At 48.1% G+C, this 67588-nt stretch overlaps 5 protein-coding genes across 15 annotated transcripts in view; 3 read left to right on the top strand and 2 right to left on the bottom strand.

Annotated features, from left to right (window-relative positions):
* Window positions 1-1611: 1611 nt before the first annotated feature.
* Window positions 1612-3027, top strand: LOC120675034 (tropomyosin isoforms c/e-like). Its single transcript, XM_039956123.1, has 3 exons — window positions 1612-1671; window positions 2005-2487; window positions 2935-3027. Exons 1-3 carry the CDS (start codon window positions 1612-1614, stop codon window positions 3025-3027), a joined length of 636 nt encoding a protein of 211 aa, XP_039812057.1.
* A 17862-nt stretch (window positions 3028-20889) lies between these two features.
* LOC120672471 (glutamate receptor 2.8-like) lies at window positions 20890-49293 on the top strand. Of its 11 annotated transcripts, none has more exons than XM_039952876.1 (7): window positions 30217-42453; window positions 42528-42864; window positions 42954-42987; window positions 43091-43966; window positions 46187-47499; window positions 47593-47905; window positions 47996-49293. In XM_039952876.1, exons 4-7 carry the CDS (start codon window positions 43669-43671, stop codon window positions 49039-49041), a joined length of 2970 nt encoding a protein of 989 aa, XP_039808810.1. In that variant the 5' UTR covers window positions 30217-42453; window positions 42528-42864; window positions 42954-42987; window positions 43091-43668; the 3' UTR covers window positions 49042-49293. The 11 variants fall into 11 exon arrangements, with proteins under 11 accessions (XP_039808819.1, XP_039808812.1, XP_039808814.1 ...); XM_039952875.1 differs by having other exon boundaries at window positions 42528-42869; XM_039952885.1 differs by lacking the exons at window positions 42528-42864; window positions 42954-42987; window positions 43091-43966 and adding exons at window positions 20890-21498; window positions 22647-22730 and having other exon boundaries at window positions 30980-31040.
* On the bottom strand, window positions 23438-30129 carry LOC120672474. The gene is made up of 3 exons (XM_039952888.1): window positions 29980-30129; window positions 27197-28045; window positions 23438-27083 (listed from the first exon to the last, which is right to left on the bottom strand). Exons 1-3 carry the CDS (start codon window positions 30002-30004, stop codon window positions 27028-27030), a joined length of 930 nt encoding a protein of 309 aa, XP_039808822.1. The 5' UTR covers window positions 30005-30129; the 3' UTR covers window positions 23438-27027.
* A 1307-nt stretch (window positions 49294-50600) lies between the features above and the next one.
* LOC120672473 (diacylglycerol kinase 7-like) lies at window positions 50601-57352 on the bottom strand. The gene is made up of 13 exons (XM_039952887.1): window positions 56823-57352; window positions 55572-55694; window positions 55055-55192; window positions 54887-54972; window positions 54348-54444; window positions 53949-54018; window positions 53568-53650; window positions 53007-53077; window positions 52508-52585; window positions 51751-51838; window positions 51511-51627; window positions 51023-51205; window positions 50601-50908 (listed from the first exon to the last, which is right to left on the bottom strand). The coding sequence occupies exons 1-12, from the start codon at window positions 57204-57206 to the stop codon at window positions 51044-51046; spliced, it is 1497 nt and encodes a 498-aa protein (XP_039808821.1). The 5' UTR covers window positions 57207-57352; the 3' UTR covers window positions 50601-50908; window positions 51023-51043.
* An 8264-nt stretch (window positions 57353-65616) lies between these two features.
* Window positions 65617-67588, top strand: part of LOC120676115 (eukaryotic translation initiation factor 3 subunit G-like) — a 2196-nt gene continuing 224 nt past the window's right edge. The window contains exons 1-2 of the mRNA XM_039957336.1: window positions 65617-66028; window positions 67082-67588. The exon at window positions 67082-67588 is cut by the window's right edge and continues 224 nt beyond it. Of these exons, the coding sequence (XP_039813270.1) occupies window positions 65692-66028; window positions 67082-67588 (844 nt within the window). The 5' untranslated portion in view covers window positions 65617-65691. The remainder of the gene's footprint in view (window positions 66029-67081) is intronic.

Below are 67588 nucleotides of genomic sequence, written 5' to 3'. Positions count from 1 at the left end.
TTATGCGAGATGTTCGTGGGAGTGTGGCCCTGCGCCATCCTCTTCCGTCACTTCTTCATACTGGTGAAGTCCGGGAGGGCAAAGGATGAGGTGGGGGCATATTATTTCCAGACAAGGAGCGACCTGCCGACATCTTACATTCCCGGCCTTACTGGCGGGAGGTGGGAGGAGTGGCGCAAGGATTGGGTGATCGCCACCGCCGAAGCCAACGAGCGCCTTGCCTTGCCGACCGAGGGACCCGCCACCGACCGAGCATCCTAGAGGGCCAAGCCGTCCCTGCAGCCAGAGTTCGACTCCGTGCTGGGCAAGATCAGGTCGCTGGCGGAGAGCGGCCTCACCTCGCTGCACGTGCTCGGAGATTTCCTGAAGTGCCGGATCGCCCCCCTGAAGCAGCGGCCGCACCCTGCTTGGAGCTTCACCGGCCTCAACGACTGCTGCAGGACCCACCGCAGAGAGGGGAGTGACCTGACCCAGGAAGCCTTGGAGGTCCTAGTGCGGACGGTGACGGGGGATGCCTTCATCCCAGAGCACCTGATCCTTCTCCAGGGTGTTGTCCCCCTCTGCGAGGACTCACGCCTGAGGACCGCGGTGCTGGCCACCCTGCCAAGTCTCGACGACCGGAGGCGACCCGAACCGTGGGATCCGGATCCCTGGTGCATCCGGGGATCAAGCCGTGTCGAGTATCGCGGGGTCCGGCCCCACTGCGAAGGGCAAGCAGGCCGTGGCTGGTAGCGCCGCCACGAGCGGTCCCAGCCAGGCCCAGAGCAGCTCCGATGCGTCGTCGGGAGATGCGGGCTGGCGCAGATTGCAGCGGGGCGACGGGACCCTAGTTGGGGAGCCCGCCGCGAAGCGCCAGAGGTCCGCCGAGGACGCGGGCCAGGGCAGCTCCCGGGCCCCCGGCCATCGCGGGACCTCCGGGGTGGACGCGCCGCCACCATCACCGCCGAGAGACACCTCCCCCCGGCAGCAACACCAGCAGCGGCAGCTACAGGAGCAACAGCAGCAGCAGCAGGAGCAGCCACAGGAGCAGCGCTAGCAGCAGAAGCAGTCGTCGGGCCTCCGCGGACGCTGGAGACCCATCGCCTCAGGGTTAGTGTTATTCTGGCCACACCCCTTATTCTCGGTGCTCCGCTTTGTGCTGAAGGCTCCTTCTCTTTGTTGTCAGGGCTCCTCGCCCAAGCAGTTCTTCCGCCGCCACTGGTTCGCCAGCGGGGGTCCAAGCGTCAGTGGCCTCGGCGACGATGGTGGGTGCGATGATGGGTACGGAGAGCGCAGGTGCGGTGGCTTCCGCAAGCCCAGTGGCGCCCGACTCGACGGCGGCTGGTGCGCCCGACGCGGCGGCGGCTAAGGCGCCGGTGTCGGGCCGCACCTGAGGTGGCAGCGGCGGAGGCGCCGGTGTCAGGCGCAGCCGCACCCAATGTGGCAGCGGCGGAGGCGCCGGTGTCGGGCGCAGCTGCACCTGATGTGGCGGCGACGGGTGCACCAGTGCCGGATGCGGCCGCGTCTGACGCGGCGGCGGTGGGTGCGTCAGCACCCGACACGGTGGCCCTCGAGACCCCAGCTACGGCGACAAGTGCTGCGGCGGCGAGCACAATGGCAACCGAGGTCCCGATGCCTGCGCCAGAAGTCCCTACCTCCAGCTCCGATCCTGTAGCAGAGGAGGAGCTGGAGGTAGTCTTTGGTAGGCAGCTCCTCCAGCTCCAACCCCCGGAGGAGGAAGCGACTCCCCTCCCCCAGGTGCTGGTCCAGGTCCGGCGGTCGATAGTGGAGGCAACCTCCTCCGCCGAGGCGGCCTTCCGGCGGGAGTGGGCTATCCTGGAGAGCGAACGCCAATGCCTCTCCGACTGGCACACCCGCCTGGAAGCGCACACGAAGGCTGAAGCCTCCCATGCTGCGGAAGCTCGGTCCAAACTCAAGGCTGACCAAGAGGCCTACCGAACCAACCTTCGGAAGGTGTTCGACCGAGAGTTTGCAGTATCGAGCCGGGAGAAAGCCCTGGCGTAGCGGGAGGAGACTTTTGCCCTGGAGGTGGTCAGCTTTGCGGCCCAGCGGTCCGATCTTGAGACTCGGCTCGCTGCCCAGCGGTCCGAGCTTGAGACCCGCAGCCAGGGTCTCGAGATCCGCAAGCAGGAGCTGGATGAGCTTTCTGGGACCCTGGCTGGATGGCGGAAGCAGCTGGAGGAGAGGGCCAGCAAGCTGGCTATTGCCGAGTCGGAGCTGGAGGACGATAGGAAGTCCCTTGACAGACGGGAATCCCTCACCGCCAGCATGGAGAAGCAGCTCGAGCGCCAGCACGACTCCCTCAAGAAGCGGAAGGAGTCGGCGGAGAAGAGGAAGGCAGAGCTCGAGGAGAGGCTCCGCGAGGTGGAAACAGCCAAGGCAGCTCTGGACAGCCGGGTCCAGGAGGCGGTCCGGAAGCTGCAGGAGGAGCAGCGCGCGGGGGCCCGGCGGATCGTCGACTGGGCGGGCGAAGCGAGCTTAGCGCTGGTGCCATTTGGAATGAGCCCAATCCAAGTGGCAGAGGCGCCAGCTTCGATTGCTGACGCCCTTCCAGTGCTGAGCTCCGCTTCGGATAGGCTCCGGCGTCTGGAGCTGGTCCTTGCTGGCCAGCTTGAGGTCGAGGGCCGCGAGCTGATCAGGATGGTGGCGGAGCACATTCTGACATGCCTCCGGAGCCACGACCCGACCATCTCGCTATCCCCCGTGCTCGATGGTCCTGTGGCGGAGACGGAGGTCGCCGCTCGGGACAGCGTGCAGGAGGTCGTCGACTTCGTCGCCGCCTACTTCAAGCGGGAACCTGCAGACTCCTAAGTTGCACATTGTACCTCTCTCTTTTTTTTGGTGTTGTGTAACAAACATTGTACTAGTTGGAATTTTAAATAGAAGAAAATTTCAACTTAGCTGTTTGTCGATTGCTCTAGTTGCGGTTTGCAGTACCCCGGCGCCCTGGCCCCCTGGCAGATAGGTTCAGTTGTAAGGACATATCTTCCATCGGAGCCGCAGAAGACACTCCGGACTCCCGTGTGAGGTTGGGCAAGCGTTCTTAGGCGTGTAGGTGTAGCATAGTTCGCAAGCCGAGCGAGCGTCTTGTTTCCTGTGTAGTCGAAAGAACTACAGAGAGGAGAATCAAACTCGCTTGTATGGTAGTAATGATACTGCAACTTAGCTGTTTGACGCATGCAGATTCGATCCATGATGTCTGGATCAAAGCGAATGCTCCGGGCCCCATGGGAGATAGACTCAGTTGTTTTGAGTCTGTCTACCACCGAGACTGGACCTCGATCTGCATGAAACCTTTAAAGCGGATGCCGGGACCCCCTGGTGGGTAGGCTCAATGGTTTGAGGCTGGCTACCCCCAGTCAGGGCTTAACCTGTGTACCACTTCAAAGTTACAGCTGAGTAGCAGGCCCGCGGGACCTATTCTGGACCGGCCCCTAGGCTAGTACGCGGTCCAGAGCTCAAGATGCACAGGTCCAGGCAGTTCAGTGTTTGTTACAGAGCGGTGGAGTGTGTAGGCTTAGGGTGCGGAACCAGGCTAAGGCGCTACACAGGGCTCCGGACCACTCCAGGAAACAACACGACTTTTCCAGACCAGGCTCTAACGCTCCAGACCCTTCCTAGCAGTGGGTGAGGTCACTCTGTCGCACCCGATCCTTTGAGATATGGGGCCAGACCTGCCATGTAGGACTTAGGAAGCCAACTCTTGAGCTAGAACGTGGTCCGAGCCCCTAATTACCCGGCTCTAGGTATTAGAGCACTTGTTACAGGGCGGTGATGTGTGTAGGCTTTGGGTACGGAACCGGCTAAGCGGCTACACAGGACTCCGGACCACACCAGGAAACAAGCACCCCCTCTCCAGAGCAGGTCCCTAGGGGCCTGGACCCCTCTCCAGCAGCAAGAGGGTCTGGATCTGTACGGCAGTCCGGTAACTCAATACAGATCTGAGTTGTAGGGACAGAGTGGAAGTCTGTGCGGGGGTTAGAAAAGTAAAATCTCGAGAATCAGAATGCGAAATTAAATTTTGACACAAAGACAGAACTGGGAGAAAATCTTTCCTTTGCAACTTGATGTACATGGCTTGCGCGATGGATGCCAGAGGCCGGGTTTACGAGGGCGGACCTCTACCGCTCTGGGCCGCGCATTAATGCTAGCCGTCGGTGCGATGGATGCCAGAGGTCGGGCTTACGGGGGCGGACCCCAACCGCTCTGGGCCGCACGCTGATTCTATCTTATTACAAAGGAAAAATTCATTTCTCTGCTCTGCCTAAGTGTAAAACTTACACAGATACTCTATGTTCCATGGGTTGGGCAGCGGCACTCCATCTTCTGTAGCAAGGCGGACGCATCCGGGCCAGCATACCTCTGTGACCTTGAAGGGCCCCTCCCAGCTGGGGGAGAGTTTGTGGAGCCCTGCTCGGTTCAGGATCTGTCTGAGGACGAGGTCGCCAGCCCGGAGCTCTCTACTGTGCACGAACCGTTGATGATAGCGTCGGAGCGCCTGGTTGTAGCGTGCATTTCGGATTGCTGCTCGCCACCTTCGTTCGTCAACGAAGTCCACGTCGTCACGCCGCAGCTGCTCCTGCATGGATTCGTCAAAAGCCTGGACCCGTGGTGAGCCCATGTGAATTTCTGGGGGAAGGCATGCTTCAGCCCCATAGACCAGGAAGAATGGAGTCTCCCCGGTGGATCGGCTGGGTGTGGTCCGGTTGCCCCACAGTACGCACGAAAGTTCATCAACCCATTTGGCACCATGCTTCTTCAAGCAGTTGTAGGTGCGGGTCTTGAGTCCCCTGAGGATCTCTGCATTTGTTCTCTCAATCTGTCCATTGCTGCGGGGATGTGCCACGGACGCAAAGCATAGCTGGATGCCGATGTCCTCGCAGTACTCTTGGAAGAGTCTGCTTTTGAATTGGGTCCCGTTGTCCGCGATGATGCGGTTTGGGACACCAAATCTGCACACAATGGACTTGAGGAATGCGACTGCTGACTTCTTAGTGATGTTCACCACAGGGGTAACCTCCGGCCACTTTGTAAACTTGTCGATGGCGACGTAGAGGAACCGGTACCCGCCGACGGCCCGGGGGAACGGCCCAGGATATCCACGCCCCACACAGCAAATGGCCATGAGGGCGGAATCATTTGCAGAGCTTGAGCCGGTGTGTGTATTTTCTTTGCATGGAACTGGCATGCTTTGCAGGACTTTACCAGCTCAGTCGCATCCTGGAGTGCTGTCGGCCAGTAGAAGCCAAGCCGAAAGGCCTTGCCAACAAGCGTGCGAGACGAGGAATGACTTCCACACTCGCCTCCATGGATCTCTGCGAGCAACTCGCGGCCCTCTCTCTGGGAAATGCACCGCATGAGGACACCAATGGCACCACGGTGGTAGAGATCCCCTTCTACCACCGCGTAGCGTTTAGCCAATCGGACTATGCGCTCAGCGGACACATCGTCATCAGGGAGGATGTTGTCTTTTAGGTAGCCCCGGATCTCGGGGATCCATGCATCGGGGCTTCCCTGAGCAGATGGGAGTGACTCCACGAGGTCTCCAGGATCCTCGACAGAGCTCACAACCCAGAGCGGGCACCACAGGTGGTATGCCGCCGGGACCGCTAGCTTCGAGGTGCTAGCTTGATCCCCTTCACCCAGTTCGGCAGGCTGGGCGGTAGGTCTCAGCAACCGTCTTTCGAAGACGCCCTCGGGCACGGATGCCCAGGTAGATGCTCTCACGGAGATATCATCTGCTGCTGAGTTGAGTTCGCGGGGAACATGTTGCAGTTCCAAGGCATCGAAGTCCTTCTCGAGCTTCCTCACGTGGATGAGGTATGCCGCGAGCTGGGGATTGTTGCGGCTACAATCCCCTCGGACCTGCTTGATGATTAGCTGAGTGTCCCCCTTCACCAAAAGCTACCGGACCCCGAGAGACAGGGCTTGCGTCAGGCCAAAGATCAGGGCTTCGTACTCCGCCATGTTGTTGGTGGCCTTGAACTCAAGGTGCACCATGTACTTTAGCTGATCTCTGTTTAGGTCGATGAGGACCACACCATCTCCGGCCCGCTTCTCGCGGGTGGACCCGTCGAAGAAGAGTGTCCAGTGGGGCTTGGTGAAGACTGGTGTCCTTACTTCCGGCTCCGGGGGTCCGGCGTTGAAGTCCAGACCCCCAGAATTGCTTGGGGAAGGAGTCCATTCCGCTATGAAATCAGCCAGGATCTGGCTTTTGACCGCATGGCGGGGCTGGAAGTCCAGTTGGAACTCAGCCAACTCTGCTGCCCACTTGGCAATGTTGCTCGTGGCGTTGGAGTTGTGTAGGATCGCTCTTAGCGGGTAAGAGGTTACTACGACAACTCGGTATGCCTGGAAGTAGTGGCGCAGTTTCCTGGACGCAATTAGTATTGCATATATCAGCTTATGCGTCTCAAGATACCTGGCCTTCGCCTCGTGGAGGACTTCGCTGACGTAGTAAACTGGCTTTTAAATAGTCCAGATCCTGGTGACCGGATCCAGCTTGCCCTTGTCCGCTACGTCAGGTCCTTGGGCCCCCAGCGGTTCTGGGCTCCCACTGGGACGAGGCTCCTCCGGGCCCCCTTGTCCGGGTTTCGGAGCTTTTGGCAGAGGTGAGGCTGACGGGCCCTGTGTCCGGGGTCCGGCTCACCATCCTTGGCCGGGGAGACCCTGGTGTCCCCCTAGCGAGCTTGCTCCGTCCTTTCGGCGACCAACACCATGCTGACCGCCTCCGCAGACGCAGCAAGGTACAGAAACAACGGCTCACCTGGCTCTGGGGCCACCAACACTGGCAGTGAGGTGAGATGCTGCTTCAGTTTCTGGAAGGCTTGTTCAGCCTCTTCGGTCCAAGAAAATGGACCGGACCTCCTCAATAGCTTGAAGAAGGGGAGGGCCCTCTCAGCCAGCCTCGATATGAAGCGGCTAAGAGCGGCGAGAGATCCAGTAAGCTTCTGGACGTCCTTGATGCGACCAGGAGGCCTCATCACTTCGATCGCCTTGATCTTGGCTGGGTTTGCCTCAATGCCTCGATGCGAGACCAGGAAACCCAGCAGCTTCCCTGCCGAGACGCTGAAGATGTACTTCTCGGGATTCAGCTTCGTGCGCGTGGCGCGCAGCCGGTCGAAGACGAGGGACAGGTCCTCAACTAGTGTTGAGCCTACCTTAGTCTTGACCACAATGTCATCAACATACACCTCAACAATATCTCTAATTAGATTACAGAAGGTTTTGTTCATAGCTCGTACAAACGTAGGTAAGGCATTCCTTAGACCATATGGCATGACAATATAACAATAAAGTCCATCTACTGTTACAAAAGCAGTATGCTTCCTATCCTCTCTAGACATCTGAATCTGGTGGAATCCAGAGTATGCATCTAGAAAAGACAAAAGGTCGCACCCGGAGGTGGAATCCACGATCTGATCGATACGTGGAAGAGGATAGGGGTCTCTAGGACATGCCTTGTTGAGGCTGGTGTAGTCGATGCACATCCGAAACTTCCCGTTGGCCTTTGGGACGACGACCGGGTTGGCCAACCACTCGGGGTGGTGGTCCTCCTCAATGAAGCCAGCGTGTAGGAGCTTGCGGACTTCTTCACGGATGAAGTTCTGCCGCTCCACGGACTGCTTCCGAGGCTTCTGGCGCACCGGCGTGGCGTCGGGGTAGATCCTCAGATTGTGCTCGATCACTTCCCTGGGAATCCCGGGCATCTGTGACGGTTCCCAGGCGAACACGTCCACATTTGCCCGGAGGAAAGCGATGAGCGCGTCTTCCTATTTCTCCTCTAGGTTCCCCGCGATGCGGGTGGTCCTGGTGGAGTCAGCTCCGATCTGCACCGTCTTCATGGGAACATCGTCCGGATTAGATGGCTGAACCCTGGGTGCCTTTGCAAGTGCCCTGGGTTGCGAGATGGAGGGGTCCTCCTCGGTACGTGTAGCCTCTGCCGCCAGAGCATGCAGTCTCTCAACTGCAGCGACGGCAGCGGTGCGGTCGCCCTGCACGGTGAGGACACCGGCAGGGGAAGGCATCTTCAAGACCAAATACCCGTAGTGGGCAATGGCCATGAAGCGATAGAGTGCCGGCCGGCCAATGATGGCGTTGAACGGGAGGTTCACCTCCGCAACATCGAACTGAACGCTCTCTGTGCGGGAGTTCTCCTCGGTCCCGAACGTGACCGGCAGTGTGATGCTCCCCAAAGGGAACACCGGATGTGGGCCCACTCCAGAGAATGGGCGAGAGGGAGTCAGCTTGGACTACGGGATCTGCAGCTGCTTGAACGCTGCATAGCTGATGACGTTGAGGCCAGCCCCACCGTCTATCAGCACGTGATAGAGCCTGATGTTGGATATGGCAGGGGCGGTGACTAGAGGTAGCACACCGGACCCAGCCATATTCTCCGGGCAGTCGGATGGCCTGAAAGAGATGGTGGTGTTAATCCACCTCTGGTGCGGCACCGCCTTTGGGACCCCCGGCTTCGCCGAAAGGACCTCTCGGCGAAGGGTCTTCACGTCCCGCCGGGAGACAAGGTCCCAGCTTCCGCCGTACAATACGTACAGCTTTTTACGGCGGTCGTCGTTGTCGGAGTCGGAGTTGTCGTCGTGGTACACGCCCTTCAGCTTTTTGCAAACCACAGCCGGGTGGCGGAATGCACCCGCCTAAGCCCAGAGGGTGAGTACTCGGGGGTTAGCTAGGATTAGCTCGATCTCGCTCAAGAACACGAAGAACACGATGAGCTCAGCAGGTTTAGAGTGGTTCGGGCCGCCGGAGCGTAATACCCTACGTCCACTGTGTGTTGTATTGCTTGAGTCTGGATGAGCTTGGAGCTGAGTCCAGCGTGTGTCTGTGTGTGCTCTGGATGGCTTGTTGTGTACAGCGAGCGCCTCCCTTTTATATCTCAAGGGAGGCGCGTACATGGCTGCTGGGTCCCCGACAGGTGGGCCCAATGACGTAGTATAAAATAACGTACTGTTCATACATTATGGCGATGCAGGCGAAGGGAATCTCACTCCTGGATTTCCTTGCCTGCTCCTTGAATCCCCCGTTCAGCATAACCTGGCGTTGTCTTGTCGAAACAGCGCCAGGCGTAGCTAGCAGCGTTACCTGCCACGTAGCTGAACGGTCCGTGTAGCTTGCGGCGTAGGCGGCATGATGGAAAAGTGCTGTGCCGTCGTATCCAAGTAATGCACCAGACGGGCTCTGCACGGGTGCGGCGCAGGCGGCTGCACTGTGTACCTCGGTAAAACGCGGTCTACAGTGTGGCCTGACAAAGGCTGCCCCGCGCGCCGCGGTGGCAGAGCACGCCACAACCACCCGCATTGAATGCGTGGGTGGGCGAGCCTTCCAGTGGAAGACCCGTGCCCGCGCCCGCACCTGCGGGACACGTGTAGCCACCGGACCACCCCGGCGGTATGTTGGCTCTATGCGCCTGGGAGGTCCGGACAGGCGCGGGGAGGTCCCGGACCTCTACGGGGGCTCCGGACTCCCGGCCGTTGGTTCGGGGCTTCCTCTCCTCTTGGGACACGTGGCGCCACCGGACCAATCCCAGAGTTGGGGACGGGTCCGGGGCCATTGGGCCGGTGAGGTAGGAGCCTGGCCCGTGGGGCCCGGCAGCTCCGCCCCTTATGGCGCTAGTCGCGGATGACCATGTGGGTCCTGTCTTGCTGCAGTAGGAGTGGGTATCCCTTCTACAGGGTACCGACAATGTGCAACCTACTCTGCCCAGAGAAATTTACTCAAGAGAAAATGATACAACTTTCAATTGGGGCGAAAGTTATATATATGGTGATCATATTTATTCAGTGGACCTACTGATGTCATATATATTCCATCCTGCAAGTGCCCACCAAGGTCTATCCCGATCTTTCGCTTAAAGAATATGCCACCCTCCATCCCCGATAACCCCCCCCCCCCCCCCACCCACAAAAAAATATAAATCTCATTTTTCGATGTCTCAACCAACCCTAAATTTAACTAATTATATACAAAATGTATTAATATTGATGTCATGTAATAAATAGCATTTGTTTAATTGTGTGATATTTTTTGTAATAAATCTATTTGGAGATACAAATATTGATACTATTTTCTATAAATCTACTCCAACTCGAGGACATTTGACTCATCGAAAAACGAGACTCACATTCTTTTTGAGACAGGATGGAGTATGTGTCACTAAGTTTGAGACTGGTATTAAGTAGGGATCCAGATTCTCATAGAAACGATTCTGACTCAGATTCTCTCTAGAAATGTTTCTCCATAGATTCAAAATCACTTCGTGGAACCATTTGCCGCTGGCTCGCTGGATTCTTGAAACTAGAACAAAAAACATGAGAAACCAGGTTTTAGGTGTTTTTTCTGGACTAGTACAAAATCGAGAATCCGTTCCAAGTGATTCTCCCTGAAACATTTCTCTCTTTGCAGCGTTTAGAAACCATTGTAGTGATTCTATTGAGAATCTGAAACGTTTCTCGTTGCCAAACATGCCCCGCCTTCAACGGCTAGCGACATCGCCAGCCAAAATAATATTTTACTCGATAAATGAACAGTGTAAAAAAGCAGCACGCTAGCGCGAAGCGAAGCACCCAGTGTCGCATGTTTCCCAATGCCCCTCTCTCACTCACTGCACGTTTCCCGAAGCACCTGCCTACACGTGTGCCTATTCTCTCTCCTCAAGAACCGCTGGCAATGTTGCCACCCTGTTGAAGAAGGCCTAATAATGTTATTACGTGAGAGCCGGTAAGAGATATCTTATGGTAGTCCTATCGAAACATATCTTGGTCTTTATGCATTGGATTATCATAAATGAATTTATTCTTAGCGGTGTAGGCCTTTAGGCATTGGGTTGTCAGAAATGAATTTATTCTTAGTCAGTCGGGGTAATATTGCGGTTGCTTTGTGCTTCTTTTGGCAGCCTTAATTCCCTTTATATGCTTAGTAATACATTTAGCTTGCTTGCGGTTGTTGGGCCAGGAATATATTTAAATGCTTTGTTCCCATTGATGGCAGAATAAAGAACCATTTTTATGAGGCATCTACGCATGCTGCACTCACGTGTTTCCTAGGATTCGATCCTAAAGCCTCTTTGTCTATGCATAGCCTTCTTACCATCATACATAGTACACATTACTTTTTGACTAGATAATGGGTACTATTCTTTTGTCTTCACCTCCCTAAACTTTGAATTGCGTGTTTATTTGGTACACTCTAAACGATCTCAAAGGAAAAATTCATCAACTATAAAAGTTGTATATCCTATCGAGCTCTACAAATTTAATTCCAAATAGTCGAAAATATAAGACGATGATATGTTGGTGACCAAATTAAAGGGACTTTGCACCCAAAGTCCTGAGAAGATCAGTTCTCTCCTTTGTCCTTCACGGATGGATACATGCACTAAAACAATCCAGGTTCTCTTACCAAGAATCTGACTCCCTGTACCATTTTAATAGTACCAGAATTAACAGCCATCACATACAGAAGTATCTCAGTATAGTATCACATCCGCCATATATCAATAAACAACATAAAATAGTTATACATCCTGAAATAATACAGAAATCCTACGCAGCAGTTGCTAGGGCAGGGTCTTCTCCATGATATTGCCGTCTCCCCATAGGCATTCCGAAGAGAAGCAGCGCAACCTTCAGTCATACCACCCATCGTGGCTGCATTCGTGCTCCGAGTGTGACCCTGCAAAAACCCAAGACCTATCCCTAGAAATATGGGGCAGATCCATGTTACCATTTATATGTGCAAAGCAGAAAGTAGCCTATGGATCTGATTGGTTGCCAGTATTAGGCTTAGTCTGCATTAGACCTTATGCAGGACAACCTAAACCAGCATAGACATATGCAATGCCTTCGTGTTTGGTTGTCCCGCATATGCAAGTCAGGTCTGATAAAATTATGTTTGTTTGTTTAAATTTTATATTACATATAATCACCTTATATATGTTCTATTAGATGTCTCATGTTTCTCATAAAGGTAGAGAATGTGAAGATATTTTATTTTTGTGTGTCTATCAGCTTATGAAAATCTTCATTGTCTAATACGAAAAAATCTAGCGTATTAGCTAATGTTGCATTGACATGCTTTGAGCACTGTGCAATCCTACATAAGAGCCTCTGGAGGCAATGAAACATGGGCAAACTGCACTGCATAAGCCTGGATACAGGCTAATGCAGGCGACCAATCTGACCCTAAACTAATTCTGTCCTAATACAAGGTATCCTAAGAATTCTATAACATATTATGTGATAAACGAAATGACGCATATAACCCTTCCTGAATACCATATTTGGGCTAGTAACAGAAATTAGTGGTAAGTATGCATGTGAATGTTGCCTTTTAAAACCAAATTGGAGGTTAATTCATCTAGAATCCCTTATAATTTGAGATAAATTTTGAACGTTTGGATACCTATTTTAGGACGGAGGTGGAGTAGTGTAAAAGTATAATTAACAAGGAAATAAGGTTGGGTTTTCCTATGCTGCAACAACAGTAATAATGACTGCAGTCTCGGCAGCAAAAGAAACTTCAACCTTAAGGTCCCTTTTGGAAATCAGGATTTTTCCTGTTCATGCGTTTTTCCTGTGAAACTGATTCCTATGAAATTCCTATACAATTCTTGTGAAATGTGCAACCTACTCCACCCAGAGAAATTTTCTCAAGAGAAAATGATACAACTTTCAATTGGGGTGAAAGTTATATATATGGTGATCATATTTATTCGGTGGACCTACTGATGCCATATATATTCCATCCTGCAAGTGCCCACCAAGGTCTATCCGGATCTTTCGCTTAAAGAATATGCCACCCTCCGTCCCCGTTACCCCCCCCCCCCCAAAACCCACAAAAAAAATAAATCTCATTTTTTGATGTCTCAACCAGCCCTAAATTCAACTAATTATATACAAAAAGTATTAATATTGATGTCATGTAATAAATAGCATTTGTTTAATTGTGTGATATATTTTTTGTAGAAATCTATTTGGAGATACAAATATTGATACTAATTTCTATAAATCTACTCCAACTCGAGGAAATTTGACTCATCGAAAAACGAGACTTACATGCTTTTTGAGACGGATGGAGTATGTGTCACTAAGTTCAAGACTGGTATTTAGTAGGGATCCAGATTCTCATAGAAACGATTCTGACTCAGATTCTCTAGAAACGTTTCTCCATAGATTGAAAATCACTTCGTGGAACCATTTGCCGCTGGCTCGCTGGATTCTTGAAACTAGAACTAAAAACATGAGAAACCAGGTTTTAGGTGTTTTTCTGGACTAGTACAAAACCGAGAATCCGTTCCAAGTGATTCTCCCTGAAACATTTCTCTCTTTGCAGTGTTTAGAAACGATTGTAGTGATTCTATTGAGAATCTGAAACGTTTCTCGTTGCCAAACATGCCCCGCCTTCAACGGCTAGCGACATCGCCAGCCAAAATAATATTTTACTCGATAAATGAACAGTGTAAAAAAGCAGCACGCTAGCACGAAGCGAAGCACCCAGTGTCGCATGTTTCCCGATGCCCCTATCTCACTCACTGCACGTTCCCGGAAGCACCTGCCTACACGTGTGCCTATTCTCTCTCCTCAAGAACTGTTGGCAATGTTGCCACCCTGTTGAAGAAGGCCTAATAATGTTATTACGTGAGAGCTGGCAAGAGGTATCTTATGGTAGTCCTATCGAAACCTATCTTGATCTTTATGCGTTGAATTATCATAAATGAATTTATTCTTAGCGGATAGCGGTGTAGGCCTTTAGGCGTTGGGTTGTTAGAAATGAATTTATTCTTAGTCAGTCGGGGGTTGTATTGCGGTTCCTTTATTCTTTTTTTTGGCAGCCTTTATTCCCTTTATATGCTTAATATAGTACATTTAGCTTGCTTGCGGTAGTTTGGCTAGGAATATATTTAAATGCTTTGTTACCCCTTGATGGCAGAATAAAGAACCATTTTTAGGAGGCTTCTACACATGCTGCACTCACGTGTTTCCTAGGATTCAAACCTAAAGCCTCTTTGTCTATGCAGAGCCTTCTTAGGCCAGTCTCAGTGCGAGTTGCAAGTTTCATTGCACAGTTACCTAGATTGAAAACTAGGTATCTGTGCCAGTAGAGTTTCATGAGGATGAAACTCCTCTCACATCCCATGAAACTCTAATATTCTCTCTCATTACCACATCAGCAAAATTTAATGCCATGAAACCCCATTGAGACTAGTCTTACCATCCTCTACACCAAACTGGTTTTACCTTGGCGGCCAAAAACCGCCAAGGCATGTAGATATACCGCCAAGGTAACTTTCCTTGGTAGTGTACCGCCAAGTATGGAGAGTCAAGGAAATAAGATTTCCTTGGCATGCGACTGCCAAAGATTGTTTTCTTGGCTGTTTAGCTGCCAAGGTAACTTCTGCGATGCTAAATCTGCCACGGCGCCAATAAAATGTCCCAACCGCCAAGTAAAAAGTTTTCTATGGCGGTTACATCCTACCAAGATAATTGGTTTCCTTAGTGATCATTATTTGCCAAGGTAGTTTGTATTCTTGGCGATGAAGCAAAACCGCCAATAAAATGTTCCAACCGCCAAGTAATCAATTTTCTTTGGCGACCGAACCTTGCCAAGCTAATTTAGTTCCTTGGCAGCCTGGTCGATGCGCCAAAAAATATGTTCTAACCGCCAAGTAAATAAGTTTTCTTGGTAGTATGATCCTGCCAAGTTAAATAGTTTTCTTGATCATTTGCCGCCAAGGTAGTATCTATTCTTGGCATATTACAACATCCGAGGAAAGGGATTAACTTGACGACACTATGCCAAGGTAATGTTGTATTTCCTTGGCACCTGCTGCCGCCAAGTTAGATCAGTTTCCTTGGCAGATCGTCGCCAATAATTAACTTTCAACAATGGCTCTTCTGGGCCAAGAAAATATTTGCACAGATTCATGAAAATAAAAAATCATGTTTCAACAGTCTCAATCAGTTGAGCCAAATTCAATTATATTAATACAACAGTGCACAACATCTAATTGTTCATTACAAGTCCAGTTTGCATATATGGCAAACATCGGCATCACATACATCATGACTGCATATAATCTAGATGGCAAATATTGTATCATGCCTACAGGTCATCACCCACATCCACAAAATGCATTAGCAAAAGATCAGCTACACATCATATGTTAGCTTCTACCAAAAGAGACCCAAATTAGTAACACCATATCCTACTAGCCAGCCCCTGTCAAATATTGCAATGTCATAGCAATGATTATCATCAATCGCCTTCAGAGGCCTCGCCAGTAGCCTTGCCTCCTGGGTAGGGATCAAGATCACTATCACCATTACCCCATCATCATCTTCGTCGTCGTCGTCATCGTCGTCATCGCCATCTTCATCGTCGTCATCGTCACCGTCACCTTCATGGTAGCTGTAGTCATCATCTTCGTCGTCGATGTTCTCACTGCTGCGCCTGTAGTCGACTGAGTGAGCCTCCACATGGGGATACATCAGCCTGCAAAATCAATAAAGTCTGGTATGAGTTACAGGTTTAGTTCCCATCCAAGGACAAACAAAATGATAAGATCTTGACAGTAAGGACAGATAGATCAGAGAAACTATTTATTCCATCAACTCACAATGGTTGGACCAATCAAGATGAACCTAGCAGAGAACACACAATTTTACTTGATCCTTGGACACAGACCTTACCATGAAATTAATCTAAGGCTGACATTTCTAATCAACAAGAAGCCACCTTTTCACTGCTGTAACTCATATTGGCATTCTGCCACAAACAATATTAATTCTCTTGATGAAATATCCTCCAGATACAGAACATGAATTGTACAGTAAATTTATAACCTGTTGACGACGTGCGTCAATGTTTTCTAGACGTCATAATAACTCTGCTGGTAGCTCTTTTCCAAAATCAGCATACATTGCCTGCAGTTGAAAAAGGCACCAAAATGAAGATACATGCTTCCGACATGTTATTTGCTAGAAACAGTGAAATAATTATTACCATGATCAGTGAACAGTTAACACTATTTTCATCAAAAAGTATCTCGGTATGTTTCAGCTTCTCATTTTCTTTGAGCACCCTTTCATTTTCTTGGAGAACCCTTTCATAATCATCAGGATTGATTGGCTTAAAAGGTAATGTTTTACCATGCACTAAAACAAGACAAGGCAGCAGCAGCCCTATGTCGTGGATGAACTGTAAACAAACTCTGCATGCACAAGACAAGGCAAAGTTATTAGACATACAGATAGATAGATATGTAAGCAACATATTTGAACAGGCAAACAGTTTAGACAAGGTGAAGTTATTAGCTAGACAGAAAAATATTAGAATCCTTAAATTAGCAGTAAGATAGATTACTAACCCAGAATTCTTGCTTTACTCTTTTGGCACAACAAACTCCATCTTTGTTCCTTTTCCAATAATAATCATTCCATGACAATGCTGGTCGTTGTTTAACAATTGTGCCTTTCTCATCATATACCTTGATAATACCTGGGTACTCCCGTTTCAGAATAGCTCCCACTTGTGAGCGGTATTTTAGGCCTTTAGGATTATAGTTAACATATTTGAACTCACTGTTACAGAAAAAATAGGTACGTGAATTAGACACATTAATGTTTCCAATTAATAGCAGAATGACAAGTGAGGTCATTTGCACTTACCGATGTCCTCTAGGTTATAACTCCACCCTCCCACTACGCGGAGCCATTTTCAGTTCTGTCCTGGACATCTTTGCCCTCCCTCTTTTTGGAGCATCCTCACGGACTCGTTTTGAATTAGTATTCAATTGGGAGTTACCACAATCAGTAGCATTGTTTGGTTCAGGGTTGACACCATTAGCACTGTTTGGTTCAGAGTTGATACCATTAGCACTGTTCGGTTTAGAGTTGACACCATTAGCAACCCTTCCATAGTTAACCTCATTAGCACTATTTCTTTCAGAGTTGACACCATTAGCAACCCTTCCACAGTTAACCCCATTAGCACTATTTCTTTCAGAGTGTTCACCATCAACTCCAACTACTGTGGTGTTAACACCATCAGTATTGATCCTTTCAATGTGACCATTGTCAGCTCCAACCATTGTGGAGTCAACACCAACAGCTCCATCAATGATCCTTTCAGTATGACCATCATCAGCACTTCTCCTTTCAGAGCTCCTCAAGTGGCCTTCTTGACTTGCCTCCAACTCTTGTTGACTTGCCACCATCAACACTGCTCCTTTCAGAGCTCCTAAGATAAGTTCCACCACTTCTGGTGTTAACTTTGTTGGCCTTCTTCTTCTAATATAAAGATACGCAGCTTTCCTGCGTGTTCGAAAAAAAAAACTTTGTTGGCCTTGCAACCATCAACATTGCCCCTTTCATTGCAAAGTCAAAAAGTAGAGGAAGTGGGGACATAAGAAAAGATGGGTATGCATTGCAGCGTTAAAAAGTAGAACAAGGTCCAAAACATGTGCAGGAAGGCCAATCAAGGGCTGAGGCTACTGCAGGAAGGGCGTTCTACACATGTGCAATGAAGTGGATCCTTAATAAGGATGGCTTTCCAGATGAATATAACATGAGACCGTGTTATTTCCACCAGTGGATTGATGGCCCCGACAAATTTGACCCTAGGATCCGTCTTTTTAGGTGGCAGAAGTCAATGGTGCAGCCGTATCATGAGTTTAGACGGTGGGTGCCACCTCCCCCAAATCCACCTCCCATGACATTTGAAGAAAAACAAGAGGCTGGATGCAAGCGTGCTAGCAGTCCTCCATTGTGTCATTGTGGTAGTCGAAGCAAGTTGATACACCCTAATATTGAGCTTCCTGAGAAATTCACGCCATTCTTTCGGTGCAGGCTAACAACACATGTAATCATCACATCTACAACAAATCTATTTTTGCCTACCGTGTGGTTGAGATTTTGTCATTTACAAACACATTTAATGTGTTGTGCAGGATGGATGGCCCCTATGTGATTTTCAGGAGGACCTGTACGGTCCAAGGTCTCATTGGCCGTCAGAAGAAGAGGTGCAAGCATTCCAGAGTGGGGAGAAGCCATGGCCTTGTGATGAGCCGTATAGACCTCGTTGCAAGTGTGGGATACTCACTCAAAAGGGTGTGGATCCTTTTGAGCTTGGCTATGGATGGTATTGTGGCAACTCCTATGGAGACTATTGGGTAAAGTCACTTGCAATTTAGTGTACTCCTGGTATAATTGTTGTCGAATTTTTCGATTGTTTGATTGAGTACATCATAATTTTTTGCAGGAGGGGAGGACATGTGATTGGGAGAGCTTTGCTGGCAGGGAAGCACTCCGTATATATTTGGGCAGATGTTCGGGCTATTTGAAAACCAAGGAAACAGCCAAAAGGAAAAAGGAAAAATGAAATAAGAGATAAGTATGATGTCCCCATTCCATCGGATAAAGAGTTGTTTGGACAAATTTGCAAAGATAAGCTTGCTAAAGAGTCGGGTCATCCACTCCCTGAGGTTGGAGAGGGCATTCGAGAGGGCCTCATTGACTTTTGGAGGCGAAACATGATGAACTATCCACGTCCACTAAATGCGGATGAGAGGAGGAGGAAGAGGTTGAGGGAGAAAGAGGAGAAGCAGGAGAAAATAGAGATCGCCAGACAAAGGCAAAGAGAAAAATGGTGCCGTGATTGGTCCGAGTTTGATCCAACAAGGGTATTTCCAAAGGATTCTATATCGGAGTGGTTCCAAATGGCAGAGGCGAAGAAAAGAGGGATCAATTTGACGGAGGCTAGAATTGAGGCAAAGATGGCGCAATTGCAAGCAATGAAAGCTCTCATTAATGATTTGCCGAAATTTAAGACGGGCGGAGTGGGTATCAACAATGTGGTGACAATTGTAGATGAGGCTACAAAGGCGCAATGGGAGGGAATTAAATCACTTGCAAAAACCAAAGCGCAAGAGTGGGATCCCAAGGGCAAGGCCAAGGCGGTCGAGGTGGAAGCAATTGACAAGGACAAAGGGCATGTCGTGGATGACAAAGGCAAAGGCAAGGGAATTGAGGTGGAGGCAAAGGACAACGATGAATGGGGTGATGACGAACTCTTGTTTGATTTCGATTCGGAGTAGTTAATTTATGTAATTTATTTGTGTTGTACTAGCACTTTGTATCGTAGAATATTTGAAGTATGTGTTTGAACTATGTGAACTATTTGAACTATGTGTTGTAATGGACCTCGTCGAGTACACTATGTGTTTGAACTATATGTCTCATAGAAAATTTGAAGTATGTGGCGTATTTGAACTACCAAGCTTAAAAAAACTACATTAAGACTTCGAAAAAATGACTCAAATTCATACTTGGCAGAAAAGGACTTAGCCAAAATTTCATTTTGCTGTTATCTGAGAAATGACCTAGGTAGAAACTGCATTTGGGCTTCGTTTGGCGCGAATCCTTCATGAGTCGCACCAGGAGAAGTGGCGCGACATATACATGAGTCGCGCCAAGGCCCGTGGCGCGACTCATGAAGGAGTCGCGCCAAGCAAAAGTCAAATGCAGTTTGTACGCAAGTCATTTTCTCAGCAAGGTGTCGCGCCACGTGTCTCGGCGCGACTCCTTCATGAGTCGCGCCACCTCTCCTGGCACGACTCATGAAGGAGTCACGCCAAACGAAGCCCGCCAAACGAAGCCCAAATGCAGTTTCTACCTAGGTCATTTCTCAGATAACAGCACAATGAAATTTTTACTAAGTCCTTTTCTGCCAAATCATTTTCCCACGTGACAAATAGACATTTTTCCATCAGATATACCACAAATTCAAACACAAATATTTCACATGAACAAAATTTCACAAGCCCACATTGTTCCAAACCAAATTTCACAAGCCAACACATAGTTCGAGCTTCGAGCACATTGCAAGCTACACAAACCACCATAGTTCGACCACAAAACCTAAAGGACACATAGTTCACCTAGGTCGAGCACATAGTTCAACACAATTTCACACAAGTTCCTACAAGTTCGACACATAGTTCAAACCTAACACATTTTCACACATGGTTCAACACAAAGGTACATAGTGCACACTTATGGATGCGGAGTGAAGACTTTCTTCGCCTTTCGAGCCCTGCCAGGCTTGGTGGCCACGAAATTATGGCTGCCAACATCTGCATAATCCCGTTGCCTCGCCTGCCGCTTGGGTGGTGGAGGAGTTCCTTGTGTGCCAATTGGAGCATCAGGAAGTTGAGAGGCTCCAATCTCCTCTGCACCATAAGTTGGGTCATCCTCCTCAGAGTCTCCACTGCTATCGGAGTTGGTAGCCGGTTGAGGGGAACGTGGAGGGGATCTAAGGCTAGCTCCAAGGGCACCCCGTATCCCTCCCCCCACCCTACGTAGGGGGGGCTTTGGGGGGAGCGAGCCCTCCAACGGCTCCCCCCACTGCTCCCCCTATATACGGGGGGAGTTGAAACTCCCCTATGTATAGGGTGAGTTTCAACTCCCCCTATATCTCTAATCACTCCGTTTCTTCACGATATTAATCTCGTTTAAGCCCCGTAATACGATGATAATACGTATTATGACAGTACAAATATTGTATGATTTTTTTTAAATTTAAAAACATTAAATAAATAGTTAGTTAATTAGTGATAGTATATAAGGGGAATAGATATGAGGGGAATGGTTGGAGAGAAGGAGTTATAGGGGGAGGAATTTTTTGAAGGGATGTAATAAAATATAGTAAATAGTACGTTTGGAGGAAGTTGGATGATGGAATGGTAGGAGAAAGCCTAATTACAATCCCCGATGCAGCCACGATCTCCTCCTCCCGGCCCTCTCTTCAGCCACGGCCGCGAGCGCCAGGCCGCCCATGCCTCCTCCTCCTCCCCAAGGTCGCAAAAGCTACCAGCTTTTCCTCACGCTGCAACTCTCGACCCCGCCGTGCCATGCCCCGACGCGCTGCTGCTGGCATGCACCGCCCAAACTCCATCCCTATCTCCCCGTCTGCCTTACCTGCACGCGCACCTCGGTCCCCATACCCACCGCCATGCTCCTGACCCACTTGAACTCCACCGCGAGGCCTCACGGCCGTACCCCACGCGCGCCGGCGTGGAACGCCGCGCCACGCTCCGAGCTCCGCCTCTGGCATGGCAGCTTGATCTCCCTCCCCACCGCCGCGCTCGCTTTTCTGGCACGCGCGCCATGCCCGCCTGGTCTAGGATAGCCCTCCTTGCCCTTATCCCCTCCCCCTTCTCCCCTCGTCGACCCTATCCATCGAGCCACGCGTCACCGCCGGAGCTCGCTCCGCCGAGGCCGCGCTCAAGCCCTCACCCCTCCTCCGGCCTATAAATAGTGCCGTGAAGCTCCCCGGTCACCCTATCCCCTCACACACCACCCCAACCCACCACCACCACCCTTCCCTCTCCCCTCTCGGTGTAGCTCCGCTCCGCCGCCGCCCCTCACCGCGCTACCACCTCTGTAGAGCTCCGGCTGCCTTGCTGTTCGCCGGATCCCCTCCAAGGTACTACTGTTACGCTGCCCAACCTCTCTCAGCCCTCGTCGTAGCCTCACCGGCCCTTCTCCTCTCCGCCCGAGCGCCGCCGCCGTTCCGGCCACCCCTAGCTCCACCCGAGCTCACTGGAGTGCACTGCACCTTCCCACGAACACATTTGTGCACTTGTTTTGGCTCCAAACCCCGCCTACACTCGACTCCCTTTCGAGCCGTTCCGCCGCCGGAACTCCGACGAGCTATTCCGGCCTCCGTGGACTCAGACCCACTTCCACATCTAGCCCCACCGCTCTGCCGTCGCGTCCTGAACCCTTAGGTGCTCTCCTCGCCGCTAGAGGAGCCGCCTAGACGCCAGCGGCGAGCACGCCGGCAAGCCCCCTGTTTTCGCCGCCGCACCCCGCGCCCATCTTGGGCGGCGCTGCGACGTGGCGTCCGCGTGGTGGCCACGCCAGCGTAGGGCCCGCGCGGCAGCCACACGCCCGCGCCACGCAGGAGCCCCGTCACCCCCACCTCCCCTCCATGAACATTGTCCACGTGAACCCTCTCACATCCCGGATCCGGTCCACGGGTCCACGATCCAGGTCCACAGCACAGTACACCAGCCCCACGCCCGCCTGCGTCAGCCCCCACCTTTTTTTCTAGGTTCACCCGAGTAAATGCACACACAAGTTTAATCAGAGCACTTAGATATTTCCAAAAATTCCACAAAAATTCCTAAAAATACTAGATGGTCCCACAAGCCTATAGAAACCATCCAAATCTTTTTTTCACATCATTAGAGCCTTTAACCAATTTAGGTTAGTTTAAGCCTATAGGAAAGCCTTCTAAGTGTACCCCAAAATGCGCCTACCATGTTCCTTTGCTCCAAAAACTCCCAATAAATTTCTAAAATTATTGGGATATATCCTAAGGCCATTCATAGCCTCACACCTCCAATTCCATACTTAGAACCCATAAAAATAGTTATAGCCCTATAGTAACCCCATCGGCAACCGTTTAGTCACGTAGAATAATAAGCCCCTAGGATCGTTCACGAGCTCTAGATCTACCATCAACGGTTCCATATCTTTTTAGAATCTTCACAAAACCTTGTTATCCAAGAGCTTTGGATTAATTGATTGGTGATTGATTGCTTGTTATATTTTCTTGTTTGTGATTAGTCTCTCAACCTAACCCGGAGTTAGCGAAATTCTTCAACCGGGATACGCATATTTAGGGACTCAACTCTTCGTTCAACAAGTGAGGCAAGTATCTCAACACAAACCCCCTTGGTCATGCCAATTCTCTGTTTTAATGTTAAAATGTACCAAGATAATAATATTGTACTGCATTTATATCATATGCGACAACTTTGGGTTAGGCATACACCCGGGAGAAACCCTATTCTCCACCCACTCCTTTTAAAACCCTAGGACCAGCCTTGTTCACAAGGCTACAAACTTATATACTTATACTTCATGAATATCACTAGAATGGTTAGGATATGTGAGTGTGGTATATAAAACTTGCTTAGAAACAAGCTAGAGAGGATGTGAGGAATGTTGGGGTATCCTTGCGAGAGGCTCTACCCAGCGATTTCCTTGATCCGTATAAGGACCGGCTCAATGAGAAAGTCTTTCCGGTGACAGTACGACCATACGTCGCCAAAAAGGTACAGCCTGTCGGAAGTGTTAGAATTAGCCAGGCTTAAACATTAGAGGCTAATAACCCAAGATCTGAACATAACCTAGTTCATGACAAATCAATCTAATGCGGAATAAATTGGTAAACATTATACCAGCGTTAGCAGTTGCAGCAGCCATTTACGCCTGATCCGTAGAGGAAGTAGGCGTTCTTGTCGGTGTAGAAGATGCAGCAGCGAATCGGCGTCCTTCGGGCGCCAAACGGGAGTGCTTGGCCTTCCAAACCCCTCCAGTGCCTTTAGCGATCAGACTAGCGGTGGCTAGGGTTTTAGATTGAGATGAATGGTTGATTAAGGTGCTAACCACGACCTTATATTTATAGGCACTGTGGGGCTGGGGCCAGCCTCTGGAAACGGGCTTAATGGGCCTGCTGATCACAGCCCATTAGGGTTTTATCATTAGGTTTCCTTAATCGCGTTTAGATGGTTTAAACGCTTCCTTAATAGTGAAGATCACAATATCTTAACTGAAATATTTATTTCCAACATTCTCCCACTTGATCGAACGGTTAAGGCTAATGTTCGTATCATACTAATGTTCACCCTTAGTAGTAACAGAAAGTACCGGACCAATGCGTCGTCAGTAGCTTGATGCACTACTGGGACCCCATTACCCACAGTCTCACTGAAACACCTCGGTAGAACGCTTATTCGTTAGTTGGGAGTCATAATGGCTCTAAACCAGGACCTAAAGACTATCCACCAAACCCATATTAGTAACGTGCTGCTTAAACACATTCGGTGGTAAGCCTTTAGTGAGCGGATCCGCTAACATAGAATTAGTTCTTATGTGCTCAATTTTAATGGTTCGATCCTGGCATCTTTCTTTCACAACACGATATTTAAGGTCAATGTGTTTGGAAGCACCACTTGACTTGTTGTTACTCGAAAAGAATACTGCAGACTGATTATCGCAGTATAACGTTATAGGTTCCGTAATGCTGTCAATTACCTTGAGGCCCGGAATAAAATTCTTAAGCCAAACAGCCTGTCCAGTTGCTTCATAGCATGCCACAAACTCAGCTTGCATCGTCGACGCTGCAACTAAACTTTGCTTAGAGCTTTTCCATGATATAGCTCCACCAGCTAACATGTAGATATATCCTGATGTAGATTTCTTACTATCCACACATCCAGCAAAGTCAGCATCAGTATAACCCACAACTTCAAGGTTATCTGATCTTCTGTATGTGAGCATGAAGTCTTTAGTGCCTTGGCAGTAACGTAATGCCTTCTTGACACCAACCCAGTGGACCTTTCCGGGATTTTTCTGATATCTTCCAAACATTCCGGTAGCAAATGCCAAGTCAGGACGCGTACAGACTTGTGCATACATCAGGCTTCCGACAGCTGAAGCATAAGGTATGTCCTTCATCTCATCTGATTCCAATTGGTTCTTAGGACATTGGGCTTCACTAAACTTATCGCCCTTCGCTAATGGAACAGGTGTGGCCTTACTCTTATCCATATTAAATCTCTTAAGCATTTTCTCAATATATGCTTTTTGAGACAATCCTAGTACTCCTTTGGTCCTATCTCGGTGTATCTCAATGCCCAGAACATAAGAGGCTTCACCAAGATCTTTCATATCAAAATTGGATGAAAGAAATCCCTTTGTCTCATGCAGCATATGCTTATCACTGCTCGCTAATAGGATATCATCCACATAAAGCACTAGAATTATAAATTTACCACCCTTTATCTTAGTGTAGATACAATTATCCACGTCATTCTCCTTAAATCCGAATTTCTTAATCACTTGATCGAATTTAAGGTTCCACTGTCTTGACGCTTGCTTAAGCCCGTAAATGGATTTCTTAAGTCTGCATCCCAAATGTTCCTTGCCCTTCACAACAAAACCTTCCGGTTGTGCCATGAAGATGGTCTCATCTAAGTCACCATTAAGGAACGCAGTTTTGACATCCATCTGATGTAGCTCTAAGTCATAATGAGCCACTAGCGCCATAACGATTCTGAATGAATCTTTCTTAGACACAGGGGAGAAGGTTTCATTATAATCAATCCCTTCCTTTTGCGTAAAACCTTTGGCTACAAGCCTTGCTTTGAATCGTTCGACATTCCCTTTAGAATCACGTTTAGTCTTGTAGACCCATTTACAGCCTACTGGTTTGACTCCATTAGGAATATCTACCAGATCCCAAACATCATTGGAACTCATGGACTTAAGCTCTTCTTCCATGGCCTCAACCCATTTGGCAGAGTTCTCACATGATACTGCCTCTCTAAACGAGTTAGGATCATCAGCTTTCCCGATATCATACATGTCTTCACTTAAGTATGCCTCACAATCAGGGAAAACTGTCTGTTTCCTAGCCCGCTGTGATCTTCTTAATGGTTCAACAGGCTGAGGTGCTGGTTGAGGTGCAGTCTGAGACACCTCGACAGGGTTCTCAACTTCAGCATTAGGCGCCATTTGCTCAGCTTGTTGTTCGCTCGCAGGCTCAGGAGCTACTTCAACAGCCGGAGCAGCGCTAGTACTCTGAACAGGAGGCGTAATCTAAACAGATGGTGTACTCTGAACGGAAGGAACGAACAGCGGCACTGACTGAGGTGTTACTGTTTCTTGAATCACCGGGATGGGAAGCTCAGCCCGTATTTCTTCAAGATTAATTTCCCTCCTCGGAAAGCTCCCACTGATTCCTGCATCCTCTAGGAATACAGCCTGCCTGGTCTCAACGAACTTAGTGAAACGATCAGGACAGTAGAATCGGTATCCCTTAGACTTATCAGGGTATCCGATGAAATAGCAGCTCACCGTCTTATCATCTAATTTCTTTTGCTGTGGATTAAATAACTTAGCTTCGGCTGGACAGCCCCACACACGCAAATAATTAAGCGATGGTTTCTTCCCAAACCACAACTCATAAGGTGTTTTTGGCACGGATTTGGAAGGAACACGATTAAGTATGTGTGCAGCTGTTTTTAATGCTTCCATCCACATCTCCACAGACAAAGTAGAATAACTAAGCATGCTACGTACCATGTCCATTAGTGTACGATTACGACGCTCAGCAACTCCGTTTTGCTGTGGTTCGCCCGGCATACTGTACTGGGCCTTTATACCATTCTCTTCAAGATACTTAGCGAATGGTCCAGGTACTTGGCCGAATGGAGCATGTCTCCCATAATATTCACCACCCCGATCCGATCTCACTAATTTAATAGTGACATTATGCTGATTTTCCACTTCAGCCTTGAATATTTTGAATTTATCTAATGACTCGGATCGATCACGAATGGGGTAAATATAACCATAACGAGAGAAGTCATCTGTGAAGGTAATGAACGAGTCAAAACCATCAACAGACTTTACTGGGAACGGTCCACAAACATCAGTATGAATTATTTCTAATAGGCCCGAACTCCGAGTAGCTCCTTTCTTAATTGTCTTAGCGAATTTCCCCTTAATACAATCAACGCATTGTTGATCTAATTCTGAGAGATCTAATGAATGGAGTATCTCTTCTCTTATGAGACGCTCAATTCTCCCCCTCGAAATGTGGCCCAAACGACAATGCCACAATTTCGAAGAAGTCTCATCATCACGCTTACGCTTATGCGATACATCATCCACATTCATTGCAGAATAAACTTTATCAAGAGAGAGCAAATAAAGATCGCCTTGCAAATGACCAAGGCCCACACTTAAATTATGAAATTTAATGTTGCACACTGAGTTGCCAAACTCACAAATATGTCCCGACTTATCTAAACGTGAAACAGAAATAAGGTTTCTCTTCAAACTGGGAACATAAAGAACATCATGCAAACTAAGGTTGAAGCCGCCTGGTAACTCCAAATTGAAGCTCCCAATGCCTTCAACCTTCACTTCATTGCCATCAGCCACTCTTAGACTTCGCTCCCCCTCTCTTATAGTTCGGATCGAACTGAATACCTGCAGTGAATTGGAAATGTGCACAGTGGCACCTGAGTCAATCCACCAAGTATTGGGAGAAAAAATCACTAAGAATGATTCATCAATAAAAGATACATAATCAGTAATTGTACCTTTGTTCTTAAGCCACTCCTTAAATCCATGGCAATCCTTTTGCTCATGTTTAGGTGACTTGCAGAACTTGCACAGCCTCTCATTAGAGGTCTTCTTATGTGACACGGCCTTGCTCTTATGGCCCTTAAACTTTCTCTTATGCTGTCTGCTGCTGCCAGACTCAGCCTGATGCTTAGGAGTGTTGCTCATGCTAACACGTCCAAAGCGCTCACTGACCATGTTGACAGCATCCTTCATCCTTTCAGCTTTCTGCCTTTCTTCTTCCTCAACACAGTAGCTAATAAGCTCAGCCATGCTCCAGGTCGCCTTCTGAGTGTTGTAGCTTATTTTGAAGGGACTGTACTGTGCTGGCAGAGAAGTCATGATGAAGTGCACCAGAAAACCATCAGAGATAGCCATATCCAGTGTCTTCAGCTTATTTGCCATGTCACACATGCTCATAATGTGCTCCCTGATTCCACTTTGCCCATCATACTGTGAAGTCAGCATCTTCATGATCAGCGTGCTAGCATAAGTCTTGGAAGAACTCTTAAAGTTCTCCTCCACCTTGGCAAGGTATGCCTTGGCGCTCAGATCATTACCATCCTTGTCCTTATCAGGAATAGCACCACAGATGGCCGGAGTGATCGTGTTCTTAATGATCATGTTGGCCATCCTGTCTGATCTCTCCCACTTCTCAATGGCAGTACGATCACCATTGGGATCAGCGGGCTCTGCTGGCTTATCTTGACGTAAGGCGAGATCATACTCGCACACAGCAATGGCCACCTGAACATCTTTATACCAGCTGGGGTAGTTGGTGCCATTTAGGGGCTCAATGGACTTCAGGTAGCCCGTCACAGTGTTCACTGAAAATCATGAGAACAATAACTTAATTAAACTCACAATTAAGATGCGCATAAGAAGTATGAAATTAACCCTACGATGGTCTGATTAAAATCATACATAAATTTCAATTTGCATCACCGATGGGGAAAACAAACGAAATTTATCATTAAAACTCGTAATTAAATCAACGATGGTCAGAATTAATTACAAGTGCTCTAAATAAACTTCCCGATGGTTCCATTTAAATAGAGTGCATCTTAATTGCTTATGGTGGATGAACATAATTTTCAGTGAATAAATACAATTAAAACATAATTAAAAGCATTTACATAACTCATAGAAAATTAAATTAACATAATGCTGGTAATAATAAGTGCAACAGAAATAATTAAAGCCTTTAAACATAACAGCAATTAAATTGAGGTTGAATCATAAGAAACAGTAAAAGAAAAGGCTTTAACATCAAAACTGGGCTAAAACACGTAAAGGGCCCAAAATTCTCCTCTGCGCGCGCGGCCCAATCTGCGCATTTGGCCCATTTGGCCCATCCCACGAAAACCCTAATGGCGGAGAGATCTCGACCGTCCGTTCCGATCGAAGGGCTGAAAAATGATCTAGCATCATATATAAAGGAGCTGGCTGTCGGAGGGTGCCCTGGATCCCCTCACTCTCCCTTCCTTGCTTCACGCGATAGCAGCCGCCAGCCGCCTCATGGCCTCAAGATCCAGCGTCGCCGCCCTTGCGTGCACAGTCCCGCAGCCCTCATGCGTTGTGCCGTGCCGCGAGGGCCACCAGCGCCCCAGTGGGCCACCAGTGCGCGGCTCATGCGCGGGCGGGGCTGGCCGCCGCTGCTTGAAGAGCGGGCCCGGCAGCATGCGCGGGCGGTCGGGGCGTCGGCACCGCCAGTTGCCGCGTGCGCTGCGCGCGGGCCTGGCGCCGCCTAGTGCGGCTCGCAGGCCGCCGCCTGCGCGCCTCATGCGCGGGCCCCGCCTGCCGCCGCGGCGTGGGTGCCAGCAAGCCCAGCAGGACGCGCGCGTCCTCGTGCGGGCGTGGCGCCAGCCAGCGCCGACCGCCGCCTGATGCGCGGTGCGGAGCGGGCCCGCCCGAGAGCGCTGGCCGCCGCTTGACGCGCCGCGTGCGCGCCGGTGATGGCGTGCTGATGCGCCTCTGCAGGTCCTTCCGCCGGCGCCGCGTGCGACCGAATCGCGCGCGGCTCCGTCGGTGGGTCCTGCAGTGGTGCTTGCTCGTGGCTTGCAAACCAACTTATGGCCGCAGTCAAGGTAAGATTCAATCTTAGGGTTAGGGTTCATGAGAAAAATTTGGGAATTTCAAGATGTGATCTGAAAATTTGACTCTCCTTCTTCTAATTGCTGACTGATGCATCTAATCTCATGAATTTGGATCTAATTTCGCGGGAGTTAATTTAACAGTGGCATAAATTTGGGGAAAACAGTAAGCAAAAGTAAACCCTAACCTTGATTACTTGATTTAATCATGGCATTAACTTAAACTGATTCATTACTCAGGAATGATTGCATCTAATCCGATACTTAACTCATAAACAGATCAAGATTAATCTTAAACTTGACCTAAACCGAATTAGATTAGATCTAATCTCGTGATCAGAAACTTAATTAACCTTGATTTAGATCTAATCACGCATGATTAACACATAAAAGCCATTATGCAGGATCTGATTGCATCTAAAACATGAATCAAACCTAACTGTGCAATAGGATCTAATCTGCACAGTAGGTTTTGCATCTTAAACCGACGAAAACAGAGGCATAAACATGGCTCAAAATTGACCGTGCATGACTAGGTTAAGATGGCTCTGATACCAATTGTTAGAATTAGCCAGGCTTAAACATTAGAGGCTAATAACCCAAGATCTGAACATAACCTAGTTCATGACAAATCAATCTAATGCGGAATAAATTGGTAAACATTATACCAGCGTTAGCAGTTGCAGCAGCCATTTACGCCTGATCCGTAGAGGAAGTAGGCGTTCTTGTCGGTGTAGAAGATGCAGCAGCGAATCGGCGTCCTTCGGGCGCCAAACGGGAGTGCTTGGCCTTCCAAACCCCTCCAGTGCCTTTAGCGATCAGACTAGCGGTGGCTAGGGTTTTAGATTGAGATGAATGGTTGATTAAGGTGCTAACCACGACCTTATATTTATAGGCACTGTGGGGCTGGGGCCAGCCTCTGGAAACGGGCTTAATGGGCCTGTTGCTCACAGCCCATTAGGGTTTTATCATTAGGTTTCCTTAATCGCGTTTAGATGGTTTAAACGCTTCCTTAATAGTGAAGATCACAATATCTTAACTGAATTGCATGCATTTCCCGGGAAAATTGGATCCACGTAGCGGATGGTTGAATGGCCCCTACTTAGGCCCCAGTGTAGACTTGGATGGAGCTAGGGAATGTTGTCTAGGACCGAATGATAATGTAGTCTGGGAATAGACGCCGGTAGGTATGGTTCTCGTAGGTCAGTACCGCCTTTGATCAGGGTATGGGCTGATCGAGCGTATGGGTACAGTGTACGCCTCTGCGCAGAGTATGATCTATTCGAATAGCCGCGGTTCTCGGTTATGAACACTCTCGGTTAAAGCTCTCTTGATTAGTCACACCCCTAGAGATAGGTTAAATAATGATGAGGGTAGAGGCCCAAGAATATGATGGGTTTGGATAAGGGTAAGGCAGGATCCCGACGATCGCTGCGATAAAACTTGGGAACTGGTAGGAGAGGCTTTGTGTTCCTCCTCCAGGGCCACAATTTCTTAACATAGTCTAGGGTTTCAGTAAAAGTCATAATGTGTTACACCTGCATTATTTACTTTCTGCATTACTGCTAGCCCCACCATATCTCGCCTTCATGTCATTAAATTCTTATACGTTGGGGTACTTGCTGAGTACTTTTTGGCAAAAGTACTCAAACTTGCTTGTTTGCCCAGGTGGAGGGCCCTACTCCGTCTACCGCTGCTAAATGATTGCTGTGTGCTATGGTTTACAAAGGTGACTATATGCTCACCGATATAATCTCTTCTATATGTTCTACTCTGATTATCTAACCCGTACAGGCAGGTGTCACCTACCCGGTCCAGGGATGGCACTGTATTGCTTAAGTGGGGCCACCCCTATAGGGCGGTCCCCACAGCAACGAGCTGGGTGGCTGCGCTCGTCCATAGGGGAGCCGTGCGCCCCCCGTGTCGCGCAGCGGGTAGCCGTGCTCGCCGGCCGGCGGACCCTATCTCTCGCTCACAGGGAAATGGGGAGAGAAAAGGAGAAGGAAATGGTGAAAGGCAACAAGCAAGAACAAAATAATACTTCAAGCAACCAAATCATTTGCCGGAGAGACTTGCCGGCGGCGCTGACCTCCACGATTCGCCGACCGGCCGTCGTCGCCTCCCGAATCGCCTCTCCCCTGGTCGCCGTGGAGAGATGAAGGGGGTGAATGAGTCCCGTGAAGCTTCTGGTGATCTAATCCCCTCAATGGGTTCGGTTTTCGGATCCAAATTCGCGAACTAATCGTTAACGGGTGGACAAAGCAGGGGTGCGGGCCCAAAAACAAAAGAGAATGTCGTCCGTGTGATTGAGATCCAGCGGCTGCAGATAAAGTGATTGAGACAATATCAAAAATCAAGCATTTGAGGTGGAGGAAATCTGTAAAATATTTCTTTGAAAGTAAAAATATGGATAAACAACAGTGCGGATAGTATCAGGGTGAAATATCTGGAGGCAAAAAAATCATCGGCCTTTGAAAAAGGATGTCTATCGGAGAGCCGAAAACAGGCCGATAGTCCGATCAGCTGGACCCCATAGGCGATTGGCCTGCCGTCCATCCAATTCCTAGCCCATCAAGCGTAGGTGGCCCATGAAGTGGCTCTAGGCGTTGGGCTGGCCCAGTTCCACCCATGACTGCGTTTGCATCTCTTAACATTAAACATCGCATGCGCCTGGGAAAATCAATTGTTCGATGGAGCCTGTTCTGGTGTCCCTGTTCTCAAAGAGAGAGAGAGAGAGAGTTTTGTCTCATTCCAGTACAGATCACGGACTCCATTATGTTGATTTTCATAAGCCACTCTCATTTAAATATTTTAACTGCAACATCAAATAAGTTGTCTACGTTTTTTTTCATGACAAACCAGCAAAACGGACAAAAAGTCCACAAAAGCAAAACAAGACGGCAATATGAAGAAGGAAATAAAGCTACAAGAAGATAAGACTTGGACCACTGACACATCATTTGCGCATATTCCCAGCAACCCTTGCCACCGCATCAAACCGCCTGCAATCAAATTTCCTGTAAAGCTGAAATTAAACATACCAATTGAAAGGGCTTCACCAACTAAAATCTGCTGTACAATTTAGAATGCAAAACTTTCGAAGTCAGATTAACCAGCATGGGTCAGCCAGCCTCCCATAAACGAGTTTTATGCATGCAGATCCTTTTCGTAAGATAGACCAACGGCACACGGTCTGCCAGATACTACCACCGCTACACAAGATGTGCCATCACTTAACAAGGAAACATTTTCTCAACATTGTCTAGATTCAACTTTCCTAACCCTCCTTTGCCTAGCTGATGCTATTCAGACTCCTTTGCCGGTTTGTCCTACCGATCATTTAATGTGTCTAAATTCAACTTTCCTAACCCTCCTTTGCCTAGCTGATGCTATTCAGACTCCTTTGCCGGTTTGTCCTACAGATCATTTAATGCCGGGGGCGAGCTGAACCTTGGCCTTTTGATTCTGCATCTTCAGTCTGATTCTTGACATTTTCCATCTCCATCCTGCATATCATTATCATTTAATAATCAGTAAAAAAATGGTGATAATGTCTTGAGAAGACGTAAAATGAAAACGTGAAATGGACATATCACTGCAACAATGAACCAGGTCCCCCTAGCCACATCATATACTTCCAAACAAACGCATCGGTGTCTTTGAACAAATTCTAACTTTAAGCCTTACCAAATGAACTAACTGGAAGGTAGAAGCACAACAATGACAAATAAAAGGGCAAACAACCATAAAACACAGGAGCAAAGTAAGCTTAATATTTGAGACAACGCTTATCCATTTATAGACTTTTCAAAATGATCTCCAACACTAAAGTGGTGTCAAACTGAGTCATGGCAACAAGCTGAATATGTGACTTGTAAAACTAACATACTTAACTAGATTGCCAATAGTTAGTCTAGTTAAGCAATCCACTTTAAACACTTCAGTCAAAACAAATTTACTCGTCTTCCTCACCTCATGCGTGCCTTGTTTGTTTAAGAACTATCCAAAAGACCTCACATAACTATTAAACATGCACAGCCTTGCAATTGACCCCATGCAGTAAAGGCCTATGTATTTTTGGTTTACAGCCAAGCTATGCAGGACAATTTCAGGGGGGTGTTACCGTTTTCTCCTTTGACTCTCTTGGATTGTAAGCCTGAGTTTCTTCCGAAGGCAGAATCCGGGTCTTGGGGCAGCAGGCTCCACCTGGTTTGCAGAAGTATGCCTCAGTTTCTATGTCTACAAGGAATTTGTGTTCCCACAGCTTCCCAAACAGGCCTGTCATCGCTCTAGAGAATTTGCACTCAACCATCACCCTGGCTTCATTTTTTGTGTACTTCACCCCAAGGAGCTTCACATAGACAAGCAAGTGCGAGTGCACATGCCTCAAGTAACGAAACAAGTGCTTTGCATTGCCAATTGTAAAGCGATCTTCCTCTTCAACATTCCGGTTCTGCTTATATGGATCTTCAAACCATGCCACTAACAGAGTATTGCCTGCCATACTTTCAGCCCACTTTTTAGCTGAACCTACTAGAGATATCCAAATCCATTTGGCCTGATCACCAGTCAGATTTTCCTTGACGTGGTCATACACATCAAGGTAGGCCTATGAATAAGCTGGGACAAATATGAAGACTGGATGAACTGTGAAGTAGTAGCCATGTGGCTAATTTCTATGCCTGAGTTCTTTCAGAAGGTCCTCAAAGCTATACGGAAGAATAGCACCTCTGCAGCAATGCCTAATGATGTCTTCATACACACCTGCCAAACTGAAGTAGTCCTTTGATGCATTGCGTCTGTTGGTCTTCCGCAGAAGTGTGCCATCACGCATGACAAATTGACCATGTCGATCTACCATCAGTTGGGACAGAGTGATAGGATGGAAGAAGGAATAGCCATGCATTTTGAGCTTCTCAATAAGAAGAGGAAGTGATGCGAACCAGACCTTGGCCAGTACAGTGAAAATAGTGTACTTCTTGGCCTCTTCATCACCCACTAAGTTCACATTCTCTGACAATGCATGTGATTCTGCAAACTCAAGGGGATTCCACTTTGGCTCATTGACATCGTCGAACATACCAATGACATCTGCAACATAACATGGAATATTATCAGTGCCCATGGATGGCATTTATGGTACATTGCATAAACATATAAGCTCAAACCAGAGTATATCAGAAGCCATAATGCCTAAAAGGTAAAGCACACAAGCATATGCTTGAAACAATAAAACACACATATATCCATATACTGCATGTTTAAGACTGAAATCTGTATAGTACTCCTGGTATAGTTTTTCGACATAGGCAACTTTGGCTAAGTTCAGATCAACAAACATTTTATCACCTCAAGAAAATTGCAGGAAATAAAAATATGTCAACACGAAAGGACAAAAAGAGTTGCATACAAATCCTTTTCCCAGCATTGATGAGATATTAAACATTGAAAGGTGCCTCACTACACTACACTTGTAACTCTTAATTCACATGGAAAGCACAACACTACACTTGTAACTCTAACTTCACATGGAAAGCACAGCACTACACTAACTTTAAAATTCACTACACTTGTAACTCTTCACATGGAAAGCACATCACTACACTAACTTTAAAATTCACATGGAAAGCACACGAAAACTGCTTAATACACAGACCCCACCCCACGCATAAACCAACTTAGAAGTAGAGCTCATCGCAGATCATCATATACTTGAACCAATTTTTTTGTACCAAATGCTCAAATTTCTAAAAAAAAATTGGTGCCTTGGAAGGCCATGACAAAGGTTGCTGATCCTAACCAAACTAGTTACATTGTGACAAGAAGTTAACACTAATAATGGCAAGTAGTACTCACGTTACAGGGGGATCTTCAGTCTGATCCGATTTTGACTGAAAATTGCCAGAAGACGTGTTGTAGGAGGGGCAACTTGACATGTACCATGGCAACTCAAACTGATGTCCTGCCCGGGAGAAAGGAACACGGCACAGACTGTTGGTGCCGAAGATGCCGGCCCCCTTCGCGGAGGAGTCAGCAGGCGGATGGCGCGCGTAGGCTGGGGAGAGACCCAACGCCGTCAAAGATGCAGACGGCGAATCGGGCACCAACGTTGCCGCGGTAAGAAGCCGACCGTGCTGAAGTCGCTGCCCTTGCTGAAGAAGGGGGTAGGAGTTCGCGAGGGGAGACGCCAGTACGAGCGATGTGCCGGCGGCGGTCGGCGGAGGTGTTTCCGCAAGCGCTGAGCAGTGCCGGCCCTAGGATTTTGAAGGCCGAACTCATCGTGACGGTCCTCTAGAGTCTAGACCTTATATAAAATTTTATAATATATATACGCTATTTCCTTATAAAGCGAAAACAAATATATTGATATCTTTTTTAATTTAATGTCGGTGACTGCGGTGGCCCTAATACCCACTAAGCTGAGGATCTACAACTAAGACACACCAACTCACTCTAGAGTCGGTTAGTTTTTTTTAATTTCCTACTTAGCGTATAAGGTCCTTTCTACGGCAGTCATTTCTTGCTTTCGGGTGGCAGAGCCTACAAAAAGATGAAGCTGGTTTTCGGGAGGCAGAACCTTCATACGATGAAGCCCAGACTCTTTGTGATCCCGGGTGGTAGAGTCAGCCTACGATAGATCACAACTTATACACTAAGCCCTTAGAAAATGGGAGACTAACACTTACAAAATACTTGCTTTATTGCAACACAATAGTATTACACAAGAGTACACAACACATCCTCTCTTTGTGGCTATCCTAGCACTCACTCTTCTCATCTACCATGCTATTAGATAGATGGCATGGCAAGGAGGGGTTCCTCTATTTATAAGCCAAGGTGGAGTATAGAATGGTGACATGTGTCCCCCTTCTAGAGAATTCCAAAATATTACAAGGTTTTCTAATTTATTTATTTATTACTAATTCTAGAGTACTCCATAAAAATATCTTCTCATTGCCTTGTGGAGAATATTCTAGAAGGTTGCCTTGCATTCTTCCAATATTTAACATGTTTGATAATTATCGGGAAACACTATAGACTAAAACAATAGTTTATACTTTTAGAATCAATTTGATAACCATATATTTTCACTCCTTAATATTCATTGGCTCACAGAAAGATACTTCTTCTGGCATTTCTTGATACAAAATCATCAAGACAGTATTGAGATCAATAGTGTCCAATATAGCCTTCTCGATATTGCACATTGCAAAGCTTTCTTCTGATATAGTTGATCTCAAATAGTTGTTCAACAATTTTAGTTTTGAGAATTTTTTAAGCTGAAGCTACAGTCAGAGGTACAGTTAAAAGGATTCGATAAGCAACCAAAATATTTAGATAGCAATCTGCAGTCATAAGAAACTTCAGAATCTCAAGCGCTGATATCAAATAATTTGACAAAATTACTTGCAACACCTTTAATAATTAGCTCTTGACCTCTTAGACTGCTATTACAAAGACCAGCTGATCCGTAGACATATTGTATGTGTATAATAAATATCTGAGCTTGGGCCACCTCCTGACTTGGGCCATCGGCCGTCGCACATGGTGGCCACTGGCGGAGGGCGCCGGTGCGCCAACGGCGGAGAAGTCGCGGGGGAAGGGGTCTCCGGAGTTGTTGACGTAGATCGTAGCCGCGCACATGAGCCGGCTCGCGACGACGAGAATCCCCGATGGTGGCTACCCCCTGGTGGTACCGGCACGACGAGCGATGGTACAGAGGGCTTCCATGATCTCCGGCTGAGGTCTCGACGGAGAGGAGGCAGAAGGGGTGGTTGCTCGGTAATGTTGATCCGCACCACACGGTGACCGGAGATTAGGGGGGGGGGAACCTAGCACGGTGACCCAGTCGAACTCACGACCAACTCGCCATCCCTCCTCCCTCCCCTTTTCTCCCCCTTTCCCCCTCGTCGGTTGGAACTTGGAAATGAAGGATGTGCCGTCGTGCGTGCCGAAGCGAGCAGTCTTACGTGTGCGCCTTTCTTGCGCACGACTGCTGGTGCGGGACCTGAACTGGCATTTCTCTCTCCTTTTTATTTGTAGCCGGTCATATGAACTCATTTATTATACGATATAATCTATTGGTTACATCTAGTTCTCTCCTGGTAGTAGAGTACTAGGCTACTGCTCCCCGAAATTCCAAATTACAAGTCATTTGGCTTTTTGAGATTCACATACAATATATTATTACATATCTAGACATATCTATGAACCTAGAAAAGTCAAAATGACATATAATTTGGGAGCTAGGGAGTAATAGACTAGCATAGAAAGGATACACATACACACAAACCGAAAGCATGACATAGTTACACAACAAAACAGAAATTCATAATAAGCTACAGTGCATATGAACTATGAAGGATGGAAATGTAGAGTGTGCAGTACGGCGAAGTATGATTAATAATATGGTAATGTGTAAACTGACAACAACTTTTAGTAAAATGCTATATTCAGAATTTACAGCTGTATGAACAAATTGACAACAGATAAACAAAAAAAACATGAAGTGGTAAGGTTAAAATTATTCAAGAGATAATGCAAAGGGGTCAGTGATACATGTTAACTTCTGTGTTACTTGTGCATCGCAAAGATGCATACCTCACTCTGGCAGTCTGATTAATTAAGAGGGCAGGACTGTGGGAGTGTTCTAACTTCTGAACACATAGCAGTATTGCCTAGTTTCATGCGTGAATACATAAATGCATGTGAAGTACAAAGTAAGAAGAACCAAGAATCAATTAGATTGAGAAACGTCACATATACAAGAATTAGATTGAAAATATAGCTGCATTTAATCTACCCATTATATTGTAATATGCAAAGATGCCATCTATCTATCAAGCAAGAGTGAGCTAATTTGTCATATCAGCACAGCACACAGGCAGTAGCGGAGGACAACTAAAAATTGAGGTATGGCGCAGACGAACTAATGGAGCAGTAAGCTAAGTATATCACTTAAGTTGATGCCTAAAATGCTTAAATGTCTGATAAAATTTAGCTCAAACTTAAGTATACATGCTTCCTGCAAAATCCAAGGTATATGGCTTGCTCTACCGAGCCCTCCGCCACTGCACACAGGTGCCATTTTGTTTTCTTTGAAAAAACAATGAAATGATAAAAGGATTACGCACATGAAAAAACAATAATACTATACCCTCCGTTCCAAAATGGTTTCATTTTTTGGGCTTTCTCATGTGAGTAATATTGTTTTCTCACATGAGAAACAAAATGTACAGTAATATTGTTTTGGTTTCATTTTTTGAGCTTTCAGTTCCAGCACCTTGTGTTGGTTTCGTGGCATGCTGTATTTATACTTTCTACTTTAATGCAAATCGCAAAGACACAACGAATCTAGGTATTCTCATATAAATTTCGAGCCCCTCGTTCCTGCCACTCGCTAACAATTATCTTACACATATATTAATTTTCCTTGGAGTTTGAGTAACCTCACTAAGTTGATTCAACTTCATGCACAAAAAGGCCACGCCAAAGGCTCAAATAATTGATTGTTTTGAAAATTTTCACTCTTCAGGTCCTATTCATAAGTGATAGTGGGCGAAATACCTCTTTGTTCATCGGACTAACAAAAATCTAGTAGTTGTTTTTACAAAGCAATCAACTAACCAGGCATTGCCAGATTGGATATCAACCACCTTGACTTCATCTGGACATGGTTAAACAAAAGACAAGCAGGGGAAAATCCAAAAACCTATCAGGAGACTCCAATGGAGATCAGACAAGGGAGGGCGTAAAAGCCTTTTGATCTCCCTGCTGGTCGGCCTGTTTGCTTAAATTAAATACCAAATCTAGGCATGAAAAAAAATAACTCAAGAGAGTTGATAGCCCTCCTCTCGCTTTATTTGAGTTCCACTTGTAAGGTACTCCCTCCTTTCCGAATTGTAGATCATTTTGGGATTTCTAGATTCGTAACTTTTATTATTAGTTCAGCAGAACCAAGGTTTGCACACACACAAAAAAAAAACACCGAAAAGCAGGAAAGGTTATCTTTGCCATGTTTTTCTTTTGGGGCTAGCCGTAGTTCTGCTTACATGTGGGTGAAGGTTGATGATAACTGTGGTCACATGGACGATATTTAGGTTCAGGCGTTCAGCAATATCAACAGTTTCTAACCTTCCAAAAGTAACGAAGCATATTTAGCTCCTACGCAGGTTCGAAAAGAAAGGGGGAGATTTATGGCCGAAGAGGACCATTTGGTGATGATGCAAAGCTTTAAGTTGTAGGGCCTAGGGCGATCAACATCTCTTCTGATCATTTAATCAACATCTCGTCTGATCACTTAATTTCTTGATAAAAGCACATATATATGTGTGCAGAAATAATTTGAATTAACTTCAATCGATATCTATGTTAAAACCTGAAAAAAAAACAGATATGTCTTAGGGCAGGCATACAAATTTGTACCATCATATACATCTATAGTAACAACATGACAATGATAGGGAAGCCAAAATTCAGATACAGGAAGTCTAAAGAGGAGCTACAATGGAACTTCAATGGGTTTAAAACTTTAAACTAATGGTGAAGAAGAATTCCTTTTATTATGAGTACATAAACATAAGAAAATTTCAGTGGAGGGAAAAAATTGGAGTGGTATACATGCAAGATTAATCCATTTATACGTGTAATGCTCCATTTCCATATGAAACATATTGTTCAAGCTAAGGTTACCACTAAGCACATATATAAAAAAATGGTTGGAGGTGTATGAATTGAGATAAATTTGCATAAAGAGTAATTAGCAACTATAGCGGATCACATTCAGATAACGATATATGAAAAATATCTATATCAGTGGGAGGCACAAAAATAAGAAAATTTTAATTGGTTGTAGGCCCATATTTCTCTATGAACATCTACTCCTGTGGGTGTGTCGCGCAAAGCGCCGAACGGACACCGCGCCCCTCGTTGATTGGTGTAGTTCCTTGGCTCTGTAACCTCTCACCGCCTCGCCGCCGGGCGGCGGTCTGCTTCTCCTTCGGCTCCATGAGCCTGCTGTTGCTGCTGTAACTCTTGTTGTGGCCTTGTTGCCATTTTGGGAATGAAATCTTTCAGGTGGGCCGCTGCCCCCCGTTGCTTTCTCAAAAAAAAAAACCGTGCAGGAGCACGGGTTGATAGACTAGTATTTACCAAATGGAGGTGATGCACTAGGCAACTTATTTACTCAGACTAGGACTTCATCTTTTGCAGTTATGCTGGTAAATCTCACCAGACCTAGTGTCAGAAGTGAGAGCCAAAGCTCTTTTGGTACTAAACAACGTTGTCCTGATCCTGAAACCCTGACCGGTCTACCAAAACTTCAGCTTCGAATGCCCATCAAACAAGTTGCTGTCAGCCCTTCTCTTACGTTAAAACAGCATAAGTTCTTCACTTCATTCTTTTCTTAGTCGCCATATGCATGCATGTTTAGTCTGATCACCATTTGTCATTCTCCGGTTAGAAATTACTGCTATGGAAACCGCAACGCGTTTTCAGCAGTAGGATAGTAATAGCTAGTCACTTCGCCGTCTTATTCATGCTATGGGATGACGAAATGATCGGATTGAGGCGTCCAGTATATCCAAACGTCACTGCCAAGATCAGAGGTGGCTTTCAGCAAAGGAATCCAAAATCTTATGGTGCTCGTTACTCGGGTTTGATCTAGAAGGTTAAGCTGAAAGCAGCATGCATGTGTTTGATTTCCAACTAGTGCCTCGTCAAGAAAGTGTCAGGATTTCCACGTAGTACTAGAACATTGCAGCAATGGAAATTACTAGCAAATTCGAAGGCTTTCATTGTCATCACCAGCAATTCACCAGTCCTGCCCAGCAGACATAGTGACGAAAGAGTGGAACTGACCAAATTAAAGTTTTCAGGCCCTAGGGACGAGGTTGAGAAATGACTCAGTGAGATTAATTCAACGTCATCAAGGTTTTCATGACAAGGAAATTCTATGGAAATTGCAGGACTAGCATCCTCTGTATATTTGATCACGTTCATGAAAGTGACCGAATTCCACAATCCGTGATATCATCATACTAGCTAGTTTACGAGGATTAATTGTTATGAATTTTGTTTGAAGTTTCAACATCTCGTTATTACGTGCAGCACGCATGCATCTCCATTGAAAGTTAAACGTATCACATCAGTGGCGGATGCAGGATGAGAGGCAAGGGGGGGCTGAAACAATGAAGATGTTGATTTGTGTGAAAATTTAATGGTGATTTGATGCTTTTGCTATAGTGTTTTACGTGTAATTAGGGGAGCTTAGGGGGGCTGGAGCCCCCCTAGCCCCCCTGCTGGATCCGCCGCTAATCACATGCATTGGAAAACCAACCCAAAAAAATTACATCATCATACATAAGCTGACTTTGCATTAAGTTTTTATTTCCTCTTTTTTTCACAACAGAATTCTGTAGCTCACAATCTACGTAATATATGTGCCAGGAGCTTTTGACATTGCAACGCTATAATATTTTTTCCAAGTAGCACCAACATCCCTGACGTCGACACTTTATCTGCAAATAGAATAGCATTGAAGTGACCAGTGGCGTAGCCCCCGAAGCCTCCCCTACAAAGTTGAAGGGGAAGAAGAGGAAAAGGAAGGGTTGGAGGAGTTGGAAGAAGCAACCTCCCCTAAGCTCCAATCGTAACTTGGCCACTGGAAGTGACACCAAATATCGTAGTGTCAAATTAAATAATTTGTAAATAATTAGCAAGTGGGTTCCATTCAACCGGAAAACCAGATGACAAAGTTCTGACTTTCTCGTGTCAAGCTGAAGTTTGACAACCCCGGGAAATTGCATCTCTGCTTCCATCCTTTGACAAGTGTACAAAAAATAAAAAACTATGCATGCGTCATGTTGATTGGTAGATTTCAGTTAACATTACACCAAATATACCTCTGATTTAAGTTAGCATCAACCTACTATTTAAAAAAATAAAAATAAGATAATATGTGCTCTAGTTGGATACTGCTGTGCCTTTACTTTTCAACAACTTTCAAGTCTAGGTTTTAAAAGGCAGCTTACAAATCTAATGAACTGTTACGAACTTATGATACTCTTAGATCTTGCAGCGAACAGGTATCCTATACTGCTTCACAATATCCTATTCTGGTAGAAGCATAAACAAACATAGCAGTACGTATCCGGTATTCCTACCGTGCTCAGCAAAAGATTCCATCCTACTCTTCTGACTTCTCTGCATTCTGCAGGCAAACGTCGTCTAGTAGTCCCCTTGAGGACAAGAATTGGGTTCAAACGTTGTCTGTCAGTACATCATGTTTGGTGGCACAAATCCTTTTAGTAAAAAAAAAATCCTGTGCAGTTCAGAAGAGACAGACCACATATACAAGGGCACAAGGCACTGCAGAGTTGCGACAAACTGTGTAGCTCCAAGTGACAAGTGTTATCTGTCATCACGCATCTTAAGTTTATACTCCAAACATTACGGGATACAGATCTGGAGCACGAATAATCCTATTTTTATCTTTTGAGCCGCAGGAGCAGGTAAGAAGAAGACGGCGACGACCTCAGTTTGTCGCCGTCAAGGTCAGGTCTGCAGCGGTCAATTTTTACTACCAGTACACATCACTTTTTTTTTTGAGAAGGGTACACATCACTTTTATTATGGAATGCAGGAAGCAATGTTCTTGATGAAGCGGCGCGTAACAGGTACGCTGAGAGATCACCTTGTCGTCGCCAATGTCTAGTGCTGTCAATGTTTACAAGCTCATTAAATTGTTTGGCCTGCAAAAAAACAACGCATCTGGTGCAGGCAGGAACGTACGTAAACTCATTAAACTCGGTTCTTTCTTCCATTCTCTCTGTCTCGCCAATACACACAAGCTGTGGTTAGGAGGGCCAAACCGAGACCACGACCAGGAGGAGCACGATCGAGGAGGCCGCGCGCCATGGAATTGGTCGCCGTCCCCACAAGAACTGGATCCCATTCCCATCCGATCCGAGCCGATGCCGCGCGCGCGCGACCCCAAGCATGTCTTGGACTTCCTCCGCTCGCTGCCACGTTTATGTTAGTGTCTGCGTGCCCCTGCCCCACGCCACCCCACGTCGCATCCTCCAAGCTAGTCAAGTCAAGAGCGCGCATGCGATTTATAATTTTCCGGCGAGAAGCGTCGCTCTCCGAGTCTCACGCGGCATCTTCTCCTCGCTCGCCGCCCGCGCCGCCGCGAGTATAAAGCGAGAGCGCCGGCCCCGGCCCGTTGCGGCGCTGGGCAGCAGCAGAGAGAGAGTCTCGATCGCGTGTTTTCTTCACTGCGGTCTTCTTCTTCGTTCCTCCTCCCATAAACTTGGCCTGCTGGAGCGGCAGTGGTAGTGGTAGGTAGGGTGTAGACGATGGGAAGACTACCACTACGCTGCTCTTCTTGCCGCTCCGTCTCCTCCCTCCACCTCCGCCGCCTCGTTCTGGTGGCCTGCTGGTGCGTCGTGGCGGCGAGTTTGCTGCAGGCGGCCATGGCGCAGCAGGTCCGCGTTGGCGTGATCCTGAACCTGACGTCGCCGGTCGGGCAGCGGCGGAAGGTCGGCATTGAGATGGCGATGGAGGACTACTACACCGCGAACCCGAGTTCCAGGACCAGGGTCGTGCCGCGCTTCCGGGACTCCGGCGGGGAGGTCGTCGGCGCCGCGTCGGCCGGTAATCTCTCCCCCATTTCAGAATTCCGATGCATCTATATATATATATATATATATATGTCCATGCATACTTCAACCTCGTAGCAATTCTATACTACTACTCCTACTAGCATATATGCTACACTGTTAGTAGCTGCCTGACTGGACTGTTGTTTTTCAGTAGAATCGAGCGCTGATTTTGCATTTTGCTGTGAAGTAGCAGCGCAAAGACAGTAAAATCTAGGAACCTCTCGTAGCAAAGCATCCTTTGTACGTCGGGTTCGCCTACCCAGCTTAAATTAGTCGGACGTCCTCTCCTCGATCTAGTCCTCTGTGATATGTGAACCATGAACCACCAGTAGTTGCTGTGGCTCTGATGTCAGTTCCAACCGCGACCGCAAGGCCGGCCGGGCCATGGCTGCCTCTACTAGCTTAGCTTGTCATGTTCCGTCGCGTCTCGATGTTTTGCTCCTCCGGTTTGAAACCGTCGCCGGAGTTCGCAATCAAAGCTTTCCTTCAACTGTTGAGTTGCTTTCAAGCTTAGTGTACCTGCATCGCGTTCTCGTCGGTCTAGCTATCACGTCCACACGACGACGACTCAACATAATGATACGCATGCAGGTTTATTTGATTCAGATCTTCGACGGCTCTCAATTAATTTTAAAACCGCCATATATATATGCTGTCTCCCCGTCAAGGTAATAGCAAATTAAGACACACAGCACAAAATTGCCAATACAAATTGAATCTCGCTTTGGATCTCAACTAATCCCTCGCTCGTCCCTGCGCAAGCAACTAATCTGCCATTTTTAATATGCCATTTGCACTGCTGCTAGTCGATCAGTACGTAGCCATGGTCGTCTTCTCCAGAAGAAAATAGCGCATCGATCACTCATCTCATACGTGTCTGCCTGTCTGTGGATGGGATGAGCTTGTGTCTGTGTAGAGACCACAGCAACAGCCTATAGAGCTCCTCCATGCACATGCATGTCTGTCGCCTTCGATCCTTGCCTACAGAGTCAGACTTGGACTAGTCTTGGTCGTTCCTTCAACGCGAGGCACGTGCGTTGCGAGCGAGATGGTAGATCGATGGTCCAGTTGAGCTCGCTGCCGGTGCCCAAATCTTCAATCTATCATGAATTTGCTCCAAAAAAAAATCTTCAATCATGAATGCTAGACGACTTCAGTCCAAGCAAAAGCAGCGACAGAGATTGAGAGATGTGCAGTAGATCGCATCTGCCTGTCGTTAACCCTTGTCCAGTTTACCAACAAGATTCATGTTGTTGACCTAGCCAAAATTTACCACAATTAGCAGTACTGCTGTTACAAACAGCGGTGCCCACTTTTCACGACATGATCGGGTCAGTTTTTACCTTTTGTTGCAAGCAAATTACAGCGCGCGTGAAGTGGACGTGAGCAGTTATCAATTGGAGCTAGTGTATGTTGTTTGGGTTCAGACAAGTCCCCGTCAGACACCAGTGACAAGTGACGACGACTGAAGACTGGCCACCCTTAGCTTATTCGTATTGGCCGCAGCCTTGATATACGAAAATTCCTCGTCTTTCCGCGTGGAAAATTAGGTGCGATCGGATCCGCTGCGGCTTGCGTAGACTTGGCATGTTATTATTAGTCCTGAAATAGTCGGGTCAGCTTTAAATTAATAGTCTGCTGAAAAGGATTCTAGTGTTCAGTGTATCGTCAATCTATCGATCACTTGGACAAAACCACAGAAACAAAACCAGACTAGTGCTTGGCAGCCAAGCAATTCGAAGTCTGTTGGTCAACGAAATGGTTGCACAGGAATCCGGCTTTCTAGAGTTCTCTCACCGAAAGATAACCAGCGAATAGCGCCATCTTTTTTTTTATGTCTGTACATGTATGTATGGAACTATTCTCGCGACGGCTTCTTGTGCCATAAAAGCAGAGCATCAAACTACTTCAGCAACTGAGATCAGAAAATTTCAAACTAGTTGAATATAAAAGGAATTCTTTTTTAGGTCAATATAAAAGGAATTCTTGACCAGGTAAACTAGGCCTGTCAGCATCTGTCGCAATTTTGATGGCAACGTTCTTTTTGGCAGCAACGAAAAAACAACGTTTTTTTTAGATTAAAAAAAACAACGTTTGTTGACAAGACAAGCCCTCTGTGAACCAGCAGCCAAATTCTTTTGGGCCGAGATGTTTATGGGCTTTTGTGGTCCATATTTCTGAACAGTAGTGTTTCAATTTGGTTTTGTTTCAGCGGTGGACCTGATCAAGAACGAGCAGGTACAGGCGATCATCGGGCCGCCGACGTCGGCGGAGGCCGCGTTCGTGGCCAACCTCGGCAACAGCACGCACGTCCCCATCCTCTCCTCCACCGCCACCTCCCCAGAGCTCTTCCCGGCGCAGACGCCCTTCTTCGTGCGCACCGCGGCCAACGACTCCTTCCAGGCCGCGCCGGTCGCCGCCGTCCTCGCCGCGTTCCGGTGGCACGCGGCGGTCGTCGTCTACGACGACTCGCCCTACGGGCACGGAATCCTCCCTGCCCTCGCCGACGCGCTCCAAGGCATCGGCGCCAGGATCATGGAGCGCACCGCCGTGCCGGTCGACGCCGACGATGGCCACATCGACGCGGTGCTCCACCGCTTCATGGCGATGCCGACGCGCGTGTTCGTCGTGCACATGAACCTCTTACTCGCCGCGCGGCTGTTCCTCCGGGCCAGGAAAGCCGGCATGATGTCCAAGGACTACGCCTGGATCGCCACGGACGGCGTCGGCAGCGCCGTGGAAGCGTTGGGCGCCGACAACATCGACGCCATGGAGGGTCTTGTCAGCCTCCGTCCGTACGTGCAGGTGACGGAACAGGTCAGGAACTTCTCGGCGAGGTTCAGGGCGAGGCTCCGCCGGGAGAGCCCGAGCGCCGACATCTACGCCCACGACCCGACCATTTCGATGCTCTGGTCGTACGACACGGCGTGGGCGGTCGCGGCGGCGGCGGAGGCCGCCGGTGTCTCCAGCCCCGCGTTCCAGTCACCGCAGAAGAGCACGGTGACGGACTTGGACCGGCTCGGCGTTTCGGCCACTGGAACAGCGCTTCTCAAGGCGGTGCACGAGACGACATTCCACGGGCTCGCCGGCAACTTCAAGCTCGTCGACGGGCAGCTGCAGCCTCCGGCCTACGAGATCGTCAACGTCATCGGGAAAGGCGCGAGGACGGTGGGGTTCTGGACGCCGGAGGCCGGCATCTCGCAGGCTCTCGACCCCAACGCCGCCAAAGGTCTGAAGCCTACTACTGTTTGGCCTGGTGATGCGACGTCGCCGCCCAAAGGCTGGGTCGTGTCCCCGAACGGGAAGAAGCTTCGTGTCGCCGTGCCGGTGAAGGGAGGGTTCAAGCAGTTCGTCGACGTCGGCAATGAGTCGGCCACCGGACACGAGGCAAACGTCACAGGCTACTGCATCGAGGTGTTCGACGCCGTGATGCGCAAGATGCCATATCCAGTGGGCTACGAGTACGTTCCGATCCCCAACAGCTCGGTTTCGTACGACCAATTCGTGAACCTGATTCCAGAACAGGTCGGTATTGCAGAGAGATTGAATCGGTGAGTTTGGGTCTGTCGTCAACCGAGTAACGAGTAGTTGAACTGAGCTATGGCGGTACGATTGCAGAGAGCGGACATCATCGTCGGCGACGTGACGATCACGGCGAGCCGGATGGCGAAGGTGGACTTCAGCATGCCGTTCACGGACTCGGGGTGGTCGATGGTGGTGGCGGTGCGGCCGGAGACGAGCACGAGCATGTGGATCTTCCTGCAGCCGCTCACCACCAGCCTCTGGCTCGCCAGCCTCGCCTTCTTCTGCTTCACCGGCTTCGTCGTCTGGGCCATCGAGCACCGGATCAACCCCGAGTTCCGAGGCACGCCGTGGCAGCAGTTCGGCCTCATCTTCTACTTCTCCTTCTCCACCCTCGTCTTCGCGCACAGTACGCCCCCCATCTTGATTATTTCGGTTCACGAATCTGTAACGCCAATTGGTTGAACGATTGCTGAAATATTAAGCCTGCCATTTGCAGAGGAGAAGCTTGAGAGCAACCTGTCGAGGTTCGTGGTGATCATATGGGTGTTCGTCGTCCTGATCCTGACGTCGAGCTACACGGCGAGCCTGACATCGATGCTGACCGTCCAGAAGCTCCAGCCGACGGTCACCGACGTCAGGGAGCTCCAGCGGAGCGGCTACAACATTGGGTACCAGGAGGGTACCTTTATCGAGGCCTCTCTCCAGAAGCTCGGCTTCGACAAGGTCAGGATGAAGAGCTACAGCACCGCGGACGAGTACGCCGACGCGCTGTCCAGGGGCCCGGCCAACGGCGGCGTCGCCGCCGTGTTCGACGAGATCCCCTACCTGAAGCTCTTCCTGTCGCAGTACTGCGACGGCTACGCCATGGTCGGCCCGGTCTACAAGACCGACGGCTTCGGGTTCGTGTTCCCGCTGGGCAGCCCGCTGACGCCGGACGTGTCGCGGGCGGTGCTGACGCTGGCGGAGGGGGAGGAGATGACGCAGATCGAGAAGAAGTGGTTCGGCGAGCCAGGCGCGTGCCCGATCCAGGACGGCGGCGCCGCCGCCGTCGGCTCGTCGAACCTCAGCTTCCGAAGTTTCGGCGGGCTGTTCCTCATCACCGGCGTGGTGTCCGGCCTCATGCTCCTCATCTACCTCGCCACCTTCGTCTACCACGAGCGCGGCAAGGTCCGGGTGGTGGAGGAGGAGGAGGGCTCCGGGAGCTCGTCGGTGCGGCGGCTCCGCGCGTGGCTGCGCCACTTCGACCAGAAGGACCTCAAGTGCCCCACGTTCAAGACGTGGAACGAGGAGTCCGTCAGGGACGGGAGCCAGACGCGGAGATGGATCGATGACACCGTGCGGAACGGCCGCGGCGACGCCGACAGCGCGGCACCGGCGGTGGGCGAGGAGGAAGCCATCGGCATGAGCCCCTTGAGCATCTCCGCCGCCTCAGAGATGATCAACGCCGGCTCGTCGCCGGCGTCGGAGCTCGGGACCTCGTTCGAGCAGAGGATGCAGGAGGCGCCACACTGCGGAGATGACACATACTGTGGAGATGCCTAGAACAATGGTCTCGTAACCGTAAATTTCTAGATTTGGATGCAGGGCAATTGCTCCCTAAATGACATGGCACGTCTGGTAGAAAACCCTGACCAGCCAGTCAGTATGTCCGTAAATAGTAGCAAGTACATCAGCTTAGCAAGAATGTGAATAGTGTGCTACCTGTAATTGTGGAACAGTATCTGACCTGTGTGCATTCATCAGCAGAATGTGTGTTCGAATGCGAATCGATGACAACTTGTTCAGATCGACAAATGACACCTATTACATTACATGTGACATGATAAGTGAGCCATTCTCACCGGATGCTACATTCCAATCTGTACATGTATGCAGGAACCAACTCAACAAGAAGAGTTAAATACACCAGCAGCTCTCGAAATTGTCAGCGCGTGCCACTTAGATTCATGAACTTGCAAAGTCGAAATACAGCACCCCAAACTTGTTAAGTTATGTCACTTGGGTCCATACCTCTTTGGTGGTCATGCATATATGCAAAAAGACCCTTGATTTTTATCTTCTTCTCCATCCACGTCCTCATCATCTCTCTCCCGCCAGCCGCACACCACCGCCACCACTACCAGGCTCACCACGCCGCCGCCGTCACCACCACCCCGCTAGTCGCCACACACCAACCCACCAGCAGCAGGCTGCCACCACCACATCCCTGAAGCAGCCCCGGCACCATGCAACGCTGCCGCTGCTCCACCACCACACACCAGCTAGATCTTGCCGCCGGAGAAGAGGTCGTGGCCGCCGCCGTGGATCTCACTGTCGGGGGAGAGGAGGTCGTGGCCGCCACCACCGCATCCGCTGTCACGTCGATCCTCCGCAGACACCACACCGCTCTGCCGCCATCACGCATCAGATTTGAGGAGGGAGAGGCCGTCGGCGCGCTGGACCACCCACTGGCCACGGCCGCCGCTCCTCGCCCCACCGCCCCTCCTCGCCGGTCAATCTATTCTGGTGAGGGGCGAGCGGAGGGGGGAGGAGAGCCGCGAGAGGGAGGTGGAGGGAGATGGCCCGGGGAGGGAGGTGGTCGCCGTCCTTGCCGCGGTGAGGAAGGGGGTGTCGAGATAGAGATGATGCGACGGGGTAGGGAGGCGCCGACAGGGGAGGGAGGGAGGCACGCGAGGTAGGAAGCCGCTGGGGAAGGGAAGGAGGCGCGTGGGGGTAGGGAAGAGGCGGCGGGAGAGGGATGGAGGCGCGCGGGATAGGGGAAGGCGACGGCTGTGAGGGAGAGGAGGAGAGGAGGCGTCGGGGCAGGGTGAAGGAGGACGTTGACATAGAAGAAGATAAAAATTAAGAGTCTTTTTTCATATATACATGACCACGGAAAGGGTATGGACCCAAATGACAACTTAACAAGTTTATAGTGCCAGATTTTGAGTTTGCAAATTTGTGGACCTAACTGACACACTGGTGTATTTAACTCCAACAAGAACAATTGACCTCAACCATTAAACCGACTCTTTTTACTTTTTACTATGATGTAGTAGTGATGTGAAGGAAAATTTGGAGAGCAAATTAATCTGCATGCTGAACGTGCTATAGGACAGGCGTAAACGGCAAACTGTCCAATTTTACAGTCAAAATATTCTTCATGAGGTTATTCTTCAACATTTTGGCACAAAACGTTTCAGTGCGAAATAAATTAAGCTCTGTTTCTTTCCATTCAAAAGAAATTTGGATACAACAAATATGATACAATACAACAATGCATGGTGCCATATCATGCTCTTGACATGATTTGACCATGGCATGTTGAAGGCCAACGAACAAGCATCCCCGCTGCAGCCGACCCCTAGTTTGAATCTAGTACTCGCTGCTCCTGAACTGTACACAATTCTAACGATCTAAGAACGCAACCCTGGTACAATATGTAAGTGCTTAATCAGAGAGGTTGTATGAGAAAACGATATGGTGTATAGAACAGATAAACATGCCAGCAAACGTTGAGGAAATGGACTTTCTGGGATCTTACCTGATTGGTGAAGAAAAAAAATCATTGATCCCCATTGATCATGAGAGAGTGATAAGGAACTTTGTTTATTTCCAGAACTGTTGACAGTTCCTGAATAAGCGGTTGTTTCCATGGCTCCCCATCCATCTGAACATATGCTCGATTCCACTCGCCTCCCCTCATTTCGAACTTTATAGCCGCAGCCTGATAGCAGGAGATGGATTTGGTCATAGTAGTTCATTAAGAAGTGTAGGTAGCAAAAGAAGCATAAGAAAACATTCAGAACATTGACCAAGACCAGTCTACCACTGCTCAATAAGATCAATTAAAAGTCCCACAGGTTTCTTGATTCAGTAAAACCTAAGCCATCCAAAAAATTTTGTGGCTAGCAAAATATCCCAATATCAAGAGTGTCCTAGAAAAACTAGTGATCACAACAAAGCCTGATGCTTATTACTCGGATTATCTGGCAGACAGGTAATGCAAAAACTAAGGCAAAAAAAAGGTACCTGGGCAATGTGCTTTGCCTTAATAAGCTCAGCCATAACAAATGAAGCATGCCAACCTTCTTTCAGTCCAAATATTTCAAGCAAGCCATCATCTGAGTGAGCTTCTACAAAACCTTTCTGCAAATCAGCATAGAATGCCAACATCAAAGTCATTTATCCCAGTCCTCACAACATGTATTCAGGAACAGAAGGCAGAAATGTGAAATCATATGGGAGTCACATGAGCATTCAACAACTAACCTTTTCAAGATATTCCGGTTTAAGATCACCCCATGGATGCCTTCCACTGCCATAGTTGTATAAATTTAAGACAACTAGGGATCTAACACTGCATTATCAGAAAAAAAAAAGATGTGAGCACAATTCCGGAATCAACATAACAGTTAATAGTTTAGACAGCTCTATGAGGCGTGCTCATCTAGCATCTGAGCAGATATGTTTTCCAGGCTTCACAGTCAATAAACAATATGTACAGGATAAGCACAGCACGTTTTATGATATCCCACAAGGACATCCAATATGTTTATGTTTCTAAAAGGTAAGGGTCAAAGAATAGGATGAGTCTCTAAGGCCTTCAAGGATCAATTAATTAATTATAATATTCTAACAAAATACATGTCTTCAAAAATGTTGTGCACTTAAGTAAAAAAAGGGTCCCAATTAATCATCTTTGAAGAGTACAGTCGTGACTATACAACAAAAGTTATAAAACGACATGCAGAACTTGTGTTCCTGGTAAAACCAATTATATATAGGACACTTGACACTAAAAAATGGTGAGCCATATGGATGCAATTTTCTGTGAAACCAAAGCATTGTACACCAACAGACCACAGTCACTGCTATGTATAAGCATAGGTTCAATTGGTAGAAACTAATTCCTAAACTATGAGAGAAATTCATCTATAAAGTGTCAGCATATCACAGGAATTTCTCAATGGTTCTTAAGGCTCTTAGCTGTAGCCTATATCTAATGTAAAAGAAATCAGCGACTTGCCTTGAAGGCATTTGAACTTGCTCCCATTCAGAGCAATTGGCCTTTTTAATGTAAAGTCGCAAAATGTTCTTAAGCCCCCTGCATGAACAAAGTATTATGTGAGCAATTTTTCTCATCTTAGAAAAGGAAGAAGAGCATTATCACAGTCTGACTGCAACTTAAGACGTGAACAATCAAAGCAGAGACAAAACGCAAAACATGAGGTTCATTTTTATTCCATTGCATCATATTTAGTACACCATGGGCATCGACCTTGTACAAAATACTCAGATGTCAGATGTCATGTCTCAGAAATTACTCTATTCTGCATGGCCATCATATATATTAGGTATTCCTTTAATCTTTTTTATAAAGCATAATCTTAGAAATTCAGGGGCATCTAAAAGGATAAGCTTCACATCATGATAACGACTGGACTGGGTCAAAGTAAATTAGATATTTTACAAATCTAAACATTCAGAAAAAAACTCAAAAAAATGTTTAAAAGCAGATCATGTACCTTAGCTGAGGACTTGCTGTACAAGGTGTACAGAACCACCCCTGAGTGCAGCTATATCCTGCATAGATCAACTGCATAGGGTGGGCAAAAAAATATCATCGTCAGAACATGAGACATGATTCTGAGATACCAAATGACTTAAGCTACTGAAAATGAAATAAAAAAACTGCACATGCATACAAATAAGCCTTAGAAAAAGTAATGTAATCTTGAAGAACTTCATTGCCACAGACAGCTCATCCAACAGATATATACTTGCCCAGAACATACTGTGAAGTGGGCATTCACAAATTCCTTTCTTTTTTGTGATATTAGAAGATATAATAATCATCATATTTTTTAGGGGAGCAATAATCATCATAATTAAAGATAGATATTGCTCACTGGCAGTCTGAATGGAATGATACATATTGTTCACTTATTAAAAGAAAATTTGCTTACTGCGTGCTTCCAAATAACCACAATTTACACTTCATTATGATGAAACACATAGCAGAATATTTTTAAAGTATTCAATGCTACATATTACAGAATTGGAGGTGTTTATTGGCAGTTTAGCACCTTATTTGCAACTGGTCCTTGCGCAAGATACGGCTTTTCATCACGAAGATGGTGGAAGCCATATGCAACCTGAGCATCCATCCCTGTTCGAAGTAAACCGCAAGCTTAACAATGACCATGAACTATAATAATTAATAAAGATCAATCAAATTTCAAAATTTCATGAAACATAAGAAAACAGTACATCTGTTTTAATCTGTTCGAATAACATTTATAGTCGCACAAGTTAAACAACCTAAGTTTAACTTTATCCATTGCACTTCAAAGGATTGAAATTTCAGCGGTGATCTTCTCTATTGAATTATAATCATCAAGCTCAGTGCATGATAAATAACAATCTTAACAAAGAGAAAAATTTTAAATAATAAATGAATGAAATACCAATGCTAAGGTAATTGTAGAATACTCCTTTATAGCAAGAAGCCTTTTCAGGTAACTCACTGCCGTTCTCCTGCACCATATTAGACGAGCCATTTAATAAATCTAACCAAATGCATTGTAGCATACATTACATTATACAATCTCCAGTGCCTTTTCAACAAGCAACCAGATTATTTTTCTGTTCTGTCTTGTTGTAACATTATTTTACAGTTTTTTCTGTTCTCACATGCTATCATAAATTCTTAATAATACTTTTCTGTTATCATTTGCAATCTTATTGGCGTGTATGTTATAAATAAACTCACAAGAGAAAAGGGAGTTTATAATGAGAAACTAATGCGTATAGATGATTTATGCTTAAGTCAAGCATATAAATTCAGGTGAGATCGTAGTCAGAACCTGGCTGATCTCCAGCCGATCTGCAGGATCCACTTTCTTAAGTGCATATGGCAACTCTTCTATTTCTCCTTCTGGCATCTGAATTACAGTTTGCCAACTGCATGGACAATAATAGAGTACATCAGTGCAGAAACAGATGAAATGCCTAAAAAGGGAACATAATAGCTAGAGCACATACCATAAGTTGATGCTACAAAATAGAAGTGCACACATGGATGCTAACCCATTAATATCTTGCTACTTTGTTCTACCTATCTTGGTTAAGTAGTCATCACATGTACTAACAGATAAGTATGACAAAGATTTGCACTAGTTGCACTGAAATATAATTTGGTCTGCACTATCACCAAACTCATACCGGATATGTAGATCAGAAGTTTTATTTAGGCCAAATAAAAGCCAAGATGCTCCCCAATGTTAAAATCTTTTTTTTCCCTAGATAAGCAACTAATAACAAAATGAACTTGAATGACTGTACAAAATGAATTAGGATGTCAAAAGCAATTAACAGTGATGTAAAGATATTAATAACAAAGCACCTGTCAAGACGGCAAACGGGACCAGTGGCCGCCTTGCTTAGATAACGCTTTACAGCTGAGCGCCAACCAAAGGGAAAAGAGCCACCCTGTGCATGAGCTAATTAGTTGTTTGGCTTGAAAAAACAAAAGGATTTAAATAGAACAAGTATCACACATATAGGTTATTACCCATCCAAATGATCTAGCAAGATCATTTCCTGTACCGAGTGGAATAATTCCTGTGGGTGGAACTGGTTCCCTTTTCATCTTATAAAGATCTGACAGGCAACCAAGCATCCAACCAACTGTGCCATCACCTCCAGCAACCTGCCAGGAAAAAACTAGTGCTAGGATGTTACACAAAGTAGTTGGAAGATGGCGAATAACTAGTCACATAATTCAGTTAGTAAAGTAGAAAACGCAGGAAATAAACTAGATCTGCAGCAAGGTAAATATAGTAGGGGACACTCCTACTGTGGTAAATATATTAATATAGGTAAAGAAAAGGGAAAATTTACAAAGGGGCCTAAAGAGAAAGCGAAAGCAAATGAGAAAGAGTGAAAGGCCTCTATTCGAAGAAATTCCTTTATAAAAAAGGGCATGTATCCAAGCTAGGAAAGGGTCTCTTTTATCGTTCTTGAATCTGATATATAACTCTAAATACTAAAAAAATGCAGTGTGCTTACTAAAGGCATCAAGCACATACCACAATCCTCATGTTTTCACGAGCGGCTTTTGCGCAGTTATCACCTTGATCAGCTAACCTCTCCAAACAACTCAAGCCATAGTGAACAAAATCTGAAGGCTTCACAACAGAAAGATCGAAGACCTGAAAAATGTTGTGTCAGTAGGTTGTCTTCTCACAAAAGGAAAAGGAAAAAATCTTAAAAGCATGTGTTGTGAGTGCATAACATGATCACACAATTGATAGCTACAAACAATTTTGGAGTAAAGTCTTGAATTTAGCTTATCTTTACATAAGTTGTCCAACATCTCAGGTGTGTGCACAAGAATATCCAATTCCATAGACTTGTATACATTTTCTACCCTAAGTTTTTCCTCAGTTCTAGCCCTCTTTTAGTGCGTAGTTACTTCAGCGACAGCAACTCAACAAGCTAATGTCAAGTTCCACAACATTTGATGCATAAGGCTCGACATAGTTGACAACATTTGATGTATAAGAAACTCGTAAATCAGTGCTCAAATGACTAATGGATAGGTTTTGTCACATGGAAATGTCGAGGTAAAAAAAATGAAAAGCAGTCCCACAGCCGTCACTTTGAAAGGATTATATTTCATTTTCTTTACCAAAAAGGAAAAAAATCGAAAGGATGATGATACATGACCTCTATTTTAGATACCCCATCCCTCACTACCTGCCACCAACCAAATTGAATATGTCCGTGTACTCCGATCTGAAGAAGTGAGCGTTCCCAACACCCCAGCGGTGTAAGCATTTATTACGCATGTAATGTTCTGTCTCCACATCTAACTTTCAGCCAAAGAACAACATTTTCCATCGAGACATAAAAAAAAACACTCGCCGATATTATGCCTACCGAGCCCGCTTCACGTTTCTGCCTTCGGAGTATCAATCGGTAATCCGCAAAAAGTTAATTGATTCTGTACGTAACAACAGAATTTTAGTATGCAGAGAGCGAGCCACTGGTAACGTCACGCAGATCGCATGACGCAGGGCGCTCATTCTCTCCTCGACAGTAGAAACGAATGACGAACGTTACCCAGCGAAGCAGATTCCGCAGCATATGTCTACGGGGTCCAAATTTCGCTTCCAAATCCAACGCAAAGCTCGTAAACAATCACTCGCAAGCTGCATAATCAAACCGGAGCGACCGACAAAGCAAAAAACCCCCATACGAAAGCAAACTGGGAGCAAAATTCGGGAAGCAAAAGAGTTGCACGAGCGTGGAGAGTGAATCGCGATGCCGTCACCCACCTGCTCCTCGGTGATGAGCTCGTGCAGCCGCACCTTGAGCTCGGGCCCGTGCCGCCCGCCGCTCCGCGAGTTGACGAACACGACCACGGGCGCCACGGTAGGCCCCTCCTCCTTCTCCCCTTCCCCCTGCTCCTCCGCCGCCGCCGCCGCCGCCACGCCGGCGGCCTCGTCCTTGGCCGCGACGGCCGCGGCGACCGCGCGGCGGAGGTGGAGCGGCATGACGACCTGCCTCCGGAGCTCGGCCTTTTCCACCTCCTTCCCCCACACCCCGCACGCGCGCACCGACTCCAAGATCGACACCCGCGCCGACGGAGCCGTCGACGGCCTCCGCGCGGAGCCGTTGCCGTTGCCGGCGGCCGCCGACACCTCCCCCGCTCCCTCCATGGCTGTGGCTCTCCGCTCCGCTCCGAGGACAAGCGCAACAGCTCAGCAGAGCACCGCGTTTTTTTCTTTCCCTCGGCTCCTCTCTCGTGCTTGCTTGGTCTGGTGTGAGCTGAAGGAATTTGGGGAAAGGAAGAAATTGATGGGGACTTTATTGGTGGGCGGGCGAGGTTTTACTAACGGAAGGTTAGTCAGGTGGTGGGGTTTTTGACTGTTGCTGATGCCTTTGCCGGCGCTTTCTTCTTCCCTTCCGCTCTTGGCAGCGAGCAACCGCGTGGTCCCGTTCTGTCGTGATGACTGGTGTAAAAATCCGGCGTTAGATTTTCTCCGGCAGGACGGCCCCAATATATGCGTTCTAGAATTTCAATTTGGTCTAGTAGAATTTCAATTTGTCGGAATAGTATAGATTTCCTTTCTCGTTGATCTTTTGCTAGGAATGGTCACACTTAACCCAACATTAACCCTATTCAGGATGTGACATCTGAACTTTGAATGGTACTTTCTGCGTTGAAGATAAACTTTCTTATGGTTGACGCCACTTCTCGGTCTTCATCAACTAACCACCGTAAATAAATATATTTACCCCGCCAACTGTATTTTGTCTCACAAAGACAGTTCATTTAGCTCGTAATAAATGTTCTCTTTATTAAACTAACTCAAAGTACCAAGGAAATATTGCATTGAGAAGCGCATGGAGCCAATGGAATGCTTATTTGATGTCTCTTTTCAGGTTCCAATGCATCATTAATTAGGGATAACAAGGTCATTTGTCACAACTACTAACATGTCTTAAATTTTCTAAACGAATGGTCTTTATGGGACGGAGGGAGTAGATGTATGTATAACCATCACAGTACATCTAATTAAATGGATCTTCTAGCGAGTTTCCTCAAAAATTAGCCAATCTGAACTATGAACTCTAGCATAGTCAATCTTCTCATTTACTGATTTTTGTAGGCTGTCACTTCTCGGAAAGGAACATAGTACTACATACGAAGTTTCTTTTCATCCGAATATCAATTAGCACCAGTTATCATATGACTATTTTACTCCAAATGGAAGAAATTAATCCATTGCCTAACGAATCACTCTATCCTTAGATACGTAGGTGTGTATAATTCATCCAAATAATACAAGTTTTTTTTTAAAAAAAAAGTAAAAGGGTGCTGCAGTGGCTTGCTCAAGAAATACAGTATATTAGCTATGTTGCCCCGTGCGCTCAAGCATAGTCAACCAGCATTTTTAATTAGGTTGCCAGGCCATTTTCACAAGATGCGTAGGCAAGTTTCTTCTAAACAAATGTCTATTGACCAATTATCATATGACTATTTTTTTGACGGGTCAACGGAGGGGGAGAGGATCCCCACCTGGGTTTTCTATTTTTATTCCAATGGTCCTCGAATGGCCGGATAGTTAGTGGTTTACATTTTACATATCAGTTTACATTGCCAAAGAAAACAAGGAACACCAGAGGTCTCCGAGATGTCGCTCAGCACGCGGTAGACGACAGCTCCACAATTTCGCATCGCTCCGGCAGGCCTTCAGCGTTTGGCGCAGCGACATTGTTTCCTGTCTGAAGGTGATGCCATTCCTCCTCTTCCACAGGTGCCAAGAGCAAAGAAGGATGAAGGCATCAAAATGCGCAGCGGGAATCGTATCTGGATGGGGGATTTTGTGCACGTCGTGGATGTCAAGACCAGGTGGCAGTTCAATCCCAAGAGCCCGCCAGAAGGAGGCAGCAAACGGACAGCGAAAGAGCAGATGCAGAGTAGTTTCAGGCTCACGGTTGCACAGGTCGCATGAGTTATCTTGCACAATCTTCCGCCGAAGGAGGTTGTCTTTGCACTGGATTCGCCCGTTTACCAACAGCCAGGCAAAGAATTGGACTCGAGGTGGCGCACAGCTCTTCCGGAAGCAACTGACCACACCCCTGTCCGATGTGCCCATCGACTTGACCAGGGCATATAGTTTTGAGGTTCGCATATTCCTTTCCACATCCGCAAACAACGAACACCGACTGTCCGGTTTGTCCTCAAGGTTCACCTAAGAGAGGAGAACGCCCAGCAGGCTGAGCTCAGATTGTGCTTCAGGTGTCAACCTGGGGACAAGGTGGTGCGCGCAGGCCATGACGGACAACATCAGAAACTGATTGATTTGCTTGCTTGCAGTGACTCCGTAGCAATGGGAACCTGTCCGAGAGACAATCATCACCAATCCAGATGTCATCCCAAAACGATGTAGAGCATCCATCTCCAACGTTAACAGTGGTGATTGCCTGGTAGAGCGGCAACAGGCTGCGCAGCATTTCCCAGTGCGAGCCAGCTATTTCCCCCTCCAGCGTAGCTAAGCAAACATTTTGCCGAACCCATTTTGCCCACGACGACTGGGTATCATTGTGCAGTTTATTTAGCAGCTTAAGTAGCAAACAGGTGTTCTGCACAGCCAGGTCCCTGATTCCTAGTCCACCTTTGGCGCGCGGCTGACGGACCTTGTCCCAGGCCATCAGACAATTAGCGCCACTTGAGTCTGCTTCTCCCGTCCAGAGGAAGCTACTCCGACGCTTGTCAACCGTGGTGATCACCCCAAGTGGCAACGGCACTGCCATCATGACATTGGATAATTGGCCATCTAAAACAACATTTATCAGCACCGTTCTTCCCATCGGATTGAGGAGGGACGCCTTCCAGCCAGCCAGGTAGCGATCAACCTTGCAGATGTAAGGATCAAATGCAGACACACGCAACTTCTCGCAGGAAAGCGGCAGTCCCAGATAGGTTTGAGGGAAGCCTTCACGGCGACAGCCCAGCACATCGATGCATTGTGGTATGAGGTCCTCGCCCATATGCATGGGCACAGCGGTGCTCTTGTGGAAGTTGATGTGTAAGCCGGTAGCTGCCGAGAACTGATCCAAGATAACCTTCAGATTCTGCACATCGCTCAGCTCGCCACAGAGCAAGATGAGCGTGTCGTCGGCATATTGCAACACAGGGTAGGGCACCGTGGATCCAGTGGATTGCGCACCGAGCTCGCGCGCTTGATCAAAGTCTGCAGGACATCAGCCACGAGCAGGAATAAGTACGGGGACATGGGGTGTCCCTGCCGAAGCCCACGCTTGCAGCTTATCCACGGGCCAGGGCAGCCATTCACCAGGACTGCAGTGAGGGAGGTTTGCAATAACATTTGAACCCAGGAACACCACCTCGGCTGAAATCCTCTCGACTGCAGTACATGCGTGAGGCAATCCCAGTTCACAGTATCAAATGCTTTGGCGAAATCCAGCTTGAGCACGAGGGTAGGTACTTTCCTCTTGTTGCACACCTGAAGTAACTCGGCTGCATAGACAAAGTTTTCCGCAATTGTCCGGCCTTTTAAGAAACATGTTTGGTCCAGATCAATCAGATCATTGACCTCACATTGGAGCCTTGTGGTTAGTAGTTTTGAAGCAATCTTGACACTACAGTTTTGCAGGCAAATGGGCCGAAAGGCATCCACAGCCACCGCACCCGGCTTCTTTGGAATCAGGGCCATAAACGAACGGTTAACCCTCTCCAACTGAGCACTGCCATCATAGAATGCATGGAGGAAGTCCATTACCTCAGCTTCAACCGTGGACCAGGCAGCAGCATAGAAACTAGGGCCAAATCCATCCGGCCCCGGAGCACTGCAGCGGTTCATGGAACGAATCGACTGCAAGGCCTCCGCCGCTGTGAACGGCTCAGTAAGCCGTGTACTCGCAGCCGGGCGTCCGGCATAGAGCGTACTGAGATCGAAGGAGAACGTGCTGGACCTTGGCTCCCCCATAATCTTCTGGTAATGCGCCGTGAGGGCAACAATCTTCCCATCATGGGCGGTGACTTGCAGCCCGTCCACCTCCACAACTTTGATCATGTTCCGTCGCATGCGCTGGGTCGCATGGGCATGAAAGAACTGAGTATTTGAGTCGCCCTCCCGCAAAGCTTTCTGTTTGCCGCGCTGCTTCCAATAAGCAGCACGTTCCTTGATAGCTTGAGCGAGACGTGCATGGCAAAGCTCGCGGACCTCAGTTTCCTGCGTAGAAATATCCCGAGATTCTTCCAAGTAATCTAAAAGCATAATGATGAACTTGCAGTTGGGGATGAGAGTAGGAGGCGCCCGCGTACGCCGCACCCAAACCTTTGCTGCCGCTTGAGTCATCTTGAGGCACTGAGAGAGGCGGCCAGCGGCGTCCGAGCGATGATGGACGTCATGCCAGGCAGGGAGAACCGAGGGGAGAAAGGATGGGTTATGCAGCCAAGAGTTTTCAAAACGGAAGACGGTTGATTTGGGGATGGATGTGGCAAGAGTGAGAAGGAGTGGTGTGTGGTCGGAGGTAGGTCGGACAAGAGAAGTGAGGGTGGTGTTTGGGAAGGAGCTGCACTGAACATCGTTAACAAAAACACGGTCGAGGCGTGCAAGGGTGGGGTGTTGGCGCTTGTTACTCCAAGTGTAGAGCCGATCAAGCAGCGGGAGTTCAACGACGGCAAGTTTGTTGATTGTGTCGTTAAAGAGCGTGCAAAGGGCATGGTTCACGTAGCCCGAGTTTTTATCAGCCGCATCACAGATCAAGTTAAAATCCCCGGCAAGGATCCAAGCTCCTTTAATGTGCGGGCGCAATTCCAACAAGTCCTCCAGGAAGACCTTGGAATCACGGTGATCAGAGGGAGCATAAACGTTAGTGATCGTGAACTGGTGCTGGGATTCGGTGGAGGAAAAAGCTGTGGTTAGCGTGTGTCGTCTATTGATAAAACCATCAAGCACAAAGGTTTTGGCGTTCCAGGCAGTGAGGATTCCGCCACGGGTGCCGGTGGCGCTATCAAAATGGATAGTTTTGGCAAAGTTTGGTGGGAGGAAGCTGCGTGCTTGGAACAGGCTAATATGGTGCAACTTGGTTTCTTGAAGACAGATGACAGAGGGGTTAGCAGAAATAAGAGCATCCTTAACAATTGCACATTTGTCCGAGTCGCCTAAACCACGCACATTCCAAGACACGACACAAAAGTTTTTAGAGCGATTACACATAGAACACAGTAGCAGCACCTAGACACAGCAAGATCTCACGAAGATCGACTCTGAGGACTGACAAAGATGAAACAAGCACTAGCGCAAGGTAGACCATCCCACGCAGGGGAGCAGCGACAAAGACATCACGAACACACCAAAAGCAAGGAGGGCGGCACAGCTGCCCACGGGCCGGCGAGCAGTCGCCAGAGAACCTGGAGAAGACACGGATCATGTGCGCAGCGGCGGCACCGGGGCCTTGGAGGCAATCCCCGCAGCGGCAACCATGCGGCGGAGATCAGCAGGGGCGATGGGCAGCTTGGAGCGCGCGAGGAGGCTTTTCTTTTCAACAGCTTTCCTCAGGTTAGGGGAGCACAGAGCCAACGCGTTCTTGAGGGCCTTGAGCTGCACAGCTTTGTCAGTGGAATCCACAAATTTCCCCTTGGCCTTCTCAGCAAGGCGGCTGCTGTGGCGCGTCTTCTTGGGGGCACTGAGCTGAACACCAACGCGCGGGCGACGGCCACGGCGGGTGGAGTGCCTGCTGTGGCTGGGGGACAGCGCAGGGGATGGTGGCGGTGCCAGGGGAGCCTCCATGGTAGGATCGGTTTCAGGCGTGAGGTCATTCGGTTCGTCTAGGGCAGGGGGGGGGGGGGTTTGCAGGGTGCGCTTGGTGGCAGAGAGGATGGCGACAAGCTGAAGCAGGTTCGTAGCAGCAAGCCGGAGTGTTTCCATGGCAGCAGCAAGCCCCCTGGGGAGCTCGAAGTCTGGCGCCTCATGGCTCGAGGAGGCCACCATCCCGAGTGGGTCGAACGCAGCTAGGGGGGACGGGGTGAGCAGGAGTTGGAGGCGGTGGGGAGGTGGGTGGCGGTGGCGGCGGCGAGGTGGAGCGAGGTGAAAAGGGGACGGCATGGACCGGTGCACGGTGGGCGGGGGTGGGGACTGTGGGCAAGGCTTGGCGGCGGCGAGGCATCGGCGTGAGGACGCGGGCTATCGGCATCTTGCAGTCCCGGGACCGGTGGCCGCACCCGCGGCAGTTCCGGCAGCGGAGCGGGTCACGGCAAGCGCTAACCTGGTGGTCCGAGGCCAGACAACGGAAGCACGCGCAAGGGGTGGTAATGGGTTGGGGACGCTTGGCTAGGGTTTTTGAGGGAGTCGCCGGGGTAGAGAGGAGGGCCTGCTTGTATGAGGCGGGAGGTTGGTGAGGAGCATTCGCTGCTGGCTTGGCGGAGTTAAGGGCGCCCCCGCGTGAGGAGCTGTCGGCATGGAGTAGGCACGTTTCCCGCCGGGGAGACAAGACAGGCGCTGACCCCTTAGAGGAGGGCGTATCCGGCAAGATCGGGGCGGAAGGATTCGCGTTTGACAGGTCACAGTGCTCCTTCCCTTGAGCCACGGGCCGCAGAGCCGTTCGGCGCCTGGAGTCAGCCGCAGTAAGTTTCGTGCCAGGGGTTAGGCGTGTCTTGAATGCATGAGCCTGGGTGACGAGGCAGTCGTTGCCAACAGCGCCGGCCGCCCGCACGGCGCTCGCCATTGACGCATGAAGATGAAGCACCGATGAGCCAAGTCGCGGCGACCCACGGATGACAAGAACATTGGCAACATTCTGGCTAGACACAGCAAACCGAAACACTCTAGGACGCAGACGCACGACCTTTAGGCGACCCGGACTAACAGTGAGCAGGAAGTTAAGCATGTTCGTGACAAAAAGCGAGGTTGTAGCGCGGATCCTTAGAGCCGGGGGTTACCCAAAGTGGAATGTGGGGGTTGGGGACGATGGCACCTGGGACGGCAGTGGTGTGGAAGTCGCGGAGGAGTTGGTCCTGGAAGACATGGCGGTCCAGCCCGCAGCGGCGCGCCGACGGAGCCCCGGGCTTCAAGATGAGACCGAGCAGGCGGCGCTGGCTGGGAGCTGGCGGTGGGAGGCGGGGCGGGGGGTGGAGAGTGGTTGTGGACACGGGTGGGAGGGGCCGGAGGGGCGTCGGCGGTGAGCAGGCCGGGAGGTTCGGCCACGTCGCATTCCGCGCGCTCGCCAGCGGCGAGAGCCCCCATCCTTTTCCATATGACTACTTTGCTCCAATGGAAGAGACTAGTATGGATTATTATGTAAAGAGTTCCTACTAATAATATAGACTTGTCACAGTCGAATGGATCATCTGGGCATCTGCTTTCATGTAGAGTGGAAGGAATGGATGCCTTTCCATTTGGAAACCGGACAGCGATCAATCTTACGGTTTGGAACCAATGCAAACGATACTCCACATGCATGTTTACGTCCCAATCTCGTGTGCGCACCTTTAACCTTATGCGTTGCTTTGGCTGCTAGCTTTTCCTCGCTGGTTGTCATGTGTAACGGGCGGCGGAATGTGGTTGGTACCCAAGCAACGCTGCTAGTAGTCTAGTACACGCTTTATCCCAGTGTCTCGCCTGGCCCAGTAGTGATGCCGCCAAGCGCACAGTTGGCTGCTGGTAGAAACGTCGCAGCCCTTCATCATCCGCCAGCAACCATCTACCACGCGTAGATGCCATGTGGGACCGGACGGCCTCAGTCGGGCCCACGCGTCGTCACGGTGGATGTTGAAGGAGGGTTCGGAAACGCAACGCCGGGCCAGTTCGGGGCCCACCTGTCATGCAATCGAGCGGCGCTGTCGGCGTATCAATGCGACCTCGCCCGGAGGACAGCGGCCGCGGTGGCGTGGGCCGGCTGCCGGCAGCATCGTCGCCGGGATGGAGACACCGGACATGGATGGAGTTGGAAGGAGAAAAGGAAGGGATCGCAGATCGCCTGCTGTTTGAATTGATGACGAGTGGCTGTCTGGCTTTCCTTCCTTCACGAATTGTCTGGCTCCAGAAGACCACAACCGAGTGGCACTACTAGTCATCAGACACGGACAGACAAGGTCCAGTACGTCCTTTTCTCTTTCATCACAACTGGATTGCTCTAGATAGAACATTGACGCTGATCGACGCCTCCATTATTTGCTCTAGAACGACACTACTTTTTGCGCACGTATTCGTCGTACGCTTTTGCGGTCTGGGTCTGGCGGGCCTGTATAATCTCTCGCTATCCCATCAATTCTCCAACTTTTGTTGGCTAAAGTTATAATTTTGCATGTGCGCTATAGGAAAAAAACTTCAAACGAAAATGAAGAAACACCCGCAAAAACGAAAATGAAGAAAAAAATAATAAATCTTACACCACATGCACGAAAGCCTACCCGAGAAAGCCCAATATCTACTTTTTTTAAGAGCCCATCATCTACCTGATCAGGCCCAGTTATTTAATTTGATTTCCTCCAGAGATTGGCTATGGCCCCACTATAAAAGCCTCCGGAACCCGGCACGATCAAGACAAAATCAAACTAACGAAGGCAACCAAAATCACCCCCGCCGGTCTCGAACTCTCTCGATCCGCGATCGCCGTCGCGCTCCTAAGCCCCAACGCACGTACGCGCGCAGCGGATCAAGAGCGCCAGCGATGGCACCCGTGACGCAGAAGCAGCACCACTACACCGAACGGTGGGGCGATCTCCTGGACGACGACGACCTCGACCTCGGCGTGCTCCTCCCGCCGCCGGTCGTCGTCGGGCCCGACGCCAAGGGCATCAAGAAGGTGATCGAGTATCGGATCGACGCCGAGGGCAACAAGGTGAAGGTCACCACCACCAAGCAAGTACGCACGGTGCGCCGCTCCAAGAACGCCATCGAGCGCCGCTCCTGGTCCAAGTTCGGCGACGCCGCCAAGGAGGCCGCCGGATCGCGCCTCACCATGGTCTCCACAGAAGAAATCCTCCTCGACCGCACGGGTGCCTCAGGTCGTCGCCGTTTCATACCTCTATATATTTTTCTTTCATCTGATGAATCTGCATTGTTCATATGTTCAATCGATCTGGGTTAGAATTGGGGTGCTCTGGTTCGATTCGTGAGTCCTGTTTGTCGTTTCAGTACATGATATACACGGTCTATGTCAATATTTGGGGATAGAATCGAGATTGCTGTAGGTACATTGCCGGTTTTTATGCTTTTAGATCATATACATGATAGGATCGACGTCTTTCATGATAAGCAGCAATATACAAGCATTGTATAGCAGTAGCAGGTGAGGATTCTATACAGCCAGATCTGTACATACCATAGGAATTGCAACAATTTTAATTTGAACGTGATTAGTTCGTTGTAATTGGTAACCTAATCTGTACAACGATAGGAATTGCAACAAATTTTTAGTTTGTCTGCTGAATAGGAGCAATAATCGCTATATATACTACCTGCAAAAAAATCGCTATATACTGCAAGGAGGAATACAATAGCAGGTTTTTAATTTAAACTGTATAAGCAGTGGTAGGGTTGAATCAGATAACAAAGTTGTTCTTTTATTTGGCTGCAATGGCTTCAGAGAATCTAAAATTTTGAATATGCATTGTATACTATAATAAAAAAATGTGTAGACGTATTTGCTGATCATGTAAACTGTAATTTCATTAGAATTGGATTTCCTAAGTTAATATGTGGGATTTAAAGAAAGGCTTTTTTTGTGTCAGCATGTTAAGACTTAGTTACTTTTGATTAATACTTGACAAAAGGATATCAATAGTGTGCATATTATGAAAATAGACCTCTCGTTCAGCCCTTGCTAATTTTTTATGGTAGCAGTGCCGGTAAGGAGAATCTCTTTAGAACATATGACAATGTATATTCTTGGTGATAACGATTTCGACATCTTAGGTTCTGAAGTCTCTTAATTTTGCTAGTTTTGCTTTAGTACTGTTATCTTGATGTCTTTGTGCTTATTTGCTAATTTTTCTCCTTAATACAAAGATACACAACTCTCCCGCTCATTTTTTTGCTAACTGTTCTCCTCGTTGCAGGGAGCAAAGCCGACGAGCTATTTACTAAGCTTGATTCGCTGGCTAAGGCGAATGAAACGCAAGGGGGAGTTCTCATGGTTTGCAGAACCTGTGGGAAGAAGGGTGACCACTGGACCTCAAAGTGCCCCTACAAGGACCTTGCTCCACAACAGGGTGAAAGTTCTACTGACAGGCCTCCTAGTGCGGACGGCTCTGCAACACCTGCGAAGGGTGGAACATATGTTCCTGTTTTCAGGAGGTCAGGTGCTGATAGGAGTGGAGCAGATGTGATGAGGCGGAGGAATGACGAGAACTCTGTCCGCGTGAGCAACCTATCAGAGGATGCACGCGATCATGACCTCGCAGAGCTGTTCGGCCAGTTTGGCCCTCTCAACCGTGTATATGTGGCATTGGATCGGGCGACTGGAGAAAGCAGGGGGTTTGGCTTCGTGAACTTTGTTCACAGGGAGGATGGCGAGAAGGCTATCAAGAAGCTTAATGGCTACGGTTACGATAACCTTATCCTAT

The sequence above is a fragment of the Panicum virgatum genome, chromosome 5N, assembly GCF_016808335.1.
Source record: "Panicum virgatum strain AP13 chromosome 5N, P.virgatum_v5, whole genome shotgun sequence".
Lineage (NCBI taxonomy): Eukaryota > Viridiplantae > Streptophyta > Magnoliopsida > Poales > Poaceae > Panicum > Panicum virgatum.
Note: the sequence above shows the minus strand (reverse complement) of the source record. Positions and strands in the feature narration are given on the sequence as shown.

Excerpts from the sequence above, each read along its gene's own strand:
- LOC120672474 (XM_039952888.1), bottom strand. The coding sequence starts at position 30,004 with ATGGCTGCTGCAACTGCTAACGCTG. Across the intron at positions 28,046-29,979 it reads TGCTGCAACTGCTAACGCTG|TGAACACTGTGACGGGCTAC; the intron begins GTATAATGTTTA and ends CATGATTTTCAG. Across the intron at positions 27,084-27,196 it reads GGAGTGGCTTAAGAACAAAG|GTATTCAGTTCGATCCGAAC; the intron begins GTACAATTACTG and ends AATTCACTGCAG.
- LOC120675034 (XM_039956123.1), top strand. The coding sequence starts at position 1,612 with ATGCCTGCGCCAGAAGTCCCTACCTCCAGCTCCGATCCTGTAGCAGAG. Across the intron at positions 1,672-2,004 it reads TAGCAGAGGAGGAGCTGGAG|CGGGAGGAGACTTTTGCCCT; the intron begins GTAGTCTTTGGT and ends GCCCTGGCGTAG. Across the intron at positions 2,488-2,934 it reads GCGAAGCGAGCTTAGCGCTG|TACCCCGGCGCCCTGGCCCC; the intron begins GTGCCATTTGGA and ends TGCGGTTTGCAG.
- LOC120672473 (XM_039952887.1), bottom strand. The coding sequence starts at position 57,206 with ATGGAGGGAGCGGGGGAGGTGTCGGCGGCCGCCGGCAACGGCAACGGC. Across the intron at positions 55,193-55,571 it reads GTGAAAACATGAGGATTGTG|GTTGCTGGAGGTGATGGCAC; the intron begins GTATGTGCTTGA and ends TTTTCCTGGCAG. Across the intron at positions 54,019-54,347 it reads ATCGGCTGGAGATCAGCCAG|GAGAACGGCAGTGAGTTACC; the intron begins GTTCTGACTACG and ends AATATGGTGCAG.
- LOC120672471 (XM_039952878.1), top strand. The coding sequence starts at position 43,669 with ATGGGAAGACTACCACTACGCTGCTCTTCTTGCCGCTCCGTCTCCTCC. Across the intron at positions 43,967-46,186 it reads CGTCGGCGCCGCGTCGGCCG|CGGTGGACCTGATCAAGAAC; the intron begins GTAATCTCTCCC and ends GTTTTGTTTCAG. Across the intron at positions 47,500-47,592 it reads TGAACCTGATTCCAGAACAG|AGAGCGGACATCATCGTCGG; the intron begins GTCGGTATTGCA and ends GTACGATTGCAG.